The 72,089-nt window shown below is 38.5% G+C and overlaps 4 protein-coding genes across 6 annotated transcripts; 3 read left to right on the forward strand and 1 right to left on the reverse strand.

The window, feature by feature from the left end:
* Window positions 1-10,859: 10,859 nt before the first annotated feature.
* On the forward strand, window positions 10,860-25,166 carry arhgef5 (Rho guanine nucleotide exchange factor (GEF) 5; the record flags this gene model as incomplete). The annotated part of the gene is made up of 14 exons (XM_083894681.1): window positions 10,860-14,556; window positions 15,113-15,158; window positions 15,771-15,820; window positions 16,466-16,836; window positions 18,452-18,612; window positions 18,700-18,852; window positions 19,083-19,212; window positions 19,939-20,013; window positions 20,139-20,228; window positions 20,324-20,466; window positions 21,630-21,776; window positions 21,885-21,955; window positions 24,395-24,499; window positions 24,582-25,166. 14 exons carry the CDS (start codon window positions 10,860-10,862, stop codon window positions 24,722-24,724), a joined length of 5,382 nt encoding a protein of 1,793 aa, XP_083750807.1. The 3' UTR covers window positions 24,725-25,166.
* A 2,474-nt stretch (window positions 25,167-27,640) lies between these two features.
* LOC310937165 (gamma-aminobutyric acid receptor-associated protein-like 1) lies at window positions 27,641-31,928 on the forward strand. Its single transcript, XM_083901374.1, has 5 exons — window positions 27,641-27,822; window positions 28,924-29,013; window positions 29,194-29,272; window positions 30,596-30,714; window positions 31,436-31,928. The coding sequence occupies exons 2-5, from the start codon at window positions 28,924-28,926 to the stop codon at window positions 31,499-31,501; spliced, it is 354 nt and encodes a 117-aa protein (XP_083757500.1). The 5' UTR covers window positions 27,641-27,822; the 3' UTR covers window positions 31,502-31,928.
* A 1,224-nt stretch (window positions 31,929-33,152) lies between these two features.
* LOC310930490 (C-type lectin domain family 4 member C) lies at window positions 33,153-40,471 on the forward strand. 3 transcript variants are annotated; one of them, XM_083893498.1, is made up of 8 exons: window positions 33,153-33,274; window positions 33,512-33,598; window positions 34,349-34,417; window positions 35,906-36,025; window positions 36,922-37,011; window positions 37,272-37,426; window positions 37,521-37,618; window positions 39,530-40,471. In XM_083893498.1, exons 1-8 carry the CDS (start codon window positions 33,184-33,186, stop codon window positions 39,654-39,656), a joined length of 837 nt encoding a protein of 278 aa, XP_083749624.1. In that variant the 5' UTR covers window positions 33,153-33,183; the 3' UTR covers window positions 39,657-40,471. The 3 variants fall into 3 exon arrangements, with proteins under 3 accessions (XP_083749624.1, XP_083749625.1, XP_083749626.1); XM_083893499.1 differs by having other exon boundaries at window positions 37,275-37,426; XM_083893500.1 differs by lacking the exons at window positions 33,153-33,274; window positions 33,512-33,598; window positions 34,349-34,417 and adding an exon at window positions 35,663-35,821.
* A 393-nt stretch (window positions 40,472-40,864) lies between these two features.
* trpv6 (transient receptor potential cation channel, subfamily V, member 6) lies at window positions 40,865-49,101 on the reverse strand (the record flags this gene model as incomplete). Its single annotated transcript, XM_083897277.1, has 16 exons — window positions 40,865-41,129; window positions 43,100-43,206; window positions 43,329-43,597; window positions 43,698-43,764; window positions 43,855-44,020; window positions 44,116-44,192; window positions 44,277-44,363; window positions 45,591-45,726; window positions 45,827-45,906; window positions 46,385-46,531; window positions 46,643-46,818; window positions 47,161-47,259; window positions 47,640-47,780; window positions 48,564-48,686; window positions 48,765-48,862; window positions 48,971-49,101. The coding sequence occupies 16 exons, from the start codon at window positions 49,099-49,101 to the stop codon at window positions 40,865-40,867; spliced, it is 2,169 nt and encodes a 722-aa protein (XP_083753403.1).
* Between the last annotated feature and the right edge of the window lie 22,988 nt (window positions 49,102-72,089).

The following is a 72,089-nucleotide window of genomic DNA, read 5'->3' on the forward strand; positions in this document are numbered from 1 at the left end:
TTTTTTATCCTAAAACATTGACATTATATTTATCTCAGAATCATCCGTTTTCCCCAAAGTGATTCAGCTCTTTGTGAAATGCAGGCTAATTAGATCAATTTGAGGTTGGCTAATGAAATAATATCTAATGAATGATATTTCACATTTCGGCTGTTTATTATCACTTGATTCCCAGTGAGAAAATATAATGAATGTAATTATGTTCAGCAGCTCATTATCACTCCCCCCCCCCAAAAAAAACACAGTCTTTCCTTCAACGTTGGCACTAAATGCAACAGTTTCCTCTCTTTCCTCTAATTTGGAGCGATAGATTCTTTATTTGTGCGAAAGTAGCAGAAGATCCTCACATCTGCAACATTTGCTTTTTTTATTGCCAGTGATGTTTACAGCACCAAAGGCTCTTCCCTTTCCTCCTCCTGCATAAACACAGTCATCATCTTAAATACCCAGTTTGCCCATTTATGCCACAATCTCCTTCATTTTGAATACTAGCTTACATCAGTGCAGCAACAACAAAGTCATCCCCCGCTGTTTTCCCCCACTCGTCTGTATTCAGCAGTAGCACCAACAAGTGTGTGTGTGTGTGTGTGTGTGTGTGTGTGTAAGGTAACATGCAAAGCCACCAAAAACCCATGCTTTATAAACCCATTAAAAATGCAGGCGCTGTCGTCTCGGCCACAATTGCGTCGCTGTTTTTTAAAAATGACGTATTTTCCAGTCAAGCGACTCCGCGGCGTTCCAAATAACGACTGATAACGTTTGTTACCTTTGCAACACGTTACGCCGTTTCACTGAATGATGTCTGTCAGCAGGAGCAGGTTATGGATTTGATGTGTCTTGTTCTGTTTACCTCCGTCTGTGTGTGTGTGTGTGTGTGTGTGTGTGTCTAGAATGCAGACAAGACGACGCGTCATTGAAGCAGACGCACACAGAAACACGCTCATCGACGTCTTCATTTCTCGTTCCCTTTGTCACGTGAAGACAAAGACGACGGGATGTTGTTTTGCCTTGAGAATCTCTTTGCTTCTTTGTCGTCGTGTTCCATGTACAAATTCACAGACGTCCCCTCGGGCACAGCAGCACCACACAGCCATTAAGTGGCTATCGACGGCTTTAAACCATCAGCTGAAAGCGTTAGTCAGCTGCATTAATGTGAAGAGGTTAAGAGGAGGACACGAACCCTGACCCCGGTGTGGTCAGCAAAGGGAAGGGAGGGTCACAAAACAAATCAGATGGGGTAGTCTGAACGGTCACTCAAAAAAAACAAACAAAAAAAACAACCGTCCTTTTCCTTTACTTTTAAGTTCTTTTCTTTGATATTTTTTCATATTTCTATACTAGTGCTAAATGGATTATTCAAACTGACAATGAATATTATGATTAAATTGTTGTTATTATTCCTACCGAGGAGCAAGAGGTTCTATAGTGTGCTTGTGGGTGACGGGGGAGGTGCTGGGATGGAGGTGCAATGATGTTCTTCAGAGAAAATGCCCAGTTGTTCAAACCTATAGACACACAAACTTCTTTTGGAATAAAAAAATATACAAACAGTCACACGGTGACATGTGTCGTGTTTTTCAAGAAGATACAGATATACTAATAATGTTATTAAAGTTAGCGTTTGATGGACGTCATCCTTAATCTAACGAACGTAAGGTATGTGAGCTCATGTTACAGTATATGAAAAACCAAGTGCCAAACAGTCGTGACCCAATATAATCTGAACCCCCGTTTTGAAGCCGCAGTTTTCGTGATTTGGCCGCGGTCATGTGGATTTTTAAAAACATTTTTTACAAACGTCACCTGCAACCAGGCTCCGACTGGATGATACTAGCTGTCACTCGCAGTTGTGTCCACTCAGAGCAGTTTCTACCTTTGTAAGATGCTGTTTGGGACCCACTAGTTCCTCTGCGATGGAGAGATTCCTTACCCTTTAGATCAGGGGTTCTCACAGTTTTGATACCTGAGGGCCAATTTAGGAACCCAACATTGGACTAAGGGCCGCCAAAAAAAAAGGGGGAAAAAAACAGAAAGAAATCCCATTTTTAATCATTTTAATGAACAGATTGTAGTTCTACAGTTTACACATATTGGTCTGTATCCAGTAATGTCCAATAAACATTTAACAAGCTTAGTAGCTCCTGGATTAAAACTATCAACTGTAATTCATTGCGGGGCCACCAGAAATGTTTCTGCGGGCCGCCATTGGCTCGCGGGCCGCACTTTGAGAACCAATGCATTAGATGATTCACAAAGATGCCACAATCTATGACACAGGCTACAGTCATGATGCTCTTAAAATGAAACATCTTAAGTTGAGCCACTCAAGCAAGTTAAACTGATAAAAAATGATAATACAAGGAAAACAGCAATCCTCTGTTTGTTGAAATGTTTACTTAACTAAAGCAAGAACACAACGGAAGTTCTCTCAGCAACAAACATTCTCACAACCCAAAACTATAAATAAAAACACCAGCCACAGCTTATCATTGCAGCTTATTTAGTTGAGTTTATTTTCTTTAACCATAGAAAGGATTTAATAAAACACACGAGACAGCCACAGATCATTTTAATTTTCCTCGTATGAGGCTGAACATGCAGCTTGGGGCCCCCTGGTGGCTTGGGGGGGGGGCCTATGCATTCACATAGTCCGAATATAGCAAGAAGCGGCTGTGTGCGCTCATATGTGCCGTACTTTATCCTTTATTTTCCCTTTTAAATTGGAACATATTGCACAGAATTGACATCACGTTCTATTGAAGAAGATCTGAAGCGAGTAATTGAGACATATGTGAGAACAAGGCTCCTGTAGATTACGTCCATTTATATTTTATTTTATGCAATTGTGCTTCTGTTTTTCTCTGTGCTAAATGCGTATTTACGTGGCTCGATACAGGAGGTGACTGTGAATACAATCGATAAACACATAAACTCTGCTCTGGGAGTTACAGTGCAGGTCTTTATCACTGTGTACAGAAAACAGAAATGAAGAAACGCTTTTATAATCAGGTCAGTCATAGAAAAGTGTTTGTTTTTTCTCTCAAACTGGACTGTTTCAAAGATTACAAACAAACAAACAATAAATCCAGTCCAGTCGATGTTTCTGTAGACTTCCATTTAAACAGAGTTCTTTTTACAAACAGCTAAGTAGCCCCCTGGTGGCTATAGTCAATATATTCTTACTTCCAGGTTGTCTTCAGCCAGGAAACTGGAAGACAACGTTCACTTTTTGTATAGGTTTTATGATTTATACAATAGTTTGCTAGGTGACTTTATTTGGCTGGTGTCATGCAACCATATTCCCTTCTGTTATGTTCTTTAAATGTCGTGTAGTGCAGTTGACGTTGTTTAGCGTCTGTATGGACTGGTCCGTTCACATCCGTTTTCCTCTAAATGGAAACACACTTTACAAATGTAACGTCATGTGCTGTTGAGGAAGACTTGAAACTCATGACTGAGATCATAAACTGCTCAGGAAAATGTTTACTGATGTTATAAATCAAGTGAGTAGTGGAGGCTCGTTTTGCTTTTGACATCCATTTAAACAGAGTTCAGAATTCTACAAATGACACAGTGGCCCCCGGTGGCTATTAAATATATTTTCATTTCCATTTCGGCTTCAGGAGCAAATCTGTCAGACTACTTCTATTTATTATATATGGTCTATGGAGCGGACATGACACCAGCAGCAGCAGCAGGACGTGACTCGTATTTGCTTTAAAATCAATTTCAAGACCTTTATACAGATAATTAATGTTCAAATAAACACATCAGTGTTGAATTTTGGGCATTTCTCTAAATTTGTTTTTGTAAAAAAAAGAAATGATGACTTGTGAGGTGTGTTTACGTGTTTGTAATGAAAGTGCAAACACCAGACGGCAGACAACTGAAATGTGAGAGCGTGGCGTGAAGCGTCACCAGCTGACATGGTCTGTATCAGCGGCGCTAAGTCACTCCTGCAGCACTCGTCCTTCCTAATATCTGCATCTGCATCTGCCTGTTCTGGCAGAAGAATCACAGTCACGACCGGGCGCTGATGCTACGTGACACTAATTTAAGCTCACGGTGTCGATATAACCCCTATAAATACGGACACGTTTATGAGGTGCAGTGAATGTAGATAAATGTTTATGGTAGTTTAAGTGGCCAAAGAGAGGGACATACAAGGTAGAGCAGCATTTAAATCTCCAGGTTACAGGTGTAGAAGAAAAACAGAGGCAGCCTCTTCATCACTTAGATGTAATAGACAACAGGCTCTTTAGGATCCTTCTTGTTTTAAAGTGCACTTCTTGTTCGAATGTGCAGTAAAGTGCCGCAGACAAGGTCGTCCATTCAGACCAAACCTGTGCAAAGTTACAATGGTGCACAGCTGCGACCCTGCATCTCTAATTTCTCCATCTTTAATTATGAAAGTCTGTTCTGCATCTCCTTCTGAGGAGAATATTCATGACAAACAGGATGGGAATTCTTTTTTTTTTTTTTTCCTGCTTGCAGAAGATTCCACTGAATTCGATTAATAATGGCATTTTCTGCTCCCTGGATAAATCGGCATGGCAGACTGACATCATGCCGGAGGTATCCGGTCTCTTCAGGCCACAAACTGATTCGTTGAGCCTCCAGAGCTGTCAAAAAACAAGGTGATAAGGCGGCAGAAGGAGGCAGGGACTGAAAAATATAGGACATTCATAAAAATTCATACAACTTTGCCTCCGTTATCATTTTAAAAAGTTACACCGGGATGAACTTGTTTGTGAAAATAATATTAGAATTGACTTTCGTCGCCTGTGACGGGTGCATCTAAAAACATCTGCACACTAACGCACTTCACCATACTGTAACACAGTGGACGTCAAATAAGGAGGTGACGTACTGCACAGCTGCAGTCACAGATACACCTCTGGTTCATTATTGTAGACCATAATAATGTCAATGTTTTAAGTATAAAAATCTAAATATATAGTTTCCACGTGAAGTTACGAAACAGTTTTAAAACGTGGTCTCTTTAATCCATTCATAAACCTCTTAACTCTAATCCACATTATTTGTTCATAGGACTTTGTCCTCAAGTTCTCTTCACCTCCAGTGAAACAGTGCCCTCATGTGGCCGGATAATGACAACGTAGAGAGAGAGAGACACTTAAATGCTGTGTCAAGCTGTGAAGTTGAACACTGTTTCATTTCCCTCTGTGCTGCACACACTCACTGACACACACGGATGATGCTGCGTTCCATGTTTGCAGAGCTTCATATTCAGCCCCGTCTGTCTGTGCTCATTGTTTTTGGAGTGAACTGAGCGAACGGGTCACATTCAGACGTGTTGTTATAACGAGCAGACAAAGCCGCAGACGCTTTTCTTGCTCAAACTGGCTTTATTTGGAATTGAAAAAGTCTATCCAAATAGGGCACGTAGCCTAGTGCAGGGCTATTCAACTCAAATTTGGGGCCGGTCAACCCCCTGTTCAGTAAACGGATACAAATAGATAGAAAATGTTAGCACTTATTTATTGAAATAGCTGCTAGTTTTGTGCTAAAAAGGTAAGTAATAAAACCACCAACATTCTGGTACAATACAATTTGCGGTATAGTGCAAAAAGATCACAGTTACAGTACCACCAAACATTTGGATAAGGCTCTTAACAAATTAGTGGTAACAATATAAACAACATTAAAGTGATAGTTTGGAATTTTGTACATAAGACCTATTTTTCCAACTCAGCTGGTGTGATGGAGACGTCTGGAGACGTTTTCAAGATATTTCATTCAGTTCTTCTAGTTGCCGAGTTCGCTGATGCTATGGCTAGCGCAAGTCAATGGTACAAGTTAGCATGGCATTAGAAACACTCATACCGACTCCACAGTGCACCAGAGGCAAATCAATTGTAACGGCAGACTATCGATGTACATATCTGTGTTGATAGAATGTTTGAAATAAAACCAACCTTGCAATTTGAAGGATTTATGTCTCAGCAGCAGCAGCAGCAGTGTGTCATACTTCCGGCAGCGGCGGACTGATTCCGCTGCCGGAAGTATAGTGCTGAGAAAGTAGTCCCTCAAAATTCCATGCGATGCGACGTTAGTTTTGTTTCAAATATTATTCTATCAACACAGATATGTACATTGATAGTCTGCCGTTACAATCGATTTGCCTCGGGTGCACTGTGGAGTCGCTATGAGTGTTTCTAATGCCATGCTAACTTGTACCATTGACTTGCGCTAGCCATAGCATCAGCGAACTCGGCAAAATAGAAGAACTGAATGAAATTTCTTGAAAACGTCTCCAGACGTCTCCATCACACCGGCTGAGTTGGAAAATAGGTTTTATGACCAAAATTCCGAACTATCCCTTTAAGGTGCAATGGCCACAATAGGCTATTTTTGCAGAAATATAAGTAACAGTACCAATAATATTCAGGTATAACTGCTACAGTTGGCTCATAGTGTAAAAAATAAAAGTTACCCTACCAACGAGACACAGGTACCACTACAGGTACATACATAGGCTGCCTACAATTACAGCTGTACTAGTATTTGCCAAAAAGGGACGCAAAGTATCACAAAGTGTATTAAATAGACGAATGTAAGGGTTTATTGGCTTTTTAATAATACATTTATCATTTATGGGTTAATGGGCCGTGGGCCGGTCCAAATTGCTTGAAGGGCCTGATCTGGCCCCCCGGGCCTTAAGTTGAATAGCCTTGGCCTAGTGCATTGTGGGTGTTGATGTTTTTTCTAGCTTTCTTCTGAATACACAGTCAACCATTTTCCCTCACGTCTGCCTGTCAGTTATTCAGAGGAACCTGTTTCCCTCGGGTTCATCCACCTGACCTCTCGTCAATGTTTCACCTGAGTCCGTCTGCTGCGTCCAAGACGATCCTCCGGTCTGTCTTTTTTTTTGTCTGTACTTCCTTCCTCGTCGGTTTTACTCGAGCAGACCCCCAGTCTGGAGAATCCAAATGAAAACCATGAAGATAAATCTTTACACTTAGAATATTATCTTAACAAGGAGCGCAACAGGAAGAAGTTTTTTGGCTGAATTACAACACACATCGGTGACATTTAAGGTTGAGGAGGAGACTTAAATCAAGCCAACCTAAACAGCAGCCTCCAAAATGACCATTTAGTTGATGAAAACGCCCTCTGTAACACACTTTAACACAAATAAAACACACTAATCACCGTAATGTCTGCAGTTATTACGAGGACGTCGTGTTTACTCTCCCCTCGTTTTAGTTTTGTCACTCGTCACAGAGTGAATGTGCTGTCGTCTTGTTCTTCAAATGTGTCGCTAAATAAATGATGTGGGAATTTTCTCTCAGGCAGAAATGAAATGATTTGAAGTTACAAATATTTACAAAGATAAAAAGCCTGATGACTTTCAGGGTAAAAGTAAAAAAAAAAGGTATAAAAAAATGGATTTTCATAAAGTATAAAGAGGAAGAAGGTACTCCATAATCACAGCTTGGTAATATAGAAATAATAATAATAATAATAATAATGATAATAATAATTTAAAAAATGTGTATGCATCAAATAGCCAAAATAATATGTGATAAAATTTAAAAAAGGAGAAGGGATAGTATTATTTAAGTTATTCTTCTTATTGATCCTTTTCGGACATGTTTAAATGTATTTTGTATGTTTATTTTTATTTATTTTTTGTTTTTTTTTGTCTTTTGTTGTTATTATTCACATGTTCTAAATAAACTAAACTAAACTAAGGGTAAAAGTTCTCTGGTGTAACAGTAGTTCTCGTGCAGACTGTTGTGTCCCACCCGTCACACACTACATCATGACGACCTTTGACCTTTTAAGAATTTAATCAGAATGATTGCGTCAACGCCCCGCTCTTCTGATCGTAAAGTCATTTGCATACGAACAGTTTAAATGACGAGATTAAAGTCCAAAGTCCTCAGTTACCTGTTTGTTGTGTTATATTTAGACCAGAGGTTTAGAATGAAAAGAGCCATTTTTGTCCCCTCTGCACCCAAATGAAATGAATCTGGAGCCGGAAAAAAACAATTTGTTCCTTAAAATGAAGATAATATCACATATCACAACCTCTAAAGAGTAGAAAAACGACTTTTACATGAAATAAAACGATTTTGTGTAGTTTATGTCTGAGAAAAACCTGCCTGACGTACGTGGATCTAAAGATAGGACAGAACTTCTGCATGTACAGGTTTTTTAATTGGACGTGACAGACAAAAAATATCAAAACACTTTTATTTATGCCTTTAACTTGATTAAAAAATGTGTGGAAAAACATGAAAAGTTTTTTTTTTCTACAAAGCTACAAAGAGCCACTGCAGAGTAACTGAAGAGCCACACGAGGCTCTAGAGCCGCAGGTTGCAGACCCCTGATTTAGACGCAAAACTCATATAAAACCAGTGCTAAACACAACAGAAATACACAATCACGGCTGCTTAGTATCTGTGTCTGGCTCGCGACCAAACATCAAATCAATTCTTTCTTGGAACGTTGACCTGAACCTTTCAAAAGCCGTCATTTACTGTGAGAGTTTTACTGCTCGCAGACACTTCCTCGTCAGAGATAATGTGTTTTTAAGCTTCGTTAAAGTGGAATTGTTTTTTTTATTAAACTGGATATCGCTCTGTGTGCGATGAACTGGCCGTGAAGTTGTAAAGTTTTATAATGCGTGTTCTAAAGGCCCCTCGTCAGAATTAATCAGATGTGCGGGAAAAGCAAAGGTGGAGAAAGAAAACTAACGGCCTGCGACAAAAACAAAAGACAGTAAAGAAGTCACAGTTTTGTCTCTTTGTCTTTATTCGGGCGATGTTAATGAGATGGAGAGCGACTCTCGTCTCAGTCCAGGCCTTAATGTCTCTGCCGTCTTCTTTCTCCACTGTGAATGCTTCATCTTCTTTTATTATTGTCAGTGTTTTTGGTTGTTTTAAGTCTGTCTTTTCAGTCACTCTGTCGTCTCTGCTGCTCCTCAGGGGACGTGTTGAAGTTTGCATTCGGCCTCGGTGAGCTCTCCCTCCTTCAGTGTGTGATCTCACTTCTCTTCCTCTTTCCTCCCCTCCCCCACTCCCTCCCCTGAAGCCCTTGCCTTACCTGGCTGTGTGAGCTGCCTCAGACACACCCGACTGCTCCAATATCAGCCAATCGCTGCTCCCGGTGCGACAGACCAAGGAAGTGTACTTCCTGTGTTTCGTCAGAGAAGACAAGTGGCTGAAGAAAGCAAGAGAGTCGTTCACTTTTTATTGTCAGTGGAGGGAGGGGGGGGGTCCACACGAGCAGCACTGTTGGCCCGTAGAGGGGTAGGAAAAACTCTCGAGCTGTGGTTTCAGCAGGACTTGAGCTTGATTTATGAGAGATCTTCAGGTTCAGCAGGAGTGACTGAGGAGACAGAGCGAGGAGGAGGAGGAGGGGAAAGGAAAGTGTCAATCTGTTGAGACTTGTTTGGGAATTTGTAGTAAGGGAGGTGGAGAGAGACGGAGCCAGCAAGAGAGGGAAGAGCAAGAAGAGCTCAGGCGTAAACATTAAGCTTTTTCTCAGGAGTTAAATTAACAGGAAAAAGAAAGAGAGGACATTTTCTGGTTTAAGCCGTTTGTCGCGACGTCCAGATAATGTGAATGCTTGCCGTGAATTCTTCAAGTGTTTTGCAATCCAAATGCTTTTGAGCTGAGCTGGACTGAAGGAGTAGGGGGGGGGGGGAGACTGGATCTCCCCAGGACGCCACATTCAGGTAAATGTCTTCAGTGTTTTTTCAGTAAGTAATTCTCCTGTAGATCACTGCTGCTTGAGATGGTGCTTACTTGTAGTTTACATGTTACATGCCATACCTGTGTGTCACAGGCCCCTGCTTTTCTCAAAGGCTTCTCTCTGGTGTGCTGTGCTTTTGCAGGTCTGTGTTGCATTCTTAGGAAAAGTGTAAAAAGAGGGTGTCATCTTTTTCTGCAGCCTTTTTCTGTACAGTCTCTGCACTGTTAGACGCAGGCCTGACCTGACACATGGCTGTTAGCTTGGAATTAGCTGTAGCCGTTTAATATGCTTGACAAATTAATATATCCCACTGTTGGTGCAGCGGGTTAGCGCTCTTGCCTTTGCAGCAAGAAGACCCGCGTCCCTGGGTTTGAGCCCTGTTTTCGGAACAAGGGCCTTTTCTGCATGTTCTCCCCGTGTGTGCGTGGCTTTTCTCCGGGTTCTTCCTCCCACAGTCCAAAAACAAACGGCGATTTGGAGATTAGGTGAATTGGTCACTCTAAATTGACCGTAGTTGTGTGAGAGAGAATGGTTGATTGTCTCTATACGTGGCCCTGTGATGGACTGGCGAAATGTCCAGGGTGTACCCCGCCTATCGCCCAATGTCTGCTGAGATAGAGAGAGCACCCCCCGCGACCCTCTGGTGGAGGATAAAGCGGTAGATGATGGATGGGAATTAAGGGGTCGTACCTATGTTCCCCGGGTCCTATGTTCCCCGTTTTTCCAAAAAAGGTCCTATGTTCCCCACTTTGTATGTGACAGGGGAACTTTTTTTTGAAAAAGGGTAGGGTTAGGGTTAGAGAAAGGGTCCTATGTTCCCCGGTTGCATACAAAGCGGGGAACATAGGACCCGGGGAACATAGGTACGGTCCCGAAATTAATATCAAAACAACGGAGTGAAATCTCTGGCTTGTTGCATAAATTTAAAACTTTACAAAGGTTGCAGCAACAGTATCACGTAGTTTTCAGCTCTGTGAAATGTAATGTGTTAGTTTGTTGATCGCTCCGATCGCTCTTTATTTCATTCTACGTGTAAATCGGCGATTCGTTCCTTGCAAATTACTCGGCCGATTTCATTTCCAAACTGACAGTTTGTTATTGTCTTTTCCAGTTTTCTCCACATTCTGCTATGATGGGGACCAAAAGGCCCAGCTGCACCCTCTTTGACACTTCATCTAACATAAACATGTCCGACCGCAAGCTTCAGCCAGGTGGAAAAATCTCCCGGGATCCAAGTCCCAGGCCGGCGATGACGGCGCAGTCGGAGCGAGACAGAGACGGCAGCCGAGACGAAGACAGGAGGAGGGAAACGGACGCGGGGAAAAGCCGAGACAAAGCGAGATACAGAGATACCGAGCCACGCGAGAGACACCGCGAAAGAGTCCCTGCATCCAGGATGAGAGACGGGGAAAGAGACCGGAGGGAGAGAGAGAGGAGGCAAGAAGACGACAGAAGTGGAAACGGACGGACGATGTCAAACGTAGACCGGGGCGTGCAGAGAGAAATGGAAAGGGGGATGAAGAAAGGCGACACGTTTCCCAAAATGAGACAAAGCAGCAAAGAACGTGACAGAAGGATGATGTCCAACACTGAGATTGACGAAGAGATAAGAGAGAGCCGGCAGAGAGACAGGCCGAGGAGAATGGAGATAGATGAGAGGGAAAGAGAGAGGACGTGGCAGAGGGAGAGGTACGGAGAGAGAGAAAGAGATGGCATCAGAGGCAGGGCAAAGGAAGAGGGGAAAAGAGGTGTGGGGAGGCCTGTAGAGGACGAGGAACTGAGGAAGAGGGACAGATATCAGGAATCTGATGGTGGGAGAGAAGCAGGCGATTCATGGGACAGAAGAGAAAGAGGAAGAGATAATCCAAGACCTAACGTGGGAGAGAGGGAGACGCAAAGAGACAGAGACATTGACTCAAACAGGAAGGAGAGGAGAGAGGGAAGGAGGGACGCCAGGAGCGAAGGAGACAGCGACGAGAGAGAGCTGAGGAGGGTAAAGGTGAAGGACGGAGCGAGAGAGGAGTTGATATATCAACACAGCAGGAGTGAGGGAGACAATACGGGCAGGAGAGCGACGGATAGAGACGGAAATAGGCAGAGATCAAGAGAAGGGGACAGACGGAGGGACAGAGACAGAGACAGAGACAGAGACAGAGACAGAGACAGAGACAGAGACAGAGACAGAGACAGAGAAGGAGACGCATCCAAGAGGAGGGGAGTTGAGAAAGACAGGGACAGAGAAGAGGACAGATCCAGGAGGAGAGAAAAAGATCAAGTGAGGTCCAGGGACAGAGGGTGGACAAATGAGAGGAGAGACGAGGACAGATACAGAGAGTACGAGCAGAGGGACAAGGAAAGGAGGGATGATCCAAAAGACAGAAGCAGTAGATCCCCGAGCAAGGCGGCTCCCAGGGCGCCGCCGCGATCCCAGAGCAGCGGCGAGTGGAGCAGCGACATGGACAGTGAGACGAGATACAGAAGGGGAAGAGACGGCCACGAAGGGAGGGAACCGGGGAGAGACGTGGACGAGTCCAGACGTCCACGCAGAGCTGCCGAGAGAGGACAGAGGGAGCAGACGAGAAACGAAAGACAAGACAGAGACGGGGGACAAACGACAGGCGGTGCACCAGAGCAGAGGAGGATGTGGTTAGAGCCACAGAGGGGTAAAAATAGTGAAGAGAGACCCACGAGGCAGAAAGAGAGGAAGAGAGAAGAAGAGGGGAGTGTGGTGTCACAGGCCGAGAAGGGAAGAGAGGTGCAACAAGTCAAAGAGGAACCAGACGAGAGGTACTCGGACTACAGCGGTTACAGAGAAAGACATGCAGGGAGGAATGAGTACAGGGACAGGGAGACGGAGGGTCTAAGTGTAGACGGAGACGACGTCTGCAGAGAAACTGATAAGGGACGAGCAGACTATCTGTCTGACAGCAGCAGTGGGATGGAGAGAAGCTGGCAGAGGGATACAGAGGGAGAGAACACTGATAACACAGAGGAGAGTGGCCGGGAGGAAGAGGGTGGGACCGATGATTTGGCCTGTTCTGAGAGAGGAGGAGGAGGAGGAGGAGGAGGAGGAGGAAGTGAAACAGTGAGGAAGCTAGAGAGGGACAGCATGCTGTCAGTGGAGGACGGTTTTGTCACTGTGTCCAGCGGCGGAGACGAGGAAGACGACAGGGAGGAGGAGTTTGAGGACTGTAAGGAATTCTGGGAAGGTGGCTCCTCACCTGTTGGCTCCAAGGGCCGTGGTGGAGACAAGGAGAGGGTGGGAGGATGCACAGTGGAGGAGGAACAGGGGAGGGAGAAGAAGCCAAAGTATGTCTTCTGTGTGATTGGGCAAACTCTGCCCCGGTCAAAAGGTGGCGATAAGTCACTGTCACGAGTCGATCAGATGGGAGGAGGAGGTGAACGAAATGAGTCACACTCACAAACGTGTCACACCTACAGCAATGACATTGCGCAGCATCCTCAGGACGACCAGCGTCCTGCAACCGTGAGAGGAAATGACGAATGCGTCGTCAACACCCAGGACACGCAGCCCGACAGGCCCGAGGAGGAGACACTCGTCACAAGCGGAACAACTGAAGAGGACATGAGATACAGATCGTCTTCAGAGCCTCGAGACACAAAGGAAACAGAGAGCAAAGTGGAGAACCCCTATGACGAAATAGGGCCATTTATCAGCAAAGACGCACAAACTGAAAGACTCCTCGTACAGTGGAGAGAGAAAAACAAAGACACAATAGGTCTTTCTGTAGTGCCAGGTAATCCTGACTCAAATGTCTTTTCTCAGGCCGATTTTGAGAAACTTCAACCCATCTTGGACGGGATTAAAACCGGGGCAATGAGTCCGGAGGAGGTGGAGGCCATTCGGATCCGACTGAGCGGCGCGTGGAGCATGTCCGAGGAGCCCAAGCGACATTCCCAAGCCCCGCACCTCAAGTGGGCCAAAAACGTGGTCCGTGAGATCCTGGGACAGTCGGAGGAGTCGCTCGAGGACGAGACGAACGCAAAGGAAGGAGGAGGAGAAGAGCAAACGGTCCACCAGCCCGAGATGGTGACGACGGAGGACAAGTGGCACGAGGAGGTCTCTGAGCCAGAGCTGGAGGAAGCAGAGCCACTGCTGGAACTGGACGGATTGAGAGGTACGGCACAGAGCCAAGCTGACATGCATGCTGACCGGTTCGTAGCTATGCATGGTGATGACACAACCACACACACTCGTGCTGACACACTGTTAGATTCCGAGGCGAACGAGGATCTCGCTCTGGACAAAGAGACGGAGCCTCGCAAGCTAGAGAAGGCACAGATAGAGGTGCATGTCAGTCAGGAGGGAGGGGAGGAGGAGGAGGAGGAGGCCACAGTGTCAGACGCTGAAATAGAAGAAGCGAGCGAGGAAGAAATTAAGATGTTTTTATCTGTGAGCGGTACGCTGTACAAGCCCAGCAGCTGCCCCATCCTTAATTATGAAACAGAGTCTGACCTCCTGGCCCCCTCCACAGAGGGTTACAGTCAGGAGGAGGAGGATGATGACAGCGAAGAGGAAGAGCAGGAAGGGGCGTCTGAGGAGGGGGAGGCTGCAGGAGAGGTGGGAGACGTGAGAGTAGGAGAGGAAATTGAAGTGGACAGCAGAGAGGGAGGGGAGGCAGCAGAAAAGCAAACGGGAGGAACTTTGAAGAGCACCTGCAGTTTCCGAGATTTGGGTCCCACGGCTCGAATGCGGAGGAGGGGAATCCGTAAGACCACGGAGAGAAGGAATGCACAGCTTTTAGAGGAAGAGGAAGAAGATGACGGTGCTGGAAGGGATCGCAGAACCAGAATATTCTCTACAACAGGTAAAGACGGAAGATTCAGGATTCAAACGATTGCTTAAACCTTTGCTTCTCGGTCTTTGTGCGTCCATTTAACCAGTTTCCCCAGATCAATACCGCAGATTAACCACCTCAGTCTTCCATTGTTTTACAGTCATCGACCACAGAAGCAGAAATCACCGTCAGACTTCTGCTCTGAGATGTCGGCTGCGCGTTAAATCGAAGCTTGACGCTGGAATCTGCGTCACAGCGTTTTGGCTGCAGGTCGTGTGTGGGTGGAGATAAGTGGAGGTGGGGAGAGGATGAGTTAAAGGGCTTAGGTGGAGCCGACTTTGAGACAGAACACGAGAAGCACACGTTTTAGAAACACACTAATCTCTTCTGTTGACTTTTTCTATTAGGGTCACCTGATTCACTAACTCCTATTTATTTATTTATTTATTTAATTTTTGTATTTTTTTTTTTAACTTTCGCTCTCTGTGGCTCAGAGAACATTTGTGTGAGAGTGTGTGTCGCCGCGGCATGAGAAGAATGTTGTTTTACAGCGTTTCCACAAAAGAATACTACTGTATGTTTTCAGATGACGAGGACGACCGAAGCAAAAGCTGGGGAGAAGTGGAGCTCAGGTGAGTCGATCATCATCATCATCATCACACAGCTTCTCTCTTTTAATTTTAAACGTTTTAAGCGCACGGATAAAGAGTCAACATAGTCGTCTGTAGCGTAACGAACCAGTGCCATCGCTTTTTGATTTGATCGTCTGTGTTTGTGTTGTAAATATGTCATTTACCGCAGCTGTGTGCGCTGGTGGAAAAGCATAACGATTGACATTGAAAGTGTTTGAAAAAGTGCTTGAATTGAACCTTGGATGAGGTGCATGAGCCGTGCTAATTAAAAGTATTGCTTTTCCTTCTACTTCTACTTTCATAAATTGTACATAGCATCAGGGGGGAAACATTTGACTTGACTTGGATCTTGGCTGTTTTCAGAAGCCGTTCATGTCTTTCATGTTGATTCAGTTCCCTGGTGATTTAAAAACTGCCAGAGTCGAGCTCTTGAGTTACACAGACGTAATTCCGTGATGTGACCAAGGTCACAGAAATCCTCATGTGCTCGGTATAATCCTGTGTTTGTGCAGATGTTTCACATTCAAATGAGTGTTTTGACACAGACTTGATGATTTTAACTCTCGTTGTTGTTGTTGTTGTTGTTGTTGTGCTTGTCTCTTGGCGACGTAGGAACGTGTTGGACACGATAAACAGACGGAAAAGGAATTCAAAGTTTTTCAGTGAGTATCTCTTGTTTTGTGAGTGTAACAAACAAATCAAGCAAATCATAACTCCCACACGTTTGGTTCACTGTGAAACGGTTTTGATTCAGAATTAATCTGAAGAAGTGTTTATTAGGAAGGTGCTGTGTGGGCGGCGGTGACGCGTCATCACATCATATCTTCTCTGAAAAATCATGACGCTGTTGAGCGTTTCCTCTGCATGTGCGTGATTCACCTCCTGTTGCTTACAGCCTCACTGACTGTTTATCAAAAAAACCCGTTCACTGTTTAACTTTGTGCAACAATGGGGGGAAAAACGTGTTTGTGAGGTAAACAGTTTGCTCACAGCACACACACACACACACACGCATAAATTCACTTTAAAACGATCCTAAAATGGCAGCAGTTTTCTGAGCCTGCGTCTGTGATATTGCGTATGTTGGGGAATAGTGTCTGTGCAAGTCACAGACAGGTTCCTGCAAGTATTCATATCTCTTTACTTCAGGGGAAAACAGCTGCTGCTGTTACTTTGCATTCCGACAAGTACGTGCAAAAGGAATGTCTAAGGGCAAACAACTCTTCTTGTCTGTCCGTGTCTCTCTTCTTATTTGCTTCCTGTATTTTCCAACCTTCTCTCCCTCCCTCCTCCATCTTTTCTCCCAGACGCTGCACAGCTCTACCAGCAGTACAGCGAGGCGGCGCAGAACTTTGAGATCCTGCGTCAGGCTCGCTCCGATGTCCTGCCTCTGTCCGAGGACAATGTCCCTTCTCCTGCTCCATCACCTCCTCCCGCCCGCAGGCCTCTGCCTCCTTTACCCCCCGTCCCACACCCTCACTCGCTGTCCCACGCGGGCTCCATCACCAGTGTCAAAAGCTTGCCTCTCCCCGAGCCTCCCAGGAGCGACGGCAGGCCTTCCTCTCCGCGTCTGTCCGTCTCGCTCACGCAGAGCGCCACCCTGTGGCGGGACCTGCCCGGGGTCAGGAACAGCGGTCAACTGGAGGAGCTCACGGAGGACCAGAGGCGACTGCAGGAGGTATCACACAATCTCACTGCAACACTCACTCCCATGACTTAGAATGATTTTTCCCTCGCAATCTCCAGAATTTATTTCAAAGATCCAGTTTAAAATGTAGGTGAAATCCTTGTCATTAGGCAGAAATGAAAGAAAAACATAATAATAATAATAATTACAAATAGATTTTTGCCAAAAACGCCCAAAAATGGCTGTTCAGTCCAAGATGGCAGCCTTCCTGTTGCGTTTGGATCATGGTCATAATGTAATTTTTTTCTTCGTCCTGACTTTCTACACATTGTGTACCAATTTTCTTGCATGTACGATAGTTGTGGTGTTCAGGCTGAATTTGGACAGGGGGTGCCACGCTTATCGGCCCCTCCCACTTCCAATTTTCCACGCTTTTCACTGAACCTTTTAAATACGTACATTTTCACCAGGATTGACGCGGTCGCACAAATCTGTGAGTTTTGGGGCATGGGGAAAGGCCTCAAAAATGCGACTCATTTGGCGGAAAAATAATAATAATAATAATAATAAGAAGAAGAATTCCTTCAGTTTCAAGAGGGTTCTTGCACAGTCGTGCTCGAACCCTAATTATGCACACTAAACATTTTTGATGCTAACTGAAGGCTACATAGGTGAGCTGAGGCATATTTAGATGCAACTTCACCAATAACTAAATTTTACACACTGCACCTTTAAACTTGTGCAAGTAACATTTACAGTGAAATTTCTTTGTTGACGTACACTGTAAAGTTTTAAGGAGAATCCTCCCTGGTGTTCAACTGTATGATGTTGGAAACATTTTTATTTAAAGGTGCCATATGTAAGAATGTGGCCAAAAACAGTTACTACATTCAAATTCAAAATACCGAGGTCTTTTAGGTTGATTTGCAGTCTGCAAAATATTTTTTTTTAATGCAAATATTTTGTACTGTTGTTGTTGGTGAGTTCAGTGTGTTATATGAACATTATTCCTTATAACATAATGCACCTTTAAATAGATATTATGCATTTGTCAGATTATAAATTGTTATCGAAAGCACCCGGAATGATGTGTGCTTTTAATTTACAGGAAAAGGTGAGGTCATTATGGAATTTCCCAGCCTAAAGGTTTTACTTGCGATTCACAGGAACTTTCCTGGTACAACATTCCTGCAGTCGATGCAGTTTAGGAGGATACGATTGTCTTTCCTGTTACTTTTGTGTTTTTCGTGTAAATGATACTGTAAAGTGAGAGTTGCATTCATTAACATCCGGTGCGATTGTTTATCAAAAAAGCTGCTTTGGGCGTCGTTTCTTATCGGCAGCATCTGTGTATGTTTCATATAGGGGGGATTTTTGGGAAACGACATGGATGAATCAGTGTCTCACTGTCATTGCTTCACACCTTGAACTACTAGAATCGTGTTAAAAAAAAAAAGAGTATTGCCACATACCAGAATAACCCAGTTCATTGATTGATTTTTTAAGTGTCACTTGCCAGAAAAAGTGATTGTGTAATCACGTCTCTCTGACTCAAGTTATTTACTTGGAAGCGTGAAACTGAACGCTGTTACTCTGTCAGAGAAAAAAAGACATGATTTAATCAGTTTTTCTGTCTATTTCTTCCCTTTGTTTTGTTTCCTATTAGGTGAGATTTGAAGTGCTGACCTCAGAAGCTTCCTACTGCAGGAGTTTGGACATTGTCGTCGAACACTTTGTCAAGTCCAAACAGCTGGGGGCGCTGTTGACCACTCAAGATAGAAACTGGCTGTTTTCCCGGCTGGCTGACGTCCGCGCCATCAGTCACAGGTCTGAGATGTTGACCGTTTATCAGATTTGTACTGTCTCAGGGAAATGGATCGGCTTTAAATGTTTCTTCACGTTTGTGTTTTTCAGTTTTTTGTCAAAGCTGGAGGAGCGCATGGAATTAAATATTGTGCACTTCACCGTGTGTGACATCATCGCGCGACACTGCCAGCGCTTCAAAATGGTCTATGTGCCCTACCTCACCAATCAGTCCTATCAGGATGCCACCTACCAGAGACTCATGTAAGACAACCCACCACCCTTTTGTCTTTGTTCTCCTCTCGGAAGATCAAATGTGCTGGAGGCTTGGTAATAGATCCCATAATAACCACAATAGGACAATATCCTCTGTGAAAATAATACTTGTCAAATTTCACCTATTGTTTGTTTGCATTCGCCTTTTTTTTTTTTGTGTGTCTGGCTTTGCATTCTTTTTTTTAAATAAATGTCTTCTTTCTTTTTTTTTTTGTCAGGAATGAGAATCAGGGGTTCAGACGGATTGTGGAGAAATTAGAGCGGAGTCCTGTTTGTCAGAGACTTCCTCTTCGCTCCTTCCTTGTCCTTCCTTTCCAGAGGATCACAAGAATTAAGCTGCTGGTCCAGGTGTGTGTGTGTGTGTGTGTTTTTAATAATGAAAAGTGCAAAGATCCAGTTTAAAATGTAGGTGAAATCATTATCATTTGGGAGAAATGAAAGAAAAACAAAATAATTATAATAATAATAATAATTACAATTATGCATACTAAACATTTTTGATGCTAACTGAAGGCTACATAGGTGAGCTGAGGCATATTTAGATGCAACTTCACCGAAGGTAGCTAAATTTTGCACACTGCACCTTTAAACTTGTGCCAGTAACATTTACAGTGAAATCCTCCCTGGTGTTCAACTGTATGATGTTGGAAACATTTTTATTTAAAGGTGCCATATGTAAGAATGTGGCCAAAAACAGTTACTACATTCAAATTCAAAATACCGAGGTCTTTAAGTTTTCGTTTTTTGACGTAACTGGCAACCCATGGTTGCTCAGCAGCTGAGACTCCACTGACTGCAATGATTGGTAGACGGCGGTAGGTGGCGCCACATGCAAAAACATGATTTCAAAACATAAACATGATTTGCAGTCTGCAAAATGTTTTTTTTTTAATGCAAATATTTTGTCTGTACTGTTGTTGTTGGTGAGTTCAGTTTGTTATATGAACATTATTCCTGAGTCTCTGTGACATATTAGGAGGATTTTATGATTTATTACACAATGCACCTTTAATAGGTAATGAACAGTCCTTTTTATCTAACCCTGACTTGACCTCTGTGACCCTCCGTGTCCAGAACATTGTGAAGAGAACTACTCCAGGTACTGCGGAGGCGACGCAAGCCATCAAAGCTTTGAAGCTTCTGGAGAAGGTACGTTAGGATTCAACAGCAGGATGACAACATCTGTAATAGTGTTTCTGTAATATGTGTATATTCTGTATATATGTAATTTTTTGACAAATGCGTTTTTTTCTTTCTTTTATCTCGCCTTTCAGCTGATTCAAGAGAGTAACGATAGCATCTCTCAGATGAAAAGCATCGAGTCCCTGGTCTGTCTGAGCGCTAAAGTGGACTTTGAGTGCAGGGTAAGTGATATTTACCAGTTACAGTATTTGCAAACAGAGAAAGTAAATGGAGTCACATTATGATGATGATCATTGTGTGTGTGTGTGTGTCACAGACTCTTCCACTGATCAGTCAGTCTCGGAGGCTGGTGCGAGAAGGAGCCGTCACTGAGCTGATGGATTTCTCCCTCAAAGACACAGAGAGGAATATTTACATGCACCTGTTCAACGACTACTTGCTTCTTTCACTACAAAAAGAGTGAGTCAACAAACGTGCAGAGGTGGAAAAAGCACTAAAATATTGTGCTCAAGTAAAAGTACCAATACTTTGATGAAATATTACTCAAGTAAAAAGTAGTTAATTTGAAATGTACTTAAAGTAAAAGTTACTTTGCGTGGGGTGTGAGGGTAGTAGAAATATGACAAGGGCTCAGAAATCCAAAACTATTTTGGAGCTCACGCGCCCGGCGCGACACAGGATATTACATCACTTTTGGCGCACGCCCTCCATGTTCACGCGCCGGTGCTGGTGCTAATCACATCATCATTCGTCTGGTTCTGGTGTATATTTTCCCCCCAGAGGCGATTCTAAAGTCTGTAGGGGCCCTAGGCAAAAATTCCCAGGGGGGCCTTCCGACCAGTGTTCATCACCATTATGTTATAAATAATAATAATAATAATAATAATAATGATAATAATGACATGGAAAAAGTAAGTGAGAATATAAACGTTAAGAACAATAACATACTGTAAAAAGCTGTTAAAAAACTAAATAAACTTAGTAAAAAACCCACATTATAAAACAATATAAATATATAGAACAATAAACTACTGTAAATAACTGGAAAAAAAACATATATAAACTTAGTAAAAAAATTTTTTTATATACATTACACTGCAAATAACTAACATTATAAATGTTTGAACAAAATATAATGTATAGAGGTTTCCTACTGAGATGTCATTGCAAATCGCCCACTGTTGTTTAAGGGGGACTGTGAAGCGGCGAGTGTCGGGGGCCCTTATCGGCTCGGGGCCCCAAGCAGTTGCTTGCCTTGCCTGTTCACAAACTGTGTGTTTGTTTCCCCCTGTAGGTCTTCATTGTATTTTTATTTTTTACTCTGTAACGGATAGGATTTATAAAGTAACTAAGTACAATACTTGAGTCAATATGTACTCAAGTAAAATACAAAATCCTGATTTTAAATTGTACTTAAAAAATACAAAATGCACAAAAAAGTATTCAATACAGTAATTTGAGTAAATGTATTTTATTACTTTCCACCTCTGCAAACGTGACCATTTGTAATGTTAGAAAACTCCATCACCCACGTGAATATTACCTCTCCATCTTATCACAGATTTTTTTTTGCGTCACTATCTAATCTCTGTTTTTTTTTTTGTTTGTCTGCTGTTTTCCAGAGGGGGGAGATTCACCGTGATCGACCACTCTCCTGTGTCAGACCTGCGTGCAGAAAACTGCCGTGTCAAACTTCACTCTTTGCAGAAGAACCTGTTTCGGCTGCACATCCCGTCACACAAACCCCTGCTGCTGAGAACTGACACACTGTGAGTGAGAGACGTGAAATAAGTGCAGAAAATGTTTGTTTGTGGTGACAAAGACGGAGAAGAATCCAGTAGATAAACCAGTCTTGTCTTTTCTTTATTACCTTTCAGGAGCGATAAGCTACGTTGGATATCTGCTATTTCTAGGCCACATCCTGAGATCGATTTTTCTGCAGCTCAAGGTAAACTTGTCTTGGTATTAAAAACTAACATAAAATCACAGACAGGAAGTGTGAAACAGGGGATGTCAAAAGGCCACATTAAGGTCACATCATACAGGAAACATGAGTTTGCAGTGGGAAAAAAACATCAGATGTACTGTGTCGTAATTACAAGTCGGAAATGTGGGGTTTTCCGGATGTTCCAAAATCCCCTGTTTGATTCAAGAAAAATGACAACAATCAGTTGGTAGTTTTAAAAATGTGTAAGCACTATACACTGTAAAACGAGAAAAAAAAGTTGAGAAAACTCAAAATTTCAAGGCAACTTGCTGCAATCAATTTTTGAGTTTACAGCCCAACTCAAAATTCTCTTTTCAAACAGTTTGGCTAACCAATCTTGTTCAGATAATGTAAAAAAATGCATTAAACAATAAAATGTTGAATTTTGAGTTGACACAACTCTTAATTACAAGTTTGTCTAACAAAATTATATTAGTTGATGGAACTTTTTAAAAAAAAAGTGCAATCTTTTGTTGGGCTGGAAACTCAAAAATGTATTGCATCAAGTTGCCTTGAAATTTTGAGTATTATTTTTTACAGTGTAAAGCAATATTTCACCAGAATAAAATAACATATAAATAACACTTATCTTTATTTACACTGCCCATCACATCCACTCCACACGTGTGGTTGAGTTCTCATGAGAGTTCAGTGTTGATTGAACATTTCTTGAAAAAAAAGCTTCAAGAATAACTTTTCTTTGTCTTACTGGACATGAAGAAAAAAATGACCTCCATGGATTTTTGTGTAATGCTGCATTAAATTATCCCATGGTATCACATGGCATAGTTGCGCCCTATGTCATGTGATACAATGGGATACAAAGACTAAGTTTTGTTTCGTAAATGAAAGTTGCAGAGTCCCATATCCAACACATTAATTTAGCACACATTCGATATATTGATTTGAAAGAAAATGCTATTGTGATGTTTCTAAATTTACGTTAGGGTGATGTCATTACAGCTGATTTCAGGTCTGCTTCCTCTAAAACACTGGCGTGTTCTCGCCGTCTCTCGTCTTGGTGCTGCACTGCTCTCATTGTGTAATTGTTCTCTCTTGCAAAGTAACGTGTGAAACGTTGAACATTGAAGAACGTTGTCGCAATGGCAGTGACGCATTGGCACAATGTCAATCCGCACATTAACTCTTTAGTCGTTAGCAAATCCAAGAACAGAGAACACATGCATGATTTTTTTCTTACAAAGACATCTATAAATCTATAAATAAGTGTCAATCAGAAGATAGAGAATCAGCAAAAATACTTCAGTATATTAACAATTTTATGTCAGTCAAGAGAATTTAATTTTTAAGATCATGTAGGTAGGATTTTGGTTGCGTGTGAGAGTGACAGCTCTCCTGTTCGTCTATCTTTAGTGGTGTTAAACTACAATTTTTGAGTGGTTCTGACATCCACTTCACACGCATCTATAAACAATAGGGATGTGAATCTTTGGGTGGCTCGCGATTCGATTTGATTCCGATTCTTAAGGTCACGATTCGATTCAAAATCGATTCTCGATTCAAAAATTGATACAATGCATAGTGTGTTAAGGCAAATTATGGCATCAAAACAATAGAGTTTGTATAAGAAAGATAGATAGATAGATACTTTATTCATCTCACAGAGAAATTCACTGTGAGTTCACTGTGAGTTCACAAGTTTTGTGATCACACAAAACTTAAGACAAAAGTTAACATTTATTCATTCAAAACAAATAAAAACTTACTTACTGTACAAAAAAATGACTTGCATATAAAAAGCTTAGGCTAGCTGCCTTTTTCTCCCAGAAGTTACAAAAATAAACTGTACACAAATAACTCAAACTGGTGTTTTGTGTGGTTTTTCAAAATAAAAACTTTATTATTTATTTATTTTTTTTAAAATCGATTTTTGAAGTTTCATCGATTCAGAATCGTGGATGATTAGAATCCTATGTGAATCGATTTTTTCCCCACCCCTGATAAACAAACACAAAATATGTGCATTAAATAGAATTTAATTTAAGAATTTAAATTCAATTTATATGCTGATAAAAACAACCACTAGATGGCATCAGAGTGGCAATTCACAGATTCTTGACAAAGCAAGTAGTAACAATAAAAACGATACAAAAAACCCCAAACAAAACTGGGATTATATATTTTGTATTAGTGATAATAATGATTGCTTCCCCAGCACCAACAACAGCTGCCTATATATGATGTAAATTAAAGAGTACAAAAGTGTCAAAATATATATAAAAGCATCTTTTTAAACGGTTAATAACACAATAAAAAAATGCAGTTTCTGCTTTGATTGTCTTGTCAAATGAAAGTTTAAATTTAAGGCAAACTTAAACAATCGGCACTGATGTGTGTGTATCACGGTAGGTTTGACCTCTTTTTTTCTTCTCTGTGCAGATTTCCCACAGATGCAGTGTATCAGAGCTTTTGTTGGTCAGCAGCCCGATGAGCTGTCCTTAGATAAAGCTGACGTCATTCTTGTCCACCAACAAAGCAGCGACCGTAAGATCATCGCACCACTCGTTGCATCGTTCCCCTGCGTGACGCGCTTCTTAATAAACATTCAAATCTTTGTTTTTCACAGATTGGGTTGAGGGGACCAGGCTGAGTGATCGGCACCGTGGGTGGGTGCCAGACTCCCATTTGGAAATCATAAGCAACTCTAGAGTACGACAGCGCAATCTGTCCGACGCGCTCAAGCTCACGACTGCCACAGCTGCTGTTTGAGCAGGGTGTGAGAATGAGAATGGGACTAAAGTGTGGGACATCCTGGATGCCCCCCCCCCCCCCCCCCCCGGAAAGGCTGTGACCCAAGTTGTCTGCTACAGATTGCTGAAAAAAAAAGGACATTCTGTGAATCAAAGGGGGAATGCTGTTGGAATGCATCACAGTGTGTAGCATTGGCCTTGTCATTGAGAAAATAGTTTGCTTCAGAGCAATGCATGAACTGCCGAGGCCAACCTGAATCACATTCAAAGTGCTGTGAGTGTATTATGGTCTGCGACACCACAAGCAAAGTTGAGTGAAAGATACTAAATCAATGGACGTGTATATTTAGACAGGGGAAGGTGATATGGAAAATGACCTATTGTGCATATTGAACTGAACCTAATAGATGATTGCATGATACCAGTCTCATACATGCTGAAGACCTGATGGAAATATCTAAATATGCAATAAATGAATTGAAACATTGATTAGTCGACGAGGACATTTCAATAAAGTCACTTGAAGAGAAGTTTAACCTGATTTCCGGTTGGGTTGTGGATGTTTGCCCCCTCAGTTTAAGCGTAATGAGAAATATCAAGAACAACAGCTTTATTGTCAGAGATGCATGTGACTTCCTTGCTGTCCCACTTAAATGGAACAGAGGAGGTGGACAGAACATGTCACTGAGGTCAGTTTCCTGCATGCTTATATTTTTAGCTTGCAGGGAAATGGTGTGACAGTCAGAGAGAGGGAGAAAACATGAGAGCCACACTCTGTTTCTATGCTTTTCAGTTAACGTCTTTGTTTTGTGAATATTCTTATCTAGTGTTATTAATATGATGTTGCCTCTCTGAAGCTAAAAGCCATCTGAATCACTTCATCCTGGTTCCTGATACTGATATAAATCAGTCAAATCAACTGGACGTTTATATGTTTATAGCAACATTTATATGAATCAATGCAGCTCAAAGGTGCTTCACATGCAGATACAGGGCTAAGCCTTAATATGAGGCCGGCTTAGATTTGGGGGCTCCTCTCCCGATAACCTCAAGAGTAGCTTGGCTATTATTGATACCAATGGAACACTTTTAAATTGCATTAATTAATTAATTGGCATAGTGTTAATTTGCACCTTTGTATTCAAAGTGAAGCACTGCATGCTGTGATCCTCAAATCTGCACTAAGTGAGAAATAAACGACAATAATCGACAAAATAAAACCAAATACGTTAAGCTCAACACTATTTAGATGTCTAAAGATATCCAGATTTCTTTAATATGTTGAATTGTTTGTGTTTTTTTCTCTATCCACTGCTGGGTGGACCCCTGATAAGTAGCCACTTAGTTCACTTATGCCTTAATAATGTGTGTGTGTGTGTGTGACACCAGTATGACATTTAAATTACCTAGTATGAATTAGTTGCCATTAGGAGTGTGGCCATTACGACATATGAATGAGCTTAGCCGAAGTTAAATGTGGGGTAAGTGAAGCTATCGTAGTAGCCCACTGAGCAGCTGACGCACAGAGACACACGATGCACACTTGCTTATTCACTTTGTCATATCCACAGCCCTGGAAAAGTGGGAGGAGGCATTTAACTATCTTTCAAATGGAGCATTCCACATGTTAGAACAGAATTTGGAGAAAAGAACATTCAGCTTTGCTGCTCCCTGTGCATGCAACGTAATGTATTAATGTGACCTCAACTCCTGCACTTTACATGCCATGCAAACTTTATTTACTGTTACATTACTGTTTTTGTCAAAACTATTGCTTGTAACATGTCTCCTATATCTAATGTACTTTTTATTATAACGTGTGCTGCTGACCTCTTGGCCAGGTCACCCTTGGAAAAGGGATTTTTCGATCTTAGTGGGTTCTTACCTGGTTAAAAAACAAATCTGTTACCTTTGACCTGCTTGCCTCTGCTCATCTCTGGGTCTGACCTGTAAAAACTACTGCACACACCACTGTCTAAAACTGGGTGTTTTATATTTTGTAGGTGTACAATGAATGTAGCCATCAGAACAGCATACCAATGTGTTAAACCATAGGTTTTTTATTTTATAATAACCATACTTACTGATGTAATTAGAAATTCTATATTTTTTCCATGCCACATAGGTATATATACAATATATAATATATGTATTATGTATATATATATATATGTGTGTAGTACTTGTTGGATTGTTACAGTGTTAGGAGATTTGACAGCCATAACTGACAGCTGCGTTGCGGAGGCATCATGTGTCAGCAGAAAAGCTCAGGCAGTGCCGATGTTGTCCACATACCGGTCGTTGGCTTCCCTGTTTAACGTATCCAGGTAAATTCCACATCCTTTTCGGGGATTTTAACATCTTTTTCTTTATTTTCTTTCTCCCAATTATGCTTCTTCTCCTCATTCACTTGCTGTTTGTTTACATTCGTGATGTCAAGCCAATATGGCCGCCGCGTCCCAGAATGCAACGCGGTGCCCGTGCCCTATTAACAGAGAAACATGAAAAAAAAACCAACTTCATATAACATATAATAAGTATGTTTTTAGTGAGATTGAGAATGAGCTTTGGTTGTTTTTTCTTGTTTTAATCAGTTACAGACATAACTGGGACGATTCTTACATTAGCAGTCCGTACAGAACACATAATGGCTGGTTAAGCCTCAGCTGGAGTTGTTTACTGAAGAAAGTGAACTGTACGTACTTTACTTTTTACACGTACGCTCGTAGCGCGGGCGTGGCTGTGGGCGTGTCCTTTACGCGGCCAAGGCCTGCTATTGGTCATCTGCGCTATCACTCGATGGGAAAACGTGTTGACAGACAGTTATTTTAGCCAATAACCGCGCTGTAAACTTGCCGTCAATCACCATGTCCCTGTCTGATTGGCCACAGCTGCGGTGGGCGGGGTCAGCCGCCTTTGTTGTTGTTTTCGTTGAGTAGAGAACAGTCGACATCTTTGGAATTGGCTGGATTCGTCCGCGAAACTATTATCACTTTTTAAACTCAAAGTGTTGACTCTGGGCGCTTGTTTTCAGAGCGTCCGTAACTCACGGGACCGGGGGCTTTTATTTGGATCCGCGTTGTTTCTTTGTGAACTTAATTTTTGTCCCTTTCAAAGGTAAGTGAGCAGTCGTACCGTTGTGTCGTTAGCTCCAGTTAGCATAGCCCTTGTTTTTAAAGCAGATATTTACTCTGCGTCACAGTTTGCAAGTTCAACGCTGCGTGTTATTTTATTAAGTCATATAAATATACGCGCATTTAGTTGTGTTTGGTTGCTTTTAGTCAGTCGTATCAGTGTGAAACATGAAGCACGACAGTGTGTTGCTGTGCAGTGTTGATGCTGACGTGGCCTTTATGATCAGTTCGGTGTCAGTATGATCTCATCAGCCTGTTTACACTGATTAAAAAAACACGTGGACAGTGTTTGATCAGTTTAATCAGTCAGTAGTTAAGTGAGGAGGAGGAGATGTTGTTGTGTCGGTAACTTCACTCCCCCTCCCTCTGATACTGTTGTTGTTCTCTCGGTCACTGGTAAACATTGGCACCGATGTGTCTGTTGAGCAAACCCCAGAAACGTCTTTATTACTGACACGAGGAACTGTGCTGATATGTGCAGGATTTGTTGGATTAAATCAATAATGTGTGGTATTTGAATGCAATATTACACGTTCATGTGAATGTTTTCAACTGCATATATCCTGCAAATATTGCATATACAGTATAGAGAAATGTATTTTAAAATGCATATTAAATCAAACTAGAGCTGCAGCTAACAAATATTTTCATATTGCGTAATCAACTTTTTTTTTCATCATTTTTTGCAAATAACTTTAAAAATGTACCTTTTCTTTAATCGTCAAAATAAGTGTGTTTTTGACTCATCAATACAAAAATGCCATTAAGTATAATTTGCAACAAGAACTGGTACTTTGGACGGCAACATACAATTACAATAATATTACCCGCAAAGTAAGTATGTCATTATCAGTGTATTATAATCCAATCATGTACTTCAAAATAGATTCCTACATCTCATCCAGTAACAATTGACAACAAGTGATGTGCTCTTCATGGCTGTCACTATCACTTGTTGACTGAATGCACTGAATGGTGAAGTCAGCAGCCACTTCTCTCTTTCCTTTGTCTTCCCGGTCAATCATGCTATTGTAAGGAGCCTGACGTTTTCTTAGCTCGTTTGTTTTGCTGTGTTGTTTTTCAGATGAGCAGTCAGTACAAGCAGACAGTGCCACTAGACGTGAGGAGAGCGGAGGGCGAGAGAGTTCGGGCCAAACATCCTGACAAAATACCTGTGAGTATGATGACTTTTATAAAAACGTGTTTATTTACTGTAAGTGATATTTGATAGATTAAACTGGGGACAGGACATTATAACTGAGAGTCACAATCATAAGACCGTATTGTAACTCTTAAGTTTTTATAATTTGATTGTTTGTGCTTTCCTTAATTCATTTTTTTTCTTTGTGAACAGATCATTGTGGAGAGGGCCCCGAGGTCACGAGCACCTGACCTAGACAAGAAGAAATACTTAGTACCCTCAGATTTAACAGGTAAATTAGACAGTGTATGCACACAAACATGGAAAAAACACTAAAAACCCAGTTGTATTCTCTCAGATAACGTGCAAGTATCACAAGCTACCAAATTAAAATATTAATATAGTAATTGTGTGAATTAGTAGTAATATGAGAGTGGTTGGTTGTTTGTCCCTGTGATGGACTGGCGGTCTGTCCGGGTGTACCCCGCCTATCACCTTATGTCAGCTGAGACTGGCACAGCGCCCCCTAGTGACCCTCATGTGGAGTATAGAGTGGTAGAAGATGGATGGATGGATAAATATGACCAAAAAAGAACTAAGGGACTAAGGGTCCCTTAGACATTTTACGGTGTAAAAATAATAAAAGTAAGCTGCTGTCGTTGTTCTCTGGTGGACTATCTCTGTAACAGTTACTCAAATCAAGCTTGACATTTCTGTACCCTTATTGTTACTTTTACACATGTTTATTTACAATATTTTGATCTTGTTGGTTGACAACGAGAGGACTTTTTTGAAGTAACATAATAACATTTGATATGAGACTCTCTTGGTGTTGTGTTGTGTGTGGGACATTTTTTGAAGGCTGCAGTAATTTTAAGCTTGGCATGTTTCTCCTGTTTACAACCCTGTTAAATCTCATATGACCCCAGGCTGCATTGCACAATAGGTGCAAATACTGCCACCTCCTGGTGGTGGTGCCACATTACTTGGTACTGTTACTATTCCTAATGGAAACACAAATACGTACTGTACCAAACCGAACCATTCCACCCCATGGAAACATGACTTTATAGCTAGGATAAAATATGAAAAAAGAAATTAAGTTTTAAGTGTCGACAATGTGAAAATGATGACCAATCTTTCAGTTTGATTTGATTTATTTTGCACAGTAAAATACAAACAAATTACAAAGAAAAACATATCTTAAATAAATACTGTGCTGGAAGAAAGTCAATTAGACTTATCTGAATGATACGATATGTAAAACATGAAATCTCAATGAAGGTGTAAAATGTTTGTATGTGTGTGAATGTGCATATGTGCGTGTGTATATGTACATAGACAACAATGATACAGTACAGCAATAATACATGAAACGAGAAGCTATAAGATCATTATTAAGGCCACGCTTTGTAGTGGAATATACATTTTATTTACGTTACGTTTATGTTAGGAAAAAATATTGACATCTCTAAAGCTGAAGAAGAATATCTGTCTGTAAGTAAGACATTTAGGGACGTGACAGTCTGCAGATTTGCTTTCTTTTTACAAGAAATGAATCCAGGGCGTGTGATCGCTGACCGTCTTATTCTGCTTTTTTTTTTTTTTTTTTCAGTGGGCCAGTTATGCTTCCTCATCCGTCAGCGTGTGTCTTTGAGACCAGAGGAGGCTCTCTTCTTCTTTGTCAACAACTCCCTCCCCCCGTCCAGCTTCCCTCTCTCTGCCGTATATGAGGTAACTGCACCTGTTCACGCTCATGATCGCACAGAGATCAACAGACGCACATCAGCAGCAGCAGGGTTACAAACAGAATGACAGGCATTTGCAGATCGACGTCCCCTTCTGAGGATTCCCGTGTTCACACTCCGCAGCTGTATTACGTTTCACCCTTCCCCTTTAGTACAAGAACATTTAGAGTGAGCTAAAGAAAATGTGTTTACACAGCAGAGTTACTTCACTTTTCTTGACCACAGAAGACACATTCCAGTTACAGTATTTTTAAAAATATATACAAAAAAAAACAAAAAACATATATATATATATATATATGTATAAAAAAGGCTGTGTGGTCAGAGCTTGTGTGTATTTTCAGCCTGTTCAGTTTTGGAGGCAGAAGCCAGCATATAATAAGTTATTTCTATATCCGTCATCATGTTAAAGCTGAAATAGACGACCTTTTGGCCAAACCTAGGCACTGTTTTTTTCTTCATTTTCCTTATGACACAAAAAACCCCGATGATGATAATAGAGGTCACCTGATATCTAACGTGTTTTGAATGCAGCCAGTGCTTGGTGGTGTTCTGCTGCTGCTCCATCTTTACAACAGTGACTAAACGGTGACTAAATAGCACTGTTGTGTCCTGCATATTGAGCTGTGATTACGTGCTCAGCAGCACACATGTGCCTCTGTGTTCACGCTAAACAAGGCCTCATTTTCTGCTTTGTTGTGTTCCAGGAACACCACGATGAGGACCTGTTTCTCTACATGACCTACAGTAATGAGAGTGTGTATGGTGCCTGAGGAAGGACAAAAACACTGGAGAAAGAGACACAGAGAAAAGAGAATGAGAAAAGTGCGACAGAATAATGCTAAGGTTGTTCGTATTGATTTACACCACAATTATTGTCTATGGTATTAGTTTTAATAAGCATCTACAGTACATAGGGGATGAAAGGCAGTGGGATTGCTGATAGACTTTTACCTTTGTCAGTATTTTGGAACTGACTGAGAATTTAGTTTTTTTTTTTACACTTATATTGATTTCCTATGGTGAAAGAGGAAAGTTAAAATGAAAGAGCAAATTCATATGAAAAAGAAGGTATTGAAATTATCTTGTGAGCTCTCGTTATCTTTCTCCATCATCTGTATTTAATGCAAATAGTATTTTTTTTTTTCCTTTTGTAAATATTTTTTTTTGTGGAAAATAAATATGAAAATGCAAAAAGTCTTAATTATTTTGTTTTTTATTCCCTCCAAGGAATGTATGGTACTTAGCCAAGTTTGTCTGTCTGCTGTTAAACAACATAACTCAAACAGTTAAAGCCTTTGGAAACCCAAATCCACAAAAGTCTTCTAATTATGTAATTTAGGTCTTATGTACATAATATTTAACATGTAAAAAATATTAGAACTCAGTTTTCATCCAAATTCAAAATATCTGTCATTTTAACTGTTGAAATTTGGGTTTCAATTGATTGGGCGGAGTCATCTACAAGCCAATCATAAATCATCCAAGTCAGTCGTGTCACCCTGCCCCCCAGTGGCGGTTAACAAAACCGCTCAATCTGTTCTGTTTTTCAGTCTGAGCCAACTCCCCCCTATAGCCTTTTGCGATTAGAATCTATCTTCAATCTTTCAATCTATCTTTATTTCCTCCACCGGTGGGGCGCCGTGACCGCCTCTTGGTCGGCTTGGAAAGGCTCGGGGCGAAGGTGGCAGGTGTCTGGTTTTCAGCGACCCCCCCCGCCCGGATCTCGCCACTTCCTGAGGCCATGACACGTGTACTCGCTGTGCCTTCTCTTGCCCCTGCTGGCTGTGCCTCCTCATCACTGGGGTGTGTTCGTCGGTGGGGGACCTCGGGGGACGGGGTCCCTCTGCCCTCGACGCGTTATCTGCCACGCCCACACCGTCCTGACCAGTGGTCTTAACCAGTCTAAACAGCGAAATGATCCGTTTTCCATGTTTCCACAACCTTTAAAGGTGATCTGGACTAAGATAACGGATACAGGATAAAAAACAAACCGACGGTGTATTGACCCTGTGACCCTCTTTTCTACTTCAATAGAAAACACTTAATATTGTTGTGTGGCATTTCAATTTAAGTATAGATTTTCAGCCCCTATGACAAAATAAATATGATAATTCTTGAATTGCAGAGTGAGACACACATTTTCTGCACATTTGCACGTAATCCCCAAGACCACCTGTCTCTGCATGTGTTTTAGAGGAAGGACACACAGAGGAGACATTCTCATGGGGAAGTGGTTTTGTCTTATTACTAATTGGCAGCGACAAACTCTCTGGACACTTTTAGTTCCGCAGATGACGAGACGGGCGAATATCCTGACACATCAGATTTGAAAAATGGGCAGTGTTTAATCTGGGTGATTCAAAGGTTACATAAGCTCATTGTCAGTCGACTGGCCCGGTCTTCAAGAGTTTGCAGGCGAAACGAAAGTTAAGAGAATCAGAAGGGACGAGAGATGGAGTTGGAGGAATTGACCCCAAAGACGGACGGCGGTAAAGAAGAGGATGGAGCTAAAGAGCCTGTGCTGGAGGTCCAAAAAAGTGACGGTACAGATCATTTCATTTCTTAAGTTGATACTGAATACAATGTTATTTTTGTGAAACTGAAAATAAAACATGCACCTCTTCTTTCTATGTTACTTTAAACTAACACAAGTGTGCTGTATGTGCATGTATTTGATTTTGTTTTCAGTCTGAGAATGCACTGGATATATGAGAGCGAACTCCAGATGTTCTACGCGTCATGTTGAAATGTGTCTGTCTTTATTTTTGTCTTAACTTTAGAGGAAACACAACCAGACCATTACTCTAAACTAGGTAGTCCAACCGAGGACGTCTACACAGATGCTTCTTCAGCCAAAGCAAAAGCAGGTAAACTATTATCTGATACTCTATGTGTGTGTGTGTCGTCTACTGCAGGTATTTGTGTGTGTGTGTGTGTGTGTCTGAATGTTAATGACAGGCTTCAAACGTGGAGGTGGCTCACTAAGAGCACCAGTGCCGACTCTGTTGTTGTTTGGATAAAAATGCAAGAACGGTGGCTGCACTAGTACACTTAATTACAACTTGAAGTTAAATAAAATTGAAATAGATTCATATATAGATAGAAAGACAATTTAATCACATAGTGGATGAAGAAAAAGGAAGCAGAAGCAAAACTGTAATATTTCATCAGATGAATCTGCGGTTTCTGTTTAAATATATATACATATTATTACTGTATAGTTTGTGCCTAAACACAAATTTGTTGTAGAAAAACAATTTAATGTAATAAATAAACCTCAATTACTGTTTTAATATTTAGGGAAAAAGTAGTGATATGCTTTTTTTTTTTTTTTACTTATTACAACAATTATAATAATTCTGTTTTAAATAATGTGCCTTATTTAAAACAGAATTATCTGTTTGACGTCCCACATTAGTCACATATTTATAGACCAATGTTTTAAATCTGCACAACTGATGATGCAGCAGTTTTGATTAATTTAGGTGACAAAAAGCAAAACATGTACCTCATGGTTCTTTTCCTTTTTTGATACAAACATGTAAACTCCTTTTTTATTCGTTTATAAAACAGTAAAAACAAAACAAAACCGGTGTGTATTTTTGTCTGAACTTTAGAGGAAGCAGAGAAACGACACAGTCCGGCCGAGGACGTCTACGCAGAAGCTCATTTTGGTGATTCTTCAGGTAAAACAAAAGCACTCACGCTATGATATAGTGTGTCGTCTACTGTACGGATGAATGCTGTTAGAAAAACAACAGGATGTTCTTGATACTGAAGGTTCTAGATTTAAGATTTTTACAGAGTGTAGATCTGCATATTGTTTTTCCACTGTATAACTGCTTTGTCATACACACAATTTAAATTTGACGTAAAAAAAATAGTAAGAGGATGTGTTATTGATCATATTATAAATGTGTTATAAGAAAACTTCCTGTTTCTTAAAAACACAAAAATGCAGACGCAAAGACTTAACAACTACTACTATTTATACTACTATTATTACTATTATTACTATCGCTAATAATAAAAGTACATATCTATTCCCCAGTGAAACATGTTACTGAACAATATGCCTTCAACTGTAAAAGTTACTATTAAAGGTGCATTATGTAATAAAACTTAAAGCTAAATCTGAATCTAAACTGGCCATAAAATCCTCCTAATATGTCACAGAGACTCAGGAATAATGTTCATATAACAAACTGAACTCACCAACAACAACAGTACAGACAAAATATTTGCATTAAAAAAACATTTTGCAGACTGCAAATCATGTTTATGTTTTGAAATCATGTTTTGGCATGTGGCGCCACCTACCGCCATCTACCAATCATTGCAGTCAGTAGAGTCTCAGCTGCTGAGCTACCACGGGTTGCCAGTTATGTCAGAAAACGAAACCTAAAAGACCTCGGTATTTTGAATTTGAATGTAGTAACCGTTTTTGGCCACATTCTTACATATGGCATCTTTAAATCTAGTCGTTCATTAGAGCTTATGACATTAAAACTACAGCAAAACAAACTTTTATTTCTCACGTTGTCTCCTCACTGTTTTAAGGCATTATTGCTTCAAAAAAATCCTGCACTTAAATCACTCATCAGTCGACAAATGACCATCAGTGATAGTCTTACGTTTCGTCTTGAACTAAAACACTGAGTGTCTGCGATGATCTGCTCTGAAATGACCTCCAACAAGAAACAAGTGTTGTTTTGGAGAACAGTGTCTGCAGACTGACGTGCGTGCACCACTTTATTTACAAAAGCTCATTTATAAAGAGAGTTAAAGAGAGCGAGAGAGAGAGAGTTGAAGGACAGGCTTAGCACTGTTCTACATAATGAATTTGGAAGTATCAGTGAAGGTCACGTTGCTATGGTGACCAGGGGAAGTGGGGGGAGTCTTAAAAGTGCACTGCTGCAGGCAGACCAGACTGAGACGGGGTAAACAAGCTTTCTGCGAGAATCCCAGGACCTTTTTTTTCTCCGCGATGTACATTAAATTTTGTCGCAATTATGAAGAGGATAAAAAAGACGAAGCCAAGGAAAACTTGTCATCCCAGTTAACGGTTAAACTGGAGGACGAGCAGAAAGGTACGCCACAGCTGCTTTTTTGCCAAATCCTGATGTTTTGATATCGAAGTATTTCGCTCTCATGATTCATATTGTCTTTCTCAGGCAAACAGACAGACATTTTTTCCAGACTGGGAAATGTCCGTCTGTACCGTGTCGGCTGCTTAGTCCTCACAGTGCTCTGCCTCGTCCTGCTGCTGGTCGTCATTGTCCTCAGCATGAAACGTAAGTCCCTGCAGCCATTGATTTGAATTCATGCCAGTGCTTCAACTGCAAAATAAAACGCTGCTGATTGTAAAACTGAAGTAGAGCCCTCAGAGAGTGCTGCTTCGTCGGGGTTCATCACGTTGCTTTTTTATTTGCACTGCATTTCCCCCCCGACAGCAGACAAAAACACAAGCACAAGGTGTGGCCGACCGTGTTACTGCAGCCTGAAGACATTTGTTCTCTTCTTTCCCTTCTCAACTCCTCCCACTGTGCTCTGACTTCTAGTCCAAAGTGGATCGGCTGTGTGCCCAGAGAGAGAGAGAGGAGGAAGCAGCACAAACAAAACTCTTCATTTGCTCCAAACTGCTGCCAGGAGTTACATCAGGCTCAGCATTCAAACACGTCACGAGTGCGATGCCAGGAGGAAAATTACAGTGCAGATAAAGACTTAAGAAAAACAAACAAACAAACAATAAATGATGCTGATTAGCGGTGTTTGTTTTGAGGCAGAAAGCATCTGTGGGCGGTGATGCTGCTGCTGCTGCTGGCTGTTTTCTAGCGTAGACAAAATGGATGGAAGGCGGAAGTGGGCGACGATGTAAAATAACAAATGTGACCTGAATATTAGAGAAGAAATGTGGGCATTTGCTAACAGAGATGTTGTGCTTTTGGCAATGTGGACTTTTGTCATGTGGCCCAGATCTGGTGAACAGGAGCAGACCACCCAAGTACCCTCAGTTTGTGGGCCATGATGAAAGTGTCACGTGGGGGACGTGTGGGCCAGAACTGGGCTTGTTCACATTGCTTATTGCTTTATTTGCTGTATTTCTTATCGATCAGTGTTGTGTTGCTGCAGCCTGAAGACATTGTTTTTCTCTCCTCCTCCTCCTCTGACTGTGCTCTTTACTTTCCAGTCCAAACCGTGTGCTCAGAGGGAGAGGAGGCCGACGGCCAAGCTTCAACCTGCAGCTATGAACGATGCCAGGCTCGCTTCGGTAATGGAGGTAGGTGCTATGGCAGGAGGAAACGTACAGTGCGGATAAAATAATGTGAAGAAAAAACAATCAATGCAGACTCAAACATTGTTTCGCATGGTCATTCATGTCCTTGATCTTTGAGGAACACGAGTGGTGATGCGGTACATTTATCATACATGTAGAAAGAAAACACGGGAAATAATTCAAATCAGAGCAAAACCACGAAGAAAGCCAGAGGTAACGTAAAGCTTTTAATCTGCTTTGGTAAACGAATCTCTCTCTTTTAGCAGGTGGCGGCTGCAACCATTGTCCTCCTTCATGGCTGGCTGTTGAGAAGACGTGTTTTTACCTGTCAACCCACAGACTGAGCTGGGAGGAGAGCCAGAGCTATTGCTCTGTAAGAGGAGGAACTTTGGCTGTCATCAACAGCCAGAAACTTCAGGTGAAGCTTAAAACTACAGCCATCCCTGATGGTGACACATATGATAGAATTCTCTCAGTGTATTTGTGTCAATGTTGTGATCTGTCTTGTGTAGGTTTTACTGTCTGAGCGCGGGAACCTGAAGTACTGGATCGGGCTCACACGCAAAGGAAACAAATGGAGCTGGGTCGACAACAATTCAGTGCGAAAGAGGTGATTGGTTCCTCCTTGTTCCCATATATCGATCTGTCTGTGTGGTGTGACACAGAGGAAGTTTGTTCAGTACCACAACAGTGATGAAGTTTGACATCCAGCCTTATGCAAGACAGACAGCAAACAAATCACAGGCATAATACAGTACCCATGCAAACATCCAGAGGTGGAAGAAGTACTAAAATATTGTACTCAAGTAAAAGTACCAATGCTTTGATGAAATATTACTCAAGCAGAAGTAAAAAGTAGTTCATTTGAAATGTACTTTAAGTAAAAGTTACTTAGTTACTTTGCGTGGGGTGTGAGGGTAGTAGAAATATGACAAGGGCTCAGAAATCCAAAACTATTCTGGAGCTCACACAGGATATTACGTCACTTTTGTTGCCCTCTATGTTCACGCGTCAGTGCTGGTGCTAATCACATCATCATTGTCTGGTTCTGGTGTATATTTTCCCCCTGTAGGTTTTCATTGTGCTGAATTTTTATTTTTACTCAGTAACAGATAGGATTTAATTTATTTAAGTACAATACTTGAGTCAATACGTACTCAAGTAAAATAAAAAAATCCTGATTTTAAATTGTACAAAATACACAAAAAAAGTATTGGTAACGCTTTCTTTTACAGTCCCCTAATTACCTGGTATTTAGCTGGTAAATTCATGGTAACACTAAAGTGTTGCTAGGTAATTACCAAGGGTAATAAGATAAGTAAATACAGTGAAACCGTTGCCAAAATACTGGGTAATGCACGGTAATGTACTCGGTAAGTAAAGTAAAACTGTACTGTAAAAGAAAGCCAAGCTTGTTTCCATGTAATTACACACATTTTTAGGGTTAGGTTTGTTAGATTACCCCTTGGGTAAATAGGTAGTAATTAGGGGACTGTAGGTACCTGCTTATTACCAGTTTATAACCCAATAATACACTTACATTTACCATAGTTTTGCCATAGTTAAGCTGTACATACCTTCTTATTAACAGCAGTAATAACACGCTATAATTAACTATATAGTTACCAGGTAAATGCCCAGTATTTTGGCAACAGTTTCACTGTATTTACTTTCTTATTACCATTGGTAATTACCTAGTAACACTTTGGTGTTACCATGAATTTACCAGGTAAATACCTGGTAATTAGGGGACTGTAAAAGAAAGCGTTACCAAAGTATTAAATACAGTAACTTGAGTAAATGTATTTCGTTACTTTCCACCTCTGCTAACATCAACCATTCACAACACACAGTAAACAGTTCATATTGCAGTATAGGTGGCTACGTGTAGAGCAAACAAAGCAGAGTAGAGTCTGATGAGTGTGTGAATGTGTGTGACGTTGTGGGCTCTGAAAACCCTGGTGAAAGAAGCTGTTGCAGAACCTTGTATTAATGTTAGAGATTGCTTGAGTATGCTCAGGTGTATCCACTGTGCGAAATACAGGGGGGTCTGCGGGGGTTAGACCCCCCTGATTAACATTCAAGACCCCCTGAAAGCCTCAAATGCAAAATTTGAGGGGGGTCTAAACATGTTACAGTGTAATTGGAAAGCATGTTTTTTTACGAAAGATTTTTGTAATTTCAGTTTTACATATATGATCTACGTACATGATACACTTTGCATTCTTTCTTATCCTTTTTAACCAGACAAAATGTCAATTATTTTATTTCTAATTGTGTATTTTTAATGTTTTAATGCATTGCTTTTCCAAATGGCGCTGTGGAAAAGGCCCACACACAAGCCCACATCTGACAGGGAAGATAGCCAATACTGCAGGGTGGCACCTGGGGGTGGTGGTGAAACAGTATTGCGTAACAAATGGGAGATGGGGACCCCCCCGATTATTAACGGGTATTTCGCACACTGGGTGTAACTATTTTTCAATATTGTGTAGTAATCATTATTACTTATCTTTTGCAGCTACTGGGAAAACAATGTGTCGCCAGAGGGTTGTGGCATCCTGAACAGTCAAGGCCCAGCTGAGAAGAACTGGCAGAGTCATCCCTGCGACGATTACACCTACTTCATCTGTCAGCGGATCATGTGATAGCTCTGCCTTTTCTTTAACAGAAACACGAGCGAACCAATTCTCTCTCCACGACGCCGCAATAGCACATCAAATCATTTATCTTTCCACTTCACACTTCGATCAATAGTTTTCAGCAAATATTCAGTATATTTTGAAGCTTTTTTTTAGAGTATAGATGTTTGAATGTAAAAACTGTTGAGCCGTTTATACAAATATTCGTATTATTTGCATCTCTGTGTAGCATCATCTGTCCTCTGATCAGGGTTTGTCATCCTTACTGTATGATTCTTTATTCTGCTGTATGCCTTCAAAAAAAAAAAAAAAAAATAGAGGCCAGTAACTTTTTTTTTTTTTTTTAACATTTTATTTCATATAAAATTGTCATCATTTCCCATGTACACTGAATGACTACATTTGACTTTCTTTTAGCTTAGTATATACAGTATTGCTGCTACATACACGCGTGTGTATATCGCTATAAAAATAACACAAAATACCTCTTTTCTATAGCATAATACTGCAGGAATAATTGCACTATAAAGAGAAACTTCTTGCAAGTTAATTCACTGAAATTCACCACCACTTCAAAGCCCAAGTCTGTATTTTGTTTTCAGAATCACGTTTTTTTTTTTTTGTTTTTTTTTAAGTGTTATTTGTTAAAATCCTCCAGACGTCCAGGTAGCCCCCAGAACAAAAGTAAAATGCGACGCTGCGCAATCTTCTGTTTGTCCTCTCTACGCTGACATTCATCATAGTGCAGGTTTAAATCTTAATTAAAACCATAACCCTTTAATTCAAACTCTGTTAGAAAACAAATCTACTTCTCACTTGATTCACACTGTCACTAAACAGAGTTAATGGTTTCAATTGCTAGTTTCAAGTCTTGTTCAATATAACCTGGCTGTAAATAGATAATAAAGTACGACGCCTGAGTGGACATCAGTGATATTGAACCTGGTTACAGGTGATGCCTTTTGATGTGCTGGTAACACAATAACACACACAGGTAAGTGAATCTATTGATTAATTACAAACAAAGTCATTTTTAAAGTATTACGAGTGCTACTGGACTGAACTTTAGGGCGTGTTGTAGAGGATTGTAACAAATAGGATAAATACGAGTTTTAAAAACAATTTACCTCCTTTAGCTACTCTGTACTTTCTTTGTGTTCAGAGATGTGAGAAGATGACGGAGAGCCTCAGAAAACGCACTCCAGGCTCAGGCATTAAACAATTTTTATGTCCTGGTCGTCCTCCAGCTCCTCCTGCTCCATCTCCAAACCTAAGGCACTGTGACGAATCATCTGCCAGCCCGTCAGAGACTTCCTGTTGTTGTATCCACCTCTGAGTTTAGGTCTGAGCTTTGGGGTTTCAGAGTGTGACCCCTTTATTGTGTCAGTCTTCTCCAAACCTTCCTTTTCGTCCTCCTTGGAGAAGGCTTTGATGTAACGTCGCATCTTTTGCAGCATGGAGTCGTTGCGGTCCTCGACCCTGAAAAAGAGAAAAGTGTAAACCAGTAACAGAGGCACTTTCACTGAGAACTACCTGGAGGTGAAGACTGATTTAACTTTCCGTGAACCCTCAGTATTCACACCATGCATGAAGGAATAAACCAGGGCTATTCAACTAAAATTTCCGGGGGGGGCCAGTTTTTCAGAAGTCTATCCAGCTAGTGGGCCGGTCAACCCCTGTACTACTATTTTGTGTTGCATGTACAGTAAATGGATACAAATAGATACAAAATGTTACAAATTATTTAGCGTTTATTTATTGAAATGGCTGCTAGTTTTGTGCTAAAAAGGTAAGTAACAAAACCACCAACATTCAGGTACAATACAATTTGCGTATACTAGTGCAAAAAGGTCACACAGTACCACCAACATTTGGATAAGGCTCTTACTAAATTATAGGTAATATATAAACAATATTAAGGTGCAATGGCCACAAGAGGCTATTTTTGTACCAATAATATTCAGGTACAACTTCTACAGTTGACTCTTGTGCAAAAAATAAAAGTTACACTATACCAACAAGACACAGATACCGCTGCAGTTGGCTCATAGTGCAAAATATTCTGGTACATACATAGACTGCCTACAATTACAGCTGTACTAGTATTTGCCAAAAAGGGACGCAAAGTATCACAAAGTGTATGAAATAGGTGATAGCTACGGTTTTATTGGCTTTTTAATAACACATTTATTATTTATGTGTTAATGGGCCGCGGGCCGGTCCAAATTGCTTGAAGGGCCTGATCTGGCCCCCGGGCCTTAGGTTGAATAGCCTTGGAATAAAGGAACATTTTGGTTTGAGTAAAATATTGCAATTCAATACTAGTGAATCACAGTGAGAGAGAGAGAATTGTCACCCAAGTACTGTTGTGTCGGCGTCCCCGAGTGTTTGTGTCTCTCTGGTGTTCTCTCTCTCTCTCTTTGTGCACACAGGTATAGGCTCATCAAGCTCATGGCCCTCAGGTGTGTGCAGTCTCCAAGGAGGCGGAGCTGTGCCTTTAAAGCCCTGCAGTTCAGCCCTGCTCTCTCTCTCTCTCACCATTTACAGCGTGGCACTCTGCAGCTCTTATCTTTTTGTCTTAAGCCCAATTTATACTTCTGCGTAAAGTGCTCTGCGTAGGTTACGCAGAGTCCTCTGCGTCGACGCAGAGCCTGTCGTAGAGTCTCTGCGTCGTCTCCGGCTGCACGAAATATTTTTTAAGTGTCCGTCACTCCGTCAAGGGACAACGGAGACGGCAAGAGCTGCGATTGGTCCTCAGGACAGGCCGAGCTAACGCTGCTCTGTGCCGGCTCACAGTGAGCACCGAGCGTCCACAGAGCCGCGGAGCTGATCACCGCCGACAACGTCGCTGCCGAACTATAAATACGTCATATCTTAACACACACAGCACATGTTTAGACTCTAAATGGCTAATTTCACACCTCAAATTATCTTAAAACTGCATTCCGTCACACAGAAAAGTGAGAAACGGCCACTGTTTCAACAACAACAGTCTTTCTCTCTCGGACGCCATTGATCGATGTAGCCAAAAGCACAACCTTGCGCAACGACCCCTGCTGATCGGGCGGGAAATTGCAGCGCGTTTCCGTCCACGACGCAGAAGTATGAAGGCTTGAGGGGTCTCCGTGGTGACGCAGTCGGAGAAGTATAATGTGGCCTTTAGTTTCGCATACAACACACACCCATGCACCCACACTTACAGCTGATTCCACTGATTACAGACATAGGATATATTTTGTTGAAGATTATTGTTTGTGGTTAAAATAAATATTAATTAACCGCATCTCTCTTGAACATGATTGTTTTTTTTGTCAAGTCATCTGAGCCAGTCTCGACACTGTGCTCTAATCAAATATATATCATGCCAGCCCCAATGGAGAATGGAGAAGTTAACTGCTTGTCTCTGCACATGATATCACCACATTGTTATGTGTTGTGTTTCCTCTTACCTCAGATACCAGCGCTCCTTCAGGCCGTAGTCCAACCCACACACCCCGAGCCGAGGCCACAGCCAACGCGGCAGCCTCCTCTCCAGCATCAAAGTGGTGGCGACGACCTGCACGTCATCATTATAACTCTTATTATGGCACAGGGCAGACTTTACAAGGTAATTCTGTGCATTTATACAGTTCGTTAAATGCATTTATTCTTTGTGGTTCTCCACTCTCGTGTGTGTACCTGTGTTCTCCACAGCTCGTCTCTCTCCTGCGCCACCCTCCAGTGTGTGTCGCTCATCATGGCGATGAGCAGGTTTAAGAGCAGGATGTACGAGACCACAGAGAAGGCGCAGTGTATAACGTGAACGATGGGGGGCGTAGCGATGGTGTGCTCCACAGGCAGATCGATGAGGCCCACGCTGAGCTCAAACTGGGAGAAGAGAGTGATGGGGAAGGAGCGATAAGCAGGGATGGCGTCGGGCTCCTGGGTCATGTACACCATCCACAGGGCTGAGGAGAAAAAAATTCACATTTCAACAATTATCACAGAAGCTGTGTGAGGAAAAAAAATCAAAGGTTTGTTTGTTCTTCTCTCCCAGAATATACTCACAGGTGGAAAAACCAATGAGCACAATGACAGTCAGCCACATGAACTTTGTCAGGTCTCCGAATATAATCTAGAGGGAAATAAGACACAGATGATTTTGGTCTGAAAACACAAATAGGAGAAGAAAAAAAAAAACATTCTACTATTCCCACTGTGTTACCTTCTGTATCATGATGACATAAGGGCCAAGCATTTCAAAGCCTCGAGCAAAGAACATGACGTTGCACCAGCCCAGCACCAAACACACTGCCATCACCACGGCTTCTCCCTGCACCTCGCTGGCTCTGAACACACACAGCAGCACCACCAAGCAGGCGTAGCTGATGCTGCTCACAGCAACACAAGGCAGCACAACAACGGTTAGACAACTATCTCACAACTGTATGCTTGGTTTTTCATCCTCGGACGTCTCTGTGCTCACAGGATAACGTGGAAGGGGCCTCCCAGTGCCGTCTGACCAAAGTAGCGCTTTGCTCCCACTCTCAGTATATCAGGGATCTGTCGTGAGAAGGAAGCTGGTAAGTATTTGCACGTACAATATATTGCATATGTGTGAAGATAGAGCATGTTTCATGAATTCACCTCCAGCAACAGGATGGCCACAGCTCCCAGGACGCTGATGACTTCTCCTGCCAGCCGCAGGTTATCTTCATATGTCACATAACTCTCCTGAGACATGAGAGGAGGAAATATAGTTTTTAATTCATATTAAAAGGTGCTTCACATCCTAGCTTTTGTACCTCTAAAATATTTAGAGGTGCATTATGTAATAAATGTAAAGCAACTGGCCATAAAATCCTCCTAATATGTCACAGAGACTCAGGAATAATGTTCATATAACAAACTGAACTCACCAACAACAACAGTACAGACAAAATGTTTGCATTAAATCGTGTTTACGTAGAATTATTACTTTTTCCCCCTCAGAATTCTGATTTTAATCTTAGAATTTCTGACTTTTTTTTCCGTACAATCTGACTTTTTTTTCCTCAGAATTCCAACTTTAATCCTGGAGTTCTGACTTTAATCTTAAATTCTTTCATTTTAGAATTCTGACCTTTTCTTTAATTGTAGAATTCTGACGTTTTTACCCAGAATTCTGACTTGAATTCTTTAATCTTAGAATTCTTACTTTTTTTCCTACAATCTGACTTTTTTTTCTCAGAATTCTGACTTTAATCCTGGAGTTCTGACTTAAATCCCACAATACTGACTTTAATCTTAAATTCTTTAATATTAGAATACTGACTTTAATCTCAGAATTTCCTTAAAGGTGCATTATGTAATAAATCTAAAGCAACTGGCCATAAAATCCTCCTAATATGTCACAGAGACTCAGGAATAATGTTCATATAACAAACTGAACTCACCAACAACAACAGTACAGACAAAATATTTGCATTAAAAACACATTTTGCAGACTGCAAATCATGTTTTGGCATGTGGCGCCACCTACCGCCGTCTACCAATCATTGCAGTCAGTAGAGTCTCAGCTGCCGAGCAACCACGGGTTGCCAGTTAAGTCAGAAAATTAAACCTAAAAGACCTCGGTATTTTGAATTTGAATGTAGTAACGTTTTTTGGCCACATTGTTACATATGGCACCTTTAAGTGATCAGTGATCAGTCTTTATGATAGATTAAATTAAAAAGTAGTGCCATTTAATTTATATATCTGAATAAATCTGAATCTCTAAAGTAACTGGTGCCCCAAATAAAACAGTGAAGCTAAAGTACCATAAAATAAGTAAGATAATTAACAATCCCTAATCCACAAATCCCTAAAAACACTACATTTCAGTATATTTGAGCATTCTTTAAAGTCCTATATATATATGTGTTGTAATCTATTCTGTGTTTACAAAGTAAAACTGTAGAGTTACGAGTAATGTCACACATTGAGTGTTTTCTGGACCCGGATGGTTTTGTCCATGTCTGACTTTGTGTAGTTCTCCGGAGCGTCCTTCAGGGGGCGATACACACAACACAGTGTGAAGATCCCGATGTACAGCAAATACAGACACAGCAGCAGCCTGACACAGAACAAAATAGAGAAAAAAACAGTGTAAAAAAAAGCACAGTAAACGTGTACATTTTATATATAATAATCAATTTATAATCAATGAACTTTACCTGAAGTAATGTTTTCCATACAGGTTCCACTTCAGACTGACCAGCTGTCTCACAGGTGTCACCTCCAGTATCCTTCTTGCCTGGAAAACACAGATAATTGATGCCATTTTGTCAAACGAATTTCTTACAAGACAGATTTTGATTTTCCCCAAATATTGCACATCGGGGGCCCACGGTTAGTGTAGTGGTTAGCTAGAAGACCCAGGTTCCTGGGTTTGAGCCCCGGTTGGAACAAGGGCCTTTCTGCAAGGAGTTTGCATGTTCTCCCCGTGTGTGCGTAGGTTTTCTCCGGGTTCTCCGGCTTCCTCCCACAGTCCAAAAACATGCGATATGGGGATTAGGTGAATTGGTCACTCTAAATTGACCGTAGGTGTGTTTGAGTGAATGGTTGTTTGTCTCTATATGTGGCCCTGTGATGGACTGGCGAGCTATCCATAGTGTACCCCGCCTATCGTCCCATGTCAGCTGAGATAGGCACAGCACCCCACAGCGACCCTCCAGTGGAGGATAAAGCGGTAGATAATGGACGTATTGTACATCTGATAGAGTCTGACACACCTCTCTCTGCTGACTGCCCACAATAAGCTCCATCACTGACATATCGTCGGCCCACGAGTCAATCTCTGTCAGGTCGTACAGGCTCGAGGTCAAAGGGCCCAGACTCCACTGAATGACACGTCTTTTATTGACCAGGTGCTGGAATGCCTGAGAGAGACAGAAGGAATCACAGCAGTGAGGATAGAACGGCGACATTAATCTGCTTCACCCTCCCCACGCTTGCTTTTCACCCACTGAGCCCTCGCGCGCTTCTCTCACCACAACGTTTCCCTCTTTGGCCGCCAGTTTAAAAGGTGTGAGGCCTCGGTAGTTGGACACCATGTCGAGTGGCACCGGCTGGTCCAACTCCAAATCGTGTGCCATGATCAGGTCAATAGCTTGGCACGCGATCATCTTGTTAGGCTGCAGAACCAGAATGTGAATCACTGTGTTGCCTAAGGAGAAGAAAGTGAGGAGGGAAAAAAAAAATCAGTATTTAAAGCAGTTACACAAATATGAGATGAATTTTTGTGTTTTGGCTTCTCCTTCTCCAGGGGTTTTAATAACCCTCCCATTTATCCAGACTTGGGACAAGGAGTGCACTGGACGTGACCCCCTGTGGTTGGGGTCAGTTTAAAGTGTCCTATTAACAATGAACAAATGGAGATTGGGCACCGTGCTCAGTCCTTGACCTGACAGCAAACCCCAGTTCCTCTTCCACAACCGGCTGCCCTCATATCAAATGAAACACTACAGCATTTATTCCATCTTTAGCTATTTATTTTTGTATTTTATACCTCGGTAATCCTGCACCCTGGTGCTGGCCCCTGCTTCGATGACCATGGAGATGATGTCCTCATTCCCAGCACATGCAGCAAAAGACAGGATGTGTTCACCTGATGACCAAATATGTATGTATATATATATTTAAAAAATCAGACAAACATAGATTGAATTGAATAGATTTATTCGATACGTTAATATTGAGAGCTTCACAGCAATTTTCAGGTGTAATTTATCACGGTTAGCTCACTAGCTAATTTATTAACTGCAAATGCCCGTCTCTAGAAAAACAAAATGTAAACCATAATCACGAACACAAACTTAAAACAATCACATACAACAAAGTAATTTTTTAAATCTATGCTTTGGTTTTATACGACTAACTTACACATTGTTTTTCTAAAGAGCAGCTGTGCGATCGTTGGCTCGACCCACTCGACCACCGACACACTCGCCACGACGCTCGCTTCAGGCTCACCAATGCTAAACTTACCATAGTATATGAGTCCTCCGATCCTCTTCCTGAAGTACAAGCCGGTGACTCGCGGGGTGACCACATCACCACCTCGGCTAATGAGATGATGGACCAGATTTGTGTTCTGATTCACCACAGCGATGTGGAGAGGAGTGACACCTGAGGGGAGAGAGCGCAGACGCCGTATGTGAGCGAAGATAACACTCAACCAAGTGTGTCTTTAGCAAAATTAAAATAACTCTGTAGTCCCCTTTCAAAGATACCCATGTACAGGTTTATTAGGTTGCTTTAAAGAATAGACCTTTTATACGTGCTTAAGGAAAGAAAAGGCAACAGTCTCGTGTCAACATTTCTCTACAGTAGCCAGAACAGACGCAGGTTTTTTTTGCATTTTCAAGCAGATGCTTATCATGCAGACAAGGAAGAAATGATTTAACCACATAACTCTGGAGCATAAACCAATGAAGAAGAAGAGCGTGATGAGCGTAAGAGTGAAATAATATAGAGTGTTTACATCCTTTCTGTTAAACAGAGGCCACAGTAGTTCCCTAACATGCTTAAGGCTGGGGTCAGTAGTAATTATTACACACTGGACTTTTAAATAGCTCTAGACAGTTGTCACTGACCAGAAGTGTTTGCTCTGTGACTTGGGTCTGTGTTTGGACAGAGTCTGAAAGCTAATTTTACCAGTATCTCACAGCAATTTTTCTCCAAACAAAAGCCAGAATCCCACTTTCTGTTGTTGAGGTCAATCCATTCACCGTATTTGCTGCTTCTTAAACAACCTTTTCTGGCGTAAACACTGATCTTATTGGGGGCCAAATCCTGGTTAGGTTAAGGTTACGGTTAGGCATTAACTGGTTATTCCAAATATTATGTCCAAATGGATGGAAGTCAAAGAGGTGTGGTGGAGAGAGAGAGAGAGAGAGTTTCTATGCCAACCTTGGAAAAGTTCAGAGGTCATGGGCTCATTGATGAGTTCAGGAGCTCCGTTCATCAGAGCCACAGCAGCCTCCATGTTGTCGTTCATCACGGCGACGTGAAGCGCCGTCTCCCCGAGAGCGCCTGAATGAGAGGAGGGTTAGGGTTAGCTAACATGACAGAAGAACAGAACGATGCTGAGCGTCACTCTTTCAGTCTCACCTCTCTCAAAGATGTTAGTGGCCGAAAAGCTCAGCAGCTTCGCGATGCAGCCCGCGCTGTTCTTTTTAGCCGCGTAAAAGAGGGGAATGTCGTTTATGCTGAGGGGGAGAAGGAAAAGAAACGTCACACACCCGCATGTCCGACACCACACTTTGACATAAATCTGCTTTATCCTCAGAAAGCGGCGTCTCGGACGAGACTCTTACTTTTTGGTGTGGAGCAGAAAGGTCTCATCCAACATCTCGTTCCATCCTTTCTTGTTCTGAAGGCGAAACCTCAACTGACTCCACCAGTGGTTGAGCTCGCTCGGAGCGGATCTGGCCAGAGTCGGAGACATTGACCCCCTGATGATTTACTGCAAGAAAAGAAAAAGGTAGAGGAGCATTAATTATAGTGGAAAGACATAATGAGAATTTCTTAATATAAAGAAAGACATAATGAGAATTTTGGTATTTTGGTATATTATTCACTTTCTATGTAAATTCGCATAAAACAATGAATAGAAAAAAAAGGAATTCCCTCAGTCTTACCCTTAAACAGTAAACGTGCTGCTGCTCAAATTCTCCGTCATAACACTGTCCACAGAGGAAGCAACACCTGTAAAACGCACCTGAGGAGAAGTGAAATCCCTTCGACGCGACCATTATATATAACCCAGCCACGAGGGAGGAGACACGGAGGGGCTGAGAATGACTGGGCGGAGAGGGAGGACGAGTGAACAGCACACAGGTAAAGACAGCGAGAGTGAGGCAGTAATGAGCAGCTAGACTTTTAACCGCACATGAGGAATCCCGCAGGGAAAGTTGTGCTTCGAGGTTCAACTTACGTTGCTCAACAAGGAAGTCCCTCATCATGCTGATGTGAAGTTCTCAGCGTGATTTTGTCACCTTTAAACTGAAGTGTCAATGGTCCAGTCCCTAATTCCAGAATGTCTCTGTTATCACCAGGCCTGGCTGCATTCCTCCACCTGCTTTCACCTAAACCTGCATGGCCACTATGAGGATTTTTTGCAACTACATGACAGTCAGCACATAGCCGTCCACGAACCGTTCAGGTAAACCTGTTTTGGAGATTGCAAGCACGTATGTCTGAATACTGCTCTGTGATTTTAAACCACATGACCCTGCACAAACCTCTCTTCTTTTACTGCTTTACACGTCAACATTCTCCAAGAATCTGAATCTGAATCTGGGATTGTTTGTTTGGAGATGATGTCAGATTCTTGCCAACATGTTGCATCTTGCACGCACGTGAAAACTGCTTCCATTCACAATGATTTAACTTGTTGAGCACCGTTGATGTGTCAACAGGAACGCTCACAAACACGGTAATTGCCACATTACAGAGACTTTAACGATCATTCGGTGGTTGGCGACGTCATGTCCGATGAGGTCGTCCCACTTTCCTCCGGAGGATGGAAAGCGACGCTAAAGGTAAATTTTGTTTTATTAATTTATCTTTTTCCATGTGGGAAGAGGTTGAAGATGCTTACACGCCTTTGTTTTCCACCTGGTAAAACTATTTGTAAACTGCTGATTCAGTCGCCTTTTAAAATATTTGTGCTCATCCTCGTTGTAGCGTACAGGTATTTTGCTGCACCATTTTTAGACCATGACTAACTGGCCGGTCAACCGCAGGATAAACAGGGTTTAGGAAGACTCTATAGGAGGCCCTGGTCATGGTTGCAGATGTGGCAGTCATTTAGTATTGTGGAGATAATAGTTGTTTACCAGACTGACTGCACCATCTTTAAGTAGTGTCTTACAGACCAGTGGTTTCCAGCCTGTTAATGTCTTTATAAAGGAACAATAACACCGTAAAAACAAAATGTTGTGGTCTGCGAGTCCAGTGTTTCTGAACATATGTACCTGCATCTCTTTCACAACACTCTGCTAATAGATGTCAGGACACAACGGCAAACAATTATTACATTAATGACACATGAGGACACATGCTCTTGTTCAGGGTGACTCCACACAACAGAACCCAGTGATCATCATGAGAACAAAAGCATTAGGTTCAGGAGGAAACAACACTGGCCATCTTTTGTTTTTAACAAGCTGCTTCATTTCATAAGACATTTTTTATTCAATTGTTTTCCTTATGTCAGTTTTTTAATAGGTCCAAAATTTGACAAAAACGTCATACTATACTATGTAGTACGTCCTACTATACTATGTCGTCTATAATGTGACCATTTTTGGAAGAAAAAAAATTGGTCCAAAATTTGACAAAAAGGACAAACTATACTATGTCGTCCAAAATCTGAACATTTTTTTGAAAAACGTTTTTTTGGTCCAAAACATGACAAAAACGTATTACTATACTATGTAGTACGTCCTACTATACTATGTCGTCTATAATGTGACAATTTTTGGAAGAAAAAAAATTGGTCCAAAATTTGACAAAACGACATACTATATACTATGTCGTCCAAAATCTGAACATTTTTTTGAAAAACGTTTTTTTGGTCCAAAACATGAGAACAACGTAGTACTATACTATGTAGTACGTTATACTATACTATGTCGTCCATAATGTGACCATTTTTGGAAGAAAAAAAATTGGTCCAAAATTTGACAAAAACGACATACTATACTATGTCGTCCAAAATCTGAAATTTTTTTGAAAACGTTTTTTTGGTCCAAAATTTGACAAAAACGACATACTATACTATGTCGTCCAAAATCTGAACATTTTTTTGAAAAACGTTTTTTTGGTCCAAAACATGACAAAAACGTAGTACTATACTATGTAGTACGTCCTACTTTACTATGTCGTCTATAATGTGACCATATTTGGAAGAAAAAAGAATTGGTCCAAAATTTGACCAAAAAGTCATACTATACTATGTAGTACGTCCTAAAATACTGTCGTCCATAATGTGAACATTTTTGGAAGAAAAAAAATTGGTCCAAAATTTGACAAAAAGGACAAACTAAACTATGTCGTCCAAAATCTGATTTTTTATTTGAAAAACGTTTTTTGGGTCCAAAACATGACAAAAACGTATTACTATACTATGTAGTACGTCCTACTATACTATGTCGTCTATAATGTGACCATTTTTGGAAGAAAAAAAATTGGTCCAAAATTTGACAAAAAGGACAAACTATACTATGTCGTCTATAATGTGACAATTTTTGGAAGAAAAAAAATTGGTCCAAAATTTGACAAAAACGACATACTATACTATGTCGTCCAAAATCTGAACATTTTTTTGAAAGCGTTTTTTTTGGTCCAAAACTTGACAAAAACCTCATACGATACTATGTAGTACGTCCTACTATACTGTCGTCCATAATGTGACCATTTTTGGAAGAAAAAAAATTGGTCCAAAATTTGACAAAAACGACATACTATACTATGTCGTCCAAAATCTGAACATTCTTAAAAAAAACTTTTTTTGGTCCAAAACAGGACAAAAGAGTAGTACTATACTATGTAGTACGTCCTACTATACTATGTCGTCCATAATGTGACCATTTTTGGAAGAAAAAAAATTGGTCCAAAATTTGACAAAAACGACATACTATACTATGTCGTCCAAAATCTGAATTTTTTTTTGAAAAACGTTTTTTTGGTCCAAAACATGACAAAAACGTAGTACTATACTATGTAGTACGTCCTACTATACTATGTCTTCCAAAATGTGACCGTATTTGGAAGAAAAAAAATTGGTCCAAAATTTGACAAAAACGACATACTATACTATGTCGTCCAAAATCTGAACATTTTTTTGAAAAACGTTTTTTTGGTCCAAAACATGACAAAAACGTAGTACTATACTATGTAGTACGTCCTACTTTACTATGTCGTCTATAATGTGACCATATTTGGAAGAAAAAAGAATTGGTCCAAAATTTGACCAAAAAGTCATACTATACTATGTAGTACGTCCTAAAATACTGTCGTCCATAATGTGACCATTTTTGGAAGAAAAAAAATTGGTCCAAAATTTGACAAAAAGGACAAACTATACTATGTCGTCCAAAATCTGAAATTTTTTTTGAAAAACGTTTTTTTGGTCCAAAACATGACAAAAACGTATTACTATACTATGTAGTACGTCCTACTATACTATGTCGTCTATAATGTGACCATTTTTGGAAGAAAAAAAATTGGTCCAAAATTTGACAAAAACGACATACTATACTATGTCGTCCAAAATCTGAACATTTTTTTGAAAGCGTTTTTTTTGGTCCAAAACTTGACAAAAACCTCATACGATACTATGTAGTACGTCCTACTATACTGTCGTCCATAATGTGACCATTTTTGGAAGAAAAAAAATTGGTCCAAAATTTGACAAAAACGACATACTATACTATGTCGTCCAAAATCTGAACATTCTTAAAAAAAACTTTTTTTGGTCCAAAACAGGACAAAAGAGTAGTACTATACTATGTAGTACGTCCTACTATACTATGTCGTCCATAATGTGACCATTTTTGGAAGAAAAAAAATTGGTCCAAAATTTGACAAAAACGACATACTATACTATGTCGTCCAAAATCTGAATTTTTTTTTGAAAAACGTTTTTTTGGTCCAAAACATGACAAAAACGTAGTACTATACTATGTAGTACGTCCTACTATACTATGTCTTCCAAAATGTGACCGTATTTGGAAGAAAAAAAATTGGTCCAAAATTTGACAAAAACGACATACTATACTATGTCGTCCAAAATCTGAACATTTTTTTGAAAAACGTTTTTTGGTCCAAAACATGACAAAAACGTAGTACTATACTATGTAGTACGTCCTACTATACTATGTCGTCCATAATGTGACCATTTTTGGAAGAAAAAAAATTGGTCCAAAATTTGACAAAAACGACATACTATACTATGTCGTCCAAAATCTGAACATTTTTTTGAAAAACGTTTTTTTGGTCCAAAACATGACAAAAACGTAGTACTATACTATGTACTACGTCCTACAATACTATGTCGTCCATAATGTGACCATTTTTGGAAGAAAAAAAATTGGTCCAAAATTTGACAAAAAGGACAAACTATACTATGTCGTCCAAAATCTGAACATTTTTTTTGGAAAACGTTTTTTTGGTCCAAAACATGACAAAAACGTAGTACTATACTATGTAGTACGTCCTACTATACTATGTCGTCCATAATGTGACCATTTTTGGAAGAAAAAAAATTGGTCCAAAATTTGACAAAAAGGACAAACTATACTATGTCGTCCAAAATCTGAAATTTTTTTTGAAAAACGTTTTTTTGGTCCAAAACATGACAAAAACGTATTACTATACTATGTAGTACGTCCTACTATACTATGTCGTCTATAATGTGACCATTTTTGGAAGAAAAAAAATTGGTCCAAAATTTGACAAAAACGACATACTATACTATGTCGTCCAAAATCTGAACATTTTTTTGAAAGCGTTTTTTTTGGTCCAAAACTTGACAAAAACCTCATACGATACTATGTAGTACGTCCTACTATACTGTCGTCCATAATGTGACCATTTTTGGAAGAAAAAAAATTGGTCCAAAATTTGACAAAAACGACATACTATACTATGTCGTCCAAAATCTGAACATTCTTAAAAAAAACTTTTTTTGGTCCAAAACAGGACAAAAGAGTAGTACTATACTATGTAGTACGTCCTACTATACTATGTCGTCCATAATGTGACCATTTTTGGAAGAAAAAAAATTGGTCCAAAATTTGACAAAAACGACATACTATACTATGTCGTCCAAAATCTGAATTTTTTTTTGAAAAACGTTTTTTTGGTCCAAAACATGACAAAAACGTAGTACTATACTATGTAGTACGTCCTACTATACTATGTCTTCCAAAATGTGACCGTATTTGGAAGAAAAAAAATTGGTCCAAAATTTGACAAAAACGACATACTATACTATGTCGTCCAAAATCTGAACATTTTTTTGAAAAACGTTTTTTGGTCCAAAACATGACAAAAACGTAGTACTATACTATGTAGTACGTCCTACAATACTATGTCGTCCATAATGTGACCATTTTTGGAAGAAAAAAAATTGGTCCAAAATTTGACAAAAACGACATACTATACTATGTCGTCCAAAATCTGAACATTTTTTTGAAAAACGTTTTTTTGGTCCAAAACATGACAAAAACGTAGTACTATACTATGTACTACGTCCTACAATACTATGTCGTCCATAATGTGACCATTTTTGGAAGAAAAAAAATTGGTCCAAAATTTGACAAAAAGGACAAACTATACTATGTCGTCCATAATCTGAACATTTTTTTTGAAAAACGTTTTTTTGGTCCAAAACATGACAAAAACGTAGTACTATACTATGTAGTACGTCCTACTATACTATGTCGTCCATAATGTGACCATTTTTGGAAGAAAAAAAATTGGTCCAAAATTTGACAAAAACGACATACTATACTATGTCATCCAAAATCTGAACATTTTTTTGAAAACGTTCTTTTGGTCCAAAACATGACAAAAACGTAGTACTATACTATGTAGTACGTCATACTATACTATGTCTTCCAAAATGTGACCATATTTGGAAGAAAAAAAAAAATTGGTCCAAAATTTGACAAAAACGACATACTATACTATGTTGTCCAAAATCTGAATTCTTTTTTTGAAAAACTTTGTTTTGGTCCAAAACATGACAAAAACGTAGTACTATACTATGTAGTACGTCCTACAATACTATGTCGTCCATAATGTGACCATTTTTGGAAGAAAAAAAATTGGTCCAAAATTTGACAAAAACGACATACTATACTATGTCGTCCAAAATCTGAACATTTTTTTGAAAAACGTTTTTTTTGTCCAAAACATGACAAAAACGTAGTACTATACTATGTAGTACGTCCTACAATACTATGTCGTCCATCATGTGACCATTTTTGGAAGAAAAAAAATTGGTCCAAAATTTGACAAATACGACATACTAAACTATGTCGTCCAAAATCTGGACATTTTTTTGAAAAACGTTTTTTTGGTCAAAAACATGACAAAAACGTAGTACTATACTGTGTAGTACGTCCTACTATACTATGTCGTCCATAATGTGACCATTTTTGGAAGAAAAAAAATTGGTCCAAAATTTGACAAAAACGACATACTATACTAAATCGTCCAAAATCTGAACATTTTTGTTGAAAACGTTTTTTTGGTCCGAAACATGACAAAAACGTAGTACTATACTATGTAGTACGTCCTACAATACTATGTCGTCCATCATGTGACCATTTTTGGAAGAAAAAAAATTGGTCCAAAATTTGACAAATACGACATACTAAACTATGTCGTCCAAAATCTGGAAATTTTTTTGAAAAACGTTTTTTTGGTCAAAAACATGACAAAAACGTAGTACTATACTGTGTAGTACGTCCTACTATACTATGTCGTCCATAATGTGACCATTTTTGGAAGAAAAAAAATTGGTCCAAAATTTGACAAAAACGACATACTATACTAAATCGTCCAAAATCTGAACTTTTTTTGAAAACGTTTTTTTGGTCCAAAACATGACAAAAACGTAGTACTATACTATGTAGTACGTCATACTATACTATGTCTTCCAAAATGTGACCGTATTTGGAAGAAAAAAAATTGGTCCAAAATTTGACAAAAACGACATACTATACTATGTCGTCCAAAATCTGAAAATTTTTTTGAAAAACATTTTTTGGTCCAAAACATGACAAAAACGTAGTACTCCACTATGTAGTACGTCCTACTATACTATGTCGTCCATAATGTGACCATTTTTGGAAGAAAAAAAATTGGTCCAAAATTTGACAAAAACGACATACTATACTATGTCGTCCAAAATCTGAAATTTTTTTTGAAAAACGTTTTTTTGGTCCAAAACATGACAAAAACGTAGTACTATACTATGTAGTACGTCCTACTATACTATGTCGTCCATAATGTGACCATTTTTGGAAGAAAAAAAATTGGTCCAAAATTTGACAAAAACGACATACTATACTATGTCGTCCAAAATCTGAACATTTTTTTGAAAAACGTTTTTTTGGTCCAAAACATGACAAAAACGTAGTACTATACTATGTAGTACGTCCTACTATACTATGTCGTCCATAATGTGACCATATTTGGAAGAAAAAAAAGTGGTCCAAAATTTGACAAAAACGACATACTATACTATGTCGTCCAAAATCTGAACATTTTTTTGAAAACGTTTTTTTGGTCCAAAACATGACAAAAACGTAGTACTATACTATGCAGTACGTCCTACTATACTATGTCTTCCAAAATGTGACCATATTTGGAAGAAAAAAAATTGGTCCAAAATTTGACAAAAACGACATACTATACTATGTCGTCCAAAATCTGAACATTTTTTTGAAAAACGTTTTTTTGGTCCAAAACATGACAAACACGTAGTACTATACTATGTAGTACGTCCTACTATACTATGTCGTCCATAATGTGACCATTTTTGGAAGAAAAAAAATTTGTCCAAAATTTGACAAAAACGACATACTATACTATGTCGTCCAAAATCTGAACATTTTTTTGAAAAACGTTTTTTTGGTCCAAAACATGACAAAAACGTAGTACTATACTATGTAGTACGTCCTACTATACTATGTCGTCCATAATGTGACCATTTTTGGAAGAAAAAAAATTGGTCCAAAATTTGACAAAAACGACAAACTATACTATGTCGTCCAAAATCTGAACATTTTTTTGAAAAACGTTTTTTGGCCCAAAACATGACAAAAACGTAGTACTATACTATGTAGTACGTCCTACAATACTATGTCGTCCATCATGTGACCATTTTTGGAAGAAAAAAAATTGGTCCAAAATTTGACAAATACGACATACTAAACTATGTCGTCCAAAATCTGGACATTTTTTTGAAAAACGTTTTTTTGGTCAAAAACATGACAAAAACGTAGTACTATACTGTGTAGTACGTCCTACTATACTATGTCGTCCATAATGTGACCATTTTTGGAAGAAAAAAAATTGGTCCAAAATTTGACAAAAACGACATACTATACTAAATCGTCCAAAATCTGAACATTTTTTTGAAAACGTTTTTTTGGTCCAAAACATGACAAAAACGTAGTACTATACTATGTAGTACGTCATACTATACTATGTCTTCCAAAATGTGACCGTATTTGGAAGAAAAAAAATTGGTCCAAAATTTGACAAAAACGACATACTATACTATGTCGTCCAAAATCTGAAAATTTTTTTGAAAAACATTTTTTGGTCAAAAACATGACAAAAACGTAGTACTATACTGTGTAGTACGTCCTACTATACTATGTCGTCCATAATGTGACCATTTTTGGAAGAAAAAAAATTGGTCCAAAATTTGACAAAAACGACATACTATACTATGTCGTCCAAAATCTGAACATTTTTTTGAAAACGTTTTTTTGGTCCAAAACATGACAAAAACGTAGTACTATACTATGTAGTACGTCCTACTATACTATGTCGTCCATAATGTGACCATATTTGGAAGAAATAAAATTGGTCCAAAATTTGACCAAAAAGTCATACTATACTACGCCGTCCACAATGTAAGAAATAGACAACACCTCAAATGTCTCACAGTGGCTCAATTGGCAAAACGCTGGCTTTCAAAGCCTAAGGTTGTGGGTTCAATTCCTGGCTTTGTCAAATCTGTGTGACATTAAAAGAAAAAGCCATAATATGCTTTTTTAAACAACATGAAAAGCTTTTACCAAGCAAAGATTTGAACCCACGACCTATACCTGCAAAATTTGACAAAAATGACATACTATACTATGTTTTCCAAAATCTGAATTCTTTTTTTGAAAAACTTTGTTTCGGTCCAAAACATGACAAAAACGTAGTACTATACCATGTAGTACGTCCTACAATACTATGTCGTCCATAATGTGACCATTTTTGGAAGAAAAAAAATTGGTCCAAAATTTGACAAAAACGACATACTATACTATGTCGTCCAAAATCTGAACATTTTTAAAAAAAAACGTTTTTTTGGTCCAAAACATGACAAAAACGTAGTACTATACTATGTAGTACGTCCTACAATACTATGTCGTCCATAATGTGACCATTTTTGGAAGAAAAAAAATTGGTCCAAAATTTGACAAAAACGACATACTATACTATGTCGTCCAAAATCTGAAAATTTTTTTGAAAAACATTTTTTGGTCCAAAACATGACAAAAACGTAGTACTCTACTATGTAGTACGTCCTACTATACTATGTCGTCCATAATGTGACCATTTTTGGAAGAAAAAAAATTGGTCCAAAATTTGACAAAAACAACATACTATACTATGTCGTCCAAAATCTGAACATTTTTTTTGAAAAACGTTTTTTTGGTCAAAAACATGACAAAAACGTAGTACTATACTATGTAGTACGTCCTACTATACTATGTCGTCCATAATGTGACCATTTTTGGAAGAAAAAAAATTGGTCCAAAATTTGACCAAAATGACATAGTATACTATGTCGTCCAAAATCTGAACATTTTTTTGAAAACGTTTTTTTGGTCCAAAACATGACAAAAACGTAGTACTATACTATGTAGTACGTCCTACTATACTATGTCGTCCATAATGTGACCATATTTGGAAGAAATAAAATTGGTCCAAAATTTGACCAAAAAGTCATACTATACTATGTCGTCCAAAATCTGAACATTTTTTTGAAAACGTTTTTTTGGTCCAAAACATGACAAAAACGTAGTACTATACTATGTAGTACGTCCTACTATACTATGTCGTCCATAATGTGACCATATTTGGAAGAAATAAAATTGGTCCAAAATTTGACCAAAAAGTCCTACTATACTACGCCGTCCACAATGTAAGAAATAGACAACACCTCAAATGTCTCACAGTGGCTCAATTGGCAAAACGCTGGCAAAACGCTGGCTTTCAAAGCCTAAGGTTGTGGGTTCAATTCCTGGCTTTGTCAAATCTGTGTGACATTAAAAGAAAAAGCCATAATATGCTTTTATAAACAACATGAAAAGCTTTTACCAAGCAAAGATTTGAACCCACGACCTATACCTGCAAAATTTGACAAAAATGACATACTATACTATGTTTTCCAAAATCTGAATTCTTTTTTTGAAAAACTTTGTTTTGGTCCAAAACATGACAAAAACGTAGTACTATACCATGTAGTACGTCCTACAATACTATGTCGTCCATAATGTGACCATTTTTGGAAGAAAAAAAATTGGTCCAAAATTTGACAAAAACGACATACTATACTATGTCGTCCAAAATCTGAACATTTTTAAAAAAAAACGTTTTTTTGGTCCAAAACATGACAAAAACATAGTACTATAGTATGGAGTACGTCCTACAATACTATGTCGTCCATAATGTGACCATTTTTGGAAGAAAAAAAATTGGTCCAAAATTTGACAAAAACGACATACTATACTATGTCGTCCAAAATCTGAACATTTTTTTGAAAAACGTTTTTTTGGTCCAAAACATGACAAAAACGTAGTACTATACTATGTAGTACGTCCTACTATACTATGTCGTCCAAAATCTGAACATTTTTTTGAAAAACGTTTTTTTGGTCCAAAACATGACAAAAACGTAGTACTATACTATGTAGTACGTCCTACAATACTATGTCGTCCATAATGTGACCATTTTTGGAAGAAAAAAAATTGGTCCAAAATTTGACAAAAACGACATACTATACTATGTCGTCCAAAATCTGAACATTTTTCTGAAAAACGTTTTTTTTGTCCAAAACATGACAAAAACGTAGAACGATACTATGTAGTACCTCATACTATACTATGTCTTCCAAAATGTGACCATATTTGGAAGAAAAAAAATTGGTCCAAAATTTGACAAAAACGACATACTATACTATGTCGTCCAAAATCTGAACATTTTTTTGAAAAACGTTTTTTTGGTCTAAAACATGACAAAAACGTAGTACTATACTATGTAGTACGTCATACTATACTATGTCTTCCAAAATGTGACCGTATTTGGAAGAAAAAAAATTGGTCCAAAATTTGACAAAAACGACATACTATACTATGTCGTCCAAAATCTGAAAATTTTTTTGAAAAACATTTTTTGGTCCAAAACATGACAAAAACGTAGTACTCTACTATGTAGTACGTCCTACTATACTATGTCGTCCATAATGTGACCATTTTTGGAAGAAAAAAAATTGGTCCAAAATTTGACAAAAACGACATACTATACTATGTCGTCCAAAATCTGAACATTTTTTTTGAAAAACGTTTTTTTGGTCCAAAACATGACAAAAACGTAGTACTATACTATGTAGTACGTCCTACTATACTATGTCGTCCATAATGTGACCATTTTTGGAAGAAAAAAAATTGGTCCAAAATTTGACAAAAACGACATACTATTATACTATGTCGTCCAAAATCTGAACATTTTTTTGAAAACATTTTTTGGGTACAAAACATGACAAAAACTTAGTACTATACTATGTAGTACGTCATACTATACTATGTCTTCCAAAATGTGACCATTTTTGGAAGAAAAAAAATTGGTCCTAAATTTGACAAAAACGACATACTATACTATGTCGTCCAAAATCTGAACATTTTTTTGAAAAACGTTTTTTTGGTCCAAAATTTGACAAAAACGACATACTATACTATGTCGTCCAAAATCTGAATTTTTTTTTGAAAAACGTTTTTTGGTCCAAAACATGACAAAAACGTAGTACTATACTATGTAGTACGTCCTACTATACGATGTCGTCCATAATGTGACCATTTTTGGAAGAAAAAAAATTGGTCCAAAATTTGACAAAAACGACATACTATACTATGTCGTCCAAAATCTGAACATTTTTTTGAAAAACGTTTTTTTGGTCCAAAACATGACAAAAATGTAATACTATACTATGTAGTACGTCCTACTATACTATGTCGTCCATAATGTGACCATTTTTGTAAGAAAAAAAATTGGTCCAAAATTTGACAAAAACGACATACTATACTATGTCGTCCAAAATCTGAACATTTTTTTGAAAAACGTTTTTTTGGTCCAAAACATGACAAAAACGTAGTACTATACTATGTAGTACGTCCTACTATACTATGTCGTCCATAATGTGACCATTTTTGGAAGAAAAAAAATTGGTCCAAAATTTGACAAAAACGACATACTATTATACTATGTCGTCCAAAATCTGAACATTTTTTTGAAAACATTTTTTGGGTACAAAACATGACAAAAACTTAGTACTATACTATGTAGTACGTCATACTATACTATGTCTTCCAAAATGTGACCATATTTGGAAGAAAAAAAATTGGTCCAAAATTTGACAAAAACGACATACTATACTATGTCGTCCAAAATCTGAACATTTTTTTGAAAAACGTTTTTTTGGTCTAAAACATGACAAAAACGTAGTACTATACTATGTAGTACGTCCTACTATACTATGTCGTCCATAATGTGACCATTTTTGGAAGAAAAAAAATTGGTCCAAAATTTGACAAAAACGACATACTATACTATGTCGTCCAAAATCTGAACATTTTTTTGAAAAACGTTTTTTTGGTCCAAAACATGACAAAAACATAGTACTATACTATGTAGTACGTCCTACTATACTATGTAGTCCATAATGTGACCATTTTTGGAAGAAAAAAAATTGGTCCAAAATTTGACAAAAACGACATACTATACTATGTCGTCCAAAATCTGAACATTTTTTTGAAAAACGTTTTTTTTGTCCAAAACATGACAAAAACGTAGAACGATACTATGTAGTACCTCATACTATACTATGTCTTCCAAAATGTGACCATATTTGGAAGAAAAAAAATTGGTCCAAAATTTGACAAAAACGACATACTATACTATGTCGTCCAAAATCTGAACATTTTTTTGAAAACGTTTTTTTGGTCCAAAACATGACAAAAACGTAGTACTATACTATGTAGTACGTCCTACTATACTATGTCGTCCATAATGTGACCATATTTGGAAGAAATAAAATTGGTCCAAAATTTGACAAAAACGACATACTATACTATGTCGTCCAAAATCTGAACATTTTTTTGAAAAACGTTTTTTTGGTCCAAAACATGAGAAAAACGTAGTACAATACTATGTAGTACGTCCTACTATACTATGTCGTCCATAATGTGACCATTTTTGGAAGAAAAAAAATTGGTCCAAAATTTGACAAAAACGACATACTATACTATGTCGTCCAAAACCTGAACATTTAAAAAAAAAAAACGTTTTTTTGGTCCAAAACAGGACAAAAACGTAGTACTATACTATGTAGTACGTCCTACTATACTATGTCGTCCATAATGTGACCATTTTTGGAAGAAAAAAAATTGGTCCAAAATTTGACAAAAACGACATACTATACTATGTCGTCCAAAATCTGAAATTTTTTTTGAAAAACGTTTTTTTGGTCCAAAACATGACAAAAACGTAGTACTATACTATGTAGTACGTCCTACTATACTATGTCGTCCATAATGTGACCATTTTTGGAAGAAAAAAAATTGGTCCAAAATTTGACAAAAACGACATACTATACTATGTCGTCCAAAATCTGAACATTTTTTTGAAAACGTTTTTTTGGTCCAAAACATGACAAAAACGTAGTACTATACTATGTAGTACGTCCTACTATACTATGTCGTCCATAATGTGACCATATTTGGAAGAAAAAAAATTGGTCCAAAATTTGACAAAAACGACATACTATACTATGTCGTCCAAAATCTGAACATTTTTTTGAAAAACGTTTTTTTGGTCCAAAACATGACAAAAACGTAGTACTATACTATGTAGTACGTCCTACTATACTATGTCGTCCATAATGTGACCATTTTTGGAAGAAAAAAAATTGGTCCAAAATTTGACAAAAACGACATACTATACTATGTCGTCCAAAATCTGAACATTTTTTTGAAAAACGTTTTTTTGGTCCAAAACATGACAAAAACGTAGTACTATACTATGTAGTACGTCCTACTATACTATGTCGTCCATAATGTGACCATTTTTGGAAGAAAAAAAATTGGTCCAAAATTTGACAAAAACGACATACTATACTATGTCGTCCAAAATCTGAAATTTTTTTTGAAAAACGTTTTTTTGGTCCAAAACATGACAAAAACGTAGTACTATACTATGTAGTACGTCCTACTATACTATGTCGTCCATAATGTGACCATTTTTGGAAGAAAAAAAATTGGTCCAAAATTTGACAAAAACGACATACTATACTATGTCGTCCAAAATCTGAACATTTTTTTGAAAACGTTTTTTTGGTCCAAAACATGACAAAAACGTAGTACTATACTATGTAGTACGTCCTACTATACTATGTCGTCCATAATGTGACCATATTTGGAAGAAAAAAAATTGGTCCAAAATTTGACAAAAACGACATACTATACTATGTCGTCCAAAATCTGAACATTTTTTTGAAAAACGTTTTTTTGGTCCAAAACATGACAAAAACGTAGTACTATACTATGTAGTACGTCCTACTATACTATGTCGTCCATAATGTGACCATTTTTGGAAGAAAAAAAATTGGTCCAAAATTTGACAAAAACGACATACTATACTATGTCGTCCAAAATCTGAACATTTTTTTGAAAAACGTTTTTTTGGTCCAAAACATGACAAAAACGTAGTACTATACTATGTAGTACGTCCTACTATACTATGTCGTCCATAATGTGACCATTTTTGGAAGAAAAAAAATTGGTCCAAAATTTGACAAAAACGACATACTATACTATGTCATCCAAAATCTGAACATTTTTTTGAAAACGTTCTTTTGGTCCAAAACAGGACAAAAACGTAGTACTATACTATGTAGTACGTCCTACAATACTATGTCGTCCATAATGTGACCATTTTTGGAAGAAAAAAAATTGGTCCAAAATTTGACAAAAACGACATACTATACTATGTCGTCCAAAATCTGAACATTTTTTTGAAAAACGTTTTTTTGGTCCAAAACATGACCAAAACGTAGTACTATACTGTGTAGTACGTCCTACTATACTATGTCGTCCATAATGTGACCATTTTTGGAAGAAAAAAAATTGGTACAAAATTTGACAAAAACGACATACTATACTATGTCGTCCAAAATCTGAACATTTTTTTGAAAACGTTTTTTTGGTCCAAAACATGACAAAAACGTAGTACTATACTATGTAGTACGTCCTACTATACTATGTCGTCCATAATGTGACCATATTTGGAAGAAATAAAATTGGTCCAAAATTTGACAAAAACGACATACTATACTATGTCGTCCAAAATCTGAACATTTTTTTGAAAAACGTTTTTTTGGTCCAAAACATGAGAAAAACGTAGTACAATACTATGTAGTACGTCCTACTATACTATTTCGTCCATAATGTGACCATTTTTGGAAGAAAAAAAATTGGTCCAAAATTTGACAAAAACGACATACTATACTATGTCGTCCAAAACCTGAACATTTTAAAAAAAAAACGTTTTTTTGGTCCAAAACAGGACAAAAACGTAGTACTATACTATGTAGTACGTCCTACTATACTATGTCGTCCATAATGTGACCATTTTTGGAAGAAAAAAAATTGGTCCAAAATTTGACAAAAACGACATACTATACTATGTCGTCCAAAATCTGAAATTTTTTTTGAAAAACGTTTTTTTGGTCCAAAACATGACAAAAACGTAGTACTATACTATGTAGTACGTCCTACTATACTATGTCGTCCATAATGTGACCATTTTTGGAAGAAAAAAAATTGGTCCAAAATTTGACAAAAACGACATACTATACTATGTCGTCCAAAATCTGAACATTTTTTTGAAAACGTTTTTTTGGTCCAAAACATGACAAAAACGTAGTACTATACTATGTAGTACGTCCTACTATACTATGTCGTCCATAATGTGACCATATTTGGAAGAAAAAAAATTGGTCCAAAATTTGACAAAAACGACATACTATACTATGTCGTCCAAAATCTGAACATTTTTTTGAAAAACGTTTTTTTGGTCCAAAACATGACAAAAACGTAGTACTATACTATGTAGTACGTCCTACTATACTATGTCGTCCATAATGTGATCATTTTTGGAAGAAAAAAAATTGGTCCAAAATTTGACAAAAACGACATACTATACTATGTCGTCCAAAATCTGAACATTTTTTTGAAAAACGTTTTTTTGGTCCAAAACATGACAAAAACGTAGTACTATACTATGTAGTACGTCCTACTATACTATGTCGTCCATAATGTGACCATTTTTGGAAGAAAAAAAATTGGTCCAAAATTTGACAAAAACGACATACTATACTATGTCATCCAAAATCTGAACATTTTTTTGAAAACGTTCTTTTGGATCAAAACAGGACAAAAACGTAGTACTATACTATGTAGTACGTCCTACAATACTATGTCGTCCATAATGTGACCATTTTTGGAAGAAAAAAAATTGGTCCAAAATTTGACAAAAACGACATACTATACTATGTCGTCCAAAATCTGAACATTTTTTTGAAAAACGTTTTTTTGGTCCAAAACATGACCAAAACGTAGTACTATACTGTGTAGTACGTCCTACTATACTATGTCGTCCATAATGTGACCATTTTTGGAAGAAAAAAAATTGGTACAAAATTTGACAAAAACGACATACTATACTATGTCGTCCAAAATCTGAACATTTTTTTGAAAACGTTTTTTTGGTCCAAAACATGACAAAAACGTAGTACTATACTATGTAGTACGTCATACTATACTATGTCTTCCAAAATGTGACCGTATTTGGAAGAAAAAAAATTGGTCCAAAATTTGACAAAAACGACATACTATACTATGTCGTCCAAAATCTGAAAAACTTTTTTTGAAAAACATTTTTTGGTCCAAAACATGACAAAAACGTAGTACTCTACTATGTAGTACGTCCTACTATACTATGTCGTCCATAATGTGACCATTTTTGGAAGAAAAAAAATTGGTCCAAAATTTGACAAAAACGACATACTATACTATGTCGTCCAAAATCTGAACATTTTTTTTGAAAAACGTTTTTTTGGTCCAAAACATGACAAAAACGTAGTACTATACTATGTAGTACGTCCTACTATACTATGTCGTCCATAATGTGACCATTTTTGGAAGAAAAAAAATTGGTCCAAAATTTGACAAAAACGACATACTATACAATGTCGTCCAAAATCTGAACATTTTTTTGAAAACGTTTTTATGGTCCAAAACATGACAAAAACGTAGTACTATACTATGTAGTACGTCCTACTATACTATGTCGTCCATAATGTGACCATATTTGGAAGAAATAAAATTGGTCCAAAATTTGACCAAAAAGTCATACTATACTACGCCGTCCACAATGTAAGAAATAGACAACACCTCAAATGTCTCACAGTGGCTCAATTGGCAAAACGCTGGCAAAACGCTGGCTTTCAAAGCCTAAGGTTGTGGGTTCAATTCCTGGCTTTGTCAAATCTGTGTGACATTAAAAGAAAAAGCCATAATATGCTTTTTTAAACAACATGAAAAGCTTTTACCAAGCAAAGATTTGAACCCACGACCTATACCTGCAAAATTTGACAAAAATGACATACTATACTATGTTTTCCAAAATCTGAATTCTTTTTTTGAAAAACTTTGTTTTGGTCCAAAACATGACAAAAACGTAGTACTATACCATGTAGTACGTCCTACAATACTATGTCGTCCATAATGTGACCATTTTTGGAAGAAAAAAAATTGGTCCAAAATTTGACAAAAACGACATACTATACTATGTCGTCCAAAATCTGAACATTTTTAAAAAAAAACGTTTTTTTGGTCCAAAACAGGACAAAAACATAGTACTATACTTTGTAGTACGTCCTACAATACTATGTCGTCCATAATGTGACCATTTTTGGAAGAAAAAAAATTGGTCCAAAATTTGACAAAAACGACATACTATACTATGTCGTCCAAAATCTGAACATTTTTTTGAAAAACGTTTTTTTGGTCCAAAACATGACAAAAACGTAGTACTATACTATGTAGTACGTCCTACTATACTATGTCGTCCAAAATCTGAACATTTTTTTGAAAAACGTTTTTTTGGTCCAAAACATGACAAAAACGTAGTACTATACTATGTAGTACGTCCTAAAATACTATGTCGTCCATAATGTGACCATTTTTGGAAGAAAAAAAATTGGTCCAAAATTTGACAAAAACGACATACTATACTATGTCGTCCAAAATCTGAATTTTTTTTTGAAAAACGTTTTTTGGTCCAAAACATGACAAAAACGTAGTACTATACTATGTAGTACGTCCTACTATACTATGTCGTCCATAATGTGACCATTTTTGGAAGAAAAAAAATTGGTCCAAAATTTGACAAAAACGACATACTATACTATGTCGTCCAAAATCTGAACATTTTTTTGAAAAACGTTTTTTTGGTCCAAAACATGACAAAAATGTAATACTATACTATGTAGTACGTCCTACTATACTATGTCGTCCATAATGTGACCATTTTTGGAAGAAAAAAAATTGGTCCAAAATTTGACAAAAACGACATACTATACTATGTCGTCCAAAATCTGAACATTTTTTTGAAAAACGTTTTTTTGGTCCAAAACATGACAAAAACGTAGTACTATACTATGTAGTACGTCCTAAAATACTATGTCGTCCATAATGTGACCATTTTTGGAAGAAAAAAAATTGGTCCAAAATTTGACAAAAACGACATACTATACTATGTCGTCCAAAATCTGAATTTTTTTTTGAAAAACGTTTTTTGGTCCAAAACATGACAAAAACGTAGTACTATACTATGTAGTACGTCCTACTATACTATGTCGTCCATAATGTGACCATTTTTGGAAGAAAAAAAATTGGTCCAAAATTTGACAAAAACGACATACTATACTATGTCGTCCAAAATCTGAACATTTTTTTGAAAAACGTTTTTTTGGTCCAAAACATGACAAAAATGTAATACTATACTATGTAGTACGTCCTACTATACTATGTCGTCCATAATGTGACCATTTTTGGAAGAAAAAAAATTGGTCCAAAATTTGACAAAAACGACATACTATACTATGTCGTCCAAAATCTGAACATTTTTTTGAAAAACGTTTTTTTGGTCCAAAACATGACAAAAACGTAGTACTATACTATGTAGTACGTCCTACTATACTATGTCGTCCATAATGTGACCATTTTTGGAAGAAAAAAAATTGGTCCAAAATTTGACAAAAACGACATACTATTATACTATGTCGTCCAAAATCTGAACATTTTTTTGAAAACATTTTTTGGGTCCAAAACATGACAAAAACTTAGTACTATACTATGTAGTACGTCATACTATACTATGTCTTCCAAAATGTGACCATATTTGGAAGAAAAAAAATTGGTCCAAAATTTGACAAAAACGACATACTATACTATGTCGTCCAAAATATGAACATTTTTTTGAAAAACGTTTTTTTGGTCCAAAACATGACAAAAACGTAGTACTATACTATGTAGTACGTCCTACTATACTATGTCGTCCAAAATCTGAACATTTTTTTGAAAAACGTTTTTTTGGTCCAAAACATGACAAAAACGTAGTACTATACTATGTAGTACGTCCTACAATACTATGTCGTCCATAATGTGACCATTTTTGGAAGAAAAAAAATTGGTCCAAAATTTGACAAAAACGACATACTATACTATGTCGTCCAAAATCTGAACATTTTTTTGAAAAACGTTTTTTTGGTCCAAAACATGACAAAAATGTAATACTATACTATGTAGTACGTCCTACTATACTATGTCGTCCATAATGTGACCATTTTTGGAAGAAAAAAAATTGGTCCAAAATTTGACAAAAACGACATACTATACTATGTCGTCCAAAATCTGAACATTTTTTTGAAAAACGTTTTTTTGGTCCAAAACATGACAAAAACGTAGTACTATACTATGTAGTACGTCCTACTATACTATGTCGTCCATAATGTGACCATTTTTGGAAGAAAAAAAATTGGTCCAAAATTTGACAAAAACGACATACTATTATACTATGTCGTCCAAAATCTGAACATTTTTTTGAAAACATTTTTTGGGTACAAAACATGACAAAAACTTAGTACTATACTATGTAGTACGTCATACTATACTATGTCTTCCAAAATGTGACCATATTTGGAAGAAAAAAAATTGGTCCAAAATTTGACAAAAACGACATACTATACTATGTCGTCCAAAATCTGAACATTTTTTTGAAAAACGTTTTTTTGGTCTAAAACATGACAAAAACGTAGTACTATACTATGTAGTACGTCCTACTATACTATGTCGTCCATAATGTGACCATTTTTGGAAGAAAAAAAATTGGTCCAAAATTTGACAAAAACGACATACTATACTATGTCGTCCAAAATCTGAACATTTTTTTGAAAAACGTTTTTTTGGTCCAAAACATGACAAAAACATAGTACTATACTATGTAGTACGTCCTACTATACTATGTAGTCCATAATGTGACCATTTTTGGAAGAAAAAAAATTGGTCCAAAATTTGACAAAAACGACATACTATACTATGTCGTCCAAAATCTGAACATTTTTTTGAAAAACGTTTTTTTTTGTCCAAAACATGACAAAAACGTAGAACGATACTATGTAGTACCTCATACTATACTATGTCTTCCAAAATGTGACCATATTTGGAAGAAAAAAAATTGGTCCAAAATTTGACAAAAACGACATACTATACTATGTCGTCCAAAATCAGAAAATTTTTTTGAAAACGTTTTTTTGGTCCAAAACATGACAAAAACGTAGTACTATACTATGTAGTACGTCCTACTATACTATGTCGTCCATAATGTGACCATATTTGGAAGAAATAAAATTGGTCCAAAATTTGACAAAAACGACATACTATATACTATGTCGTCCAAAATCTGAACATTTTTTTGAAAAACGTTTTTTTTGGTCCAAAACATGAGAAAAACGTAGTACTATACTATGTAGTACGTCCTACTATACTATGTCGTCCATAATGTGACCATTTTTGGAAGAAAAAAAATTGGTCCAAAATTTGACAAAAACGACATACTATACTATGTCGTCCAAAACCTGAACATTTTAAAAAAAAAACGTTTTTTTGGTCCAAAACAGGACAAAAACGTAGTACTATACTATGTAGTACGTCCTACTATACTATGTCGTCCATAATGTGACCATTTTTGGAAGAAAAAAAATTGGTCCAAAATTTGACAAAAACGACATACTATACTATGTCGTCCAAAATCTGAAATTTTTTTTGAAAAACGTTTTTTTGGTCCAAAACATGACAAAAACGTAGTACTATACTATGTAGTACGTCCTACTATACTATGTCGTCCATAATGTGACCATTTTTGGAAGAAAAAAAATTGGTCCAAAATTTGACAAAAACGACATACTATACTATGTCATCCAAAATCTGAACATTTTTTTGAAAACGTTCTTTTGGTCCAAAACAGGACAAAAACGTAATACTATACTATGTACTACGTCCTACAATACTATGTCGTCCATAATGTGACCATTTTTGGAAGAAAAAAAATTGGTCCAAAATTTGACAAAAACGACATACTATACTATGTCGTCCAAAATCTGAACATTTTTTTGAAAAACGTTTTTTTGGTCCAAAACATGACAAAAACGTAGTACTATACTATGTAGTACGTCCTACAATACTATGTCGTCCATAATGTGACCATTTTTGGAAGAAAAAAAATTGGTCCAAAATTTGACAAATACAACATACTATACTATGTCGTCCGAAATCTGGAAATTTTTTTGAAAAACGTTTTTTTGGTCCAAAACATGACCAAAACGTAGTACTATACTGTGTAGTACGTCCTACTATACTATGTCGTCCATAATGTGACCATTTTTGGAAGAAAAAAAATTGGTACAAAATTTGACAAAAACGACATACTATACTATGTCGTCCAAAATCTGAACATTTTTTTGAAAACGTTTTTTTGGTCCAAAACATGACAAAAACGTAGTACTATACTATGTAGTACGTCATACTATACTATGTCTTCCAAAATGTGACCGTATTTGGAAGAAAAAAAATTGGTCCAAAATTTGACAAAAACGACATACTATACTATGTCGTCCAAAATCTGAAAAACTTTTTTTGAAAAACATTTTTTGGTCCAAAACATGACAAAAACGTAGTACTCTACTATGTAGTACGTCCTACTATACTATGTCGTCCATAATGTGACCATTTTTGG

The sequence above is a fragment of the Microchirus variegatus genome, assembly GCF_963457635.1.
Source record: "Microchirus variegatus genome assembly, chromosome: 1".
In the NCBI taxonomy this organism is placed as follows: Eukaryota; Metazoa; Chordata; class Actinopteri; order Pleuronectiformes; family Soleidae; genus Microchirus; species Microchirus variegatus.

What these genes read in the sequence shown, in the direction of transcription:
- LOC310937165 (XM_083901374.1), top strand. Translation starts at nt 28,924, where the DNA reads ATGAGCAGTCAGTACAAGCAGACAGTGCCACTAGACGTGAGGAGAGCG. An exon ending in AACATCCTGACAAAATACCT is followed by an intron (nt 29,014 to 29,193) that starts GTGAGTATGATG and finishes CTTTGTGAACAG; the next exon opens with ATCATTGTGGAGAGGGCCCC. An exon ending in CTCTCTCTGCCGTATATGAG is followed by an intron (nt 30,715 to 31,435) that starts GTAACTGCACCT and finishes GTTGTGTTCCAG; the next exon opens with GAACACCACGATGAGGACCT.
- LOC310930490 (XM_083893498.1), top strand. Translation starts at nt 33,184, where the DNA reads ATGGAGTTGGAGGAATTGACCCCAAAGACGGACGGCGGTAAAGAAGAG. An exon ending in CATTGTCCTCAGCATGAAAC is followed by an intron (nt 36,026 to 36,921) that starts GTAAGTCCCTGC and finishes TTTACTTTCCAG; the next exon opens with TCCAAACCGTGTGCTCAGAG. An exon ending in GGCTCGCTTCGGTAATGGAG is followed by an intron (nt 37,012 to 37,271) that starts GTAGGTGCTATG and finishes TCTCTCTTTTAG; the next exon opens with CAGGTGGCGGCTGCAACCAT.